The sequence below is a fragment of the Magnolia sinica genome, chromosome 5 (genome assembly GCF_029962835.1).
Source record: "Magnolia sinica isolate HGM2019 chromosome 5, MsV1, whole genome shotgun sequence".
Lineage (NCBI taxonomy): Eukaryota > Viridiplantae > Streptophyta > Magnoliopsida > Magnoliales > Magnoliaceae > Magnolia > Magnolia sinica.
In genome coordinates, this window is record NC_080577.1 from 33,838,827 (window position 1) to 33,910,915 (window position 72,089).

At 39.3% G+C, this 72,089-nt stretch overlaps 1 protein-coding gene and 1 long non-coding RNA gene across 14 annotated transcripts; one reads left to right on the forward strand and one right to left on the reverse strand.

The window, feature by feature from the left end:
• Positions 1 to 13,389: 13,389 nt before the first annotated feature.
• Positions 13,390 to 54,576, forward strand: LOC131245927 (receptor-like serine/threonine-protein kinase NCRK). Of its 13 annotated transcripts, none has more exons than XM_058245713.1 (12): positions 13,390 to 14,097; positions 17,453 to 17,560; positions 17,705 to 17,791; positions 19,635 to 19,736; positions 19,990 to 20,097; positions 40,077 to 40,196; positions 40,652 to 40,924; positions 49,764 to 50,005; positions 50,797 to 51,096; positions 51,446 to 51,682; positions 52,975 to 53,202; positions 54,059 to 54,576. In XM_058245713.1, the coding sequence occupies exons 4-12, from the start codon at positions 19,667 to 19,669 to the stop codon at positions 54,380 to 54,382; spliced, it is 1,902 nt and encodes a 633-aa protein (XP_058101696.1). In that variant the 5' UTR covers positions 13,390 to 14,097; positions 17,453 to 17,560; positions 17,705 to 17,791; positions 19,635 to 19,666; the 3' UTR covers positions 54,383 to 54,576. The 13 variants fall into 13 exon arrangements, with proteins under 13 accessions (XP_058101696.1, XP_058101695.1, XP_058101699.1 ...); XM_058245708.1 differs by having other exon boundaries at positions 13,391 to 14,097; positions 17,705 to 17,796; positions 19,978 to 20,097; XM_058245710.1 differs by having other exon boundaries at positions 13,391 to 14,097; positions 19,978 to 20,097.
• LOC131245929 (uncharacterized) lies at positions 44,643 to 46,120 on the reverse strand. The gene is made up of 2 exons (XR_009171040.1): positions 45,201 to 46,120; positions 44,643 to 45,080 (listed from the first exon to the last, which is right to left on the reverse strand). It is a non-coding gene; the product is annotated as an uncharacterized LOC131245929 (long non-coding RNA).
• Positions 54,577 to 72,089: the final 17,513 nt, after the last annotated feature.

The window sequence follows — 72,089 nt, forward strand, 5'->3', positions numbered from 1 at the left end:
GGCCACAATCATGGGCCTAATATAGATCACATTGGGCCTCATCATATAGGCCAATATACATCACATCAGACCTTATCAAATGGGCCGCAATATATAACACCTCGGGCCTTATTACATGGGTCGCTCATATATCATAAAGGGCCACATCTTAGGGCCTTAAATGAATCATAGTGGGCCTTAGCAAATGGGTCATAAATACATCACATCAGACCTCATATACATCAAGTGGGCCACATCAACATGCCGCACCAATTGGCCTCATAAACATCAAGTGGGCTGCATCAATGGGCCACACCAATGGGCCTCACATACATAAAGTGGGCCGCATCAACAGGCCGCACTAATGGGCCTCATATACATCAAGTGGGCCGCATCAATAGGCCACACCAATGGGCCTCACAAAAGAGCCTCATATACGTCAAATGGGCCTCAATCAATCAGCAAGTGGGCCCGATAAAAACACATGCCTCTAGTGGGCCTGAAAACTGATGGACGGTAAGGATAAAACATATATCATGGTGGACCGCAGCCCATGAACGGTATGTATACAAAACATACCTCAGGTGGGTCCCATCCCAGCTGGACGGTGCTGATAAATACATACACCACGATAGGGCCCACCATCCTATGGACGGTATAGATAAAATACACATCATTGGGGACCCATCGTCCACGTGCTGCAAGATGGATGGATGGCACATACATTTCAGTTTGCCCCACACCACCCGTCCAGATGGACGGTGTGGGTAAAAACATACATCATGGTCGTCCACACATCACACCATCCGGATGGACGGTGTGAATACATAATATATACATCAAGTTGAGTCCCACCCCACACATGTGGCATGTGTGGGTGGGTCCCACACCTGGACAAATGGACTGCTGAATTTATTAAAAATAAATAAATAAATCATGGTGGGCTGCACCTACCACCGTACAAATTCGGACAGTGTGGATGGAAAATGTATACATAGAGGTGGGTCCCACCCCACACATGTCACACGTGTGGGGGCCCTCATCTTCAAACGGATGGATGGTATGTATAAGATACATACATCATGGTGGATTTCCATAGAACCTAGTGACGTCAACAGAACTATGTTGCTGATGTGGGTTCCACACGTGTGGACAGTGCAGATACAGCACCTCCATCAAGGTGCTTCCCACGTGTGGATGGAACGTACATCACGGTGATCCCCACCATCCCAAGCATTTAGACAATGGAGGATATACAATGCATACATCATTATGGGGTCATGTCCCATGTGTACGGCCACCACAACAGGGCCCCACTATCCCTACATGGACGGTGTAGATAGCGTAGATGAAACACATATGGTGGGTCCCACAAGACCTGGTGACATCAGTCCAGCAGCTATGTAGCTGCTGGCCATTGTTGCTGGCTGTCCAGTAGATGGATGGCCCAAATATATATATCACACACACGCACACACACACACACATATATATATACACATATATATATATATAATATTATATTACGGTTGTTGGTTCTGCTAACGTCCAGGCCCTGGACAGCCTGGATATGATACACGTGAGGCTATCACGGGTGGACAGTGTGGATTCACACATATATCAAGGTGGGTCCCACAATCGGATGGTTTGGATCATTATACCATATCACAGATGGACCACACACACATCATCACAAAGAGAGGGAAGGAGAGAGAGAGAGAGAGAGAGAGAGAGAGAGAGAGAAACGATGGAGATGGGAGGAGCTCCGCCACTATGAGCTCCTCCATGCACATGCATACATCAAGATGGGTCCCACCACAAGTGGGCCCTCAAATGAAATCAATGGTGGATCACGTACCTATTAGCCTCCTTCTTTAGCTCCTTAGACACCTAGACTCCTTAGCTTACTCTTTGATGGTGGATGATGAAGATTAGAGGGCAGAGATGGGAGATAGGGTGGTAGAAAGTGGGCCACACTATAGCTTTTCCATGGGAAGCTTGGACGTCCACCCCTAGGAGTTGCTTGAAAAATAGAGTGTGAAATGAGAGAGGGAGAGAGAGAGAGAGAGATGATGATGTGTATGACATGGGAGGTATCGGTCCCATTGACTTGTTGGTAAGAAAGAAATGGCTAGGTAAGGGTGTTGTTGACTTTAGGTGAGAGAGGGATAGGGTGATGGAATATGTACTTGACTTAATTGATTGATTGATTGATGTGAAGGATTGTAGAGATTCCCTCGAAATTCACAACGTACGATGTTTTCCTCGAAATGAACGTGGGCCCACATCTCCTAGTCCGGGTATCACATTGGCGAGCGAGACGCGGCGACGGCACAGTCACAAGGGTATAAGTCTCGGGTTAAACCGACTCGGAATGCGGGATACAACTCAGGGTCGCGTGCAACTGATATCTACGCATCATGGGTCACTGGAATTCAACCGGGAGGATCGCGGAAACCTACGGAATGGTATGGTCTAGGATACAGGCCTCACACTATTTGTCCCTCTAAGTATAGAATCAGTAGTTAGATTTTCCCTTATACGGTCTTTAAGACACTTAGAACTATTGAGGAATGAGTCTTAAGCAATTGCATTGTTGGATCACAAGATTTGACCATTGAGATTGTAGATCAACTATGGTATTTGAGATCGATCATTGGATTTAGACCTCATATCGTACGGTAATGGACATTATAATCAAAATTAGTTATTAGATTCATCTAAGGGACTTCTGGACCGTTAATGAACTATCCTAAAATAATTCAGCCATTCAAACTCATGATCGCTCATTCAATTGAGATGTAAGGGCAACTAACTGTAGGAATGACTATTGAATTTAACCTAAATAAGATTATGAACCATTAGATGTATTAATGGTAAGATTTGGAAAGAATCTGACTGATAAATCAATAGAAGTTCTCAATTACAAACTAAGATTTGAAGGTGTAGCCCACCTAAGCCTTAGATTTACCTCATCTTTGGCCGGATGTTGTAATAGGACCCATATGATTTGATGGAGGGGGTGGATCTACCAAGATCACCACTATGGACCCCACCCTATGTGGTGTGTGTGCATAGCTGGTGCACACCCATGCCACACTAAACAAAGGAACAATGTCAACAAGGTCTTACCCGACCTTCTTTCGAAAATCTCTCCCGCCCATGAGCAAACGAATGGACAACATCCATATTTATCGAACCATGGCCCACCATTAATGCCTAACTCAGTGATCCAACCCGGCCATCGTGTTGGGCTGATGGATCCAACCAAAACCCAGTGGGTCCCACACTTTGTCCGCATGTGTGTGCACACAAACGCCAGTGAAAGGGGGTTGTGCGCGGTTATTTTCAAAAACATAAAGTTTTTGTTTTTCTTTCCCCTCCACGCTGGCAATCCACATGTGATGGCTCCTACAATCTCAACCCTCCATTGAGAGGATCCTAATCCACCGTTCCAGAGTACTTTTAGGGCTCTATGGCTATCGTTTGAGCTTTTCTTTCCATCATCGCACGTTGCACCCGAACCCATTAGGTAAAAATACTAATAACCATCTATTTAGAGGGTCCCATAGTGATCATGGGATAAATCCACACCGTCCATGCATTGCCGATGACCCACCATTAACAGTCAGGTCATCTTCTCCGTCTGTTTGAAGAATCCATCACCTAATGATGGGGCCCATTTGTTAATCTAAGTTGTCTATTAAATGGGCCAAGGTCCCAAAATTCGTCCCTAGTGTTCGATGAGAGCCATGCAAGCTGGGTTACTTGACCAGATCCATGATTTACAATGGCTATTTTTGTCGAGTCATAGTTAATCCCAGATTAGCTAGTTGAGAATGCTTTACAAGGGGGTTAGTGGAGTCTATTATAGGCAGCCTGTTAGGGCATACATCTCCCAAAAATAGAAAGAAAAAGAAAACCAAAGAGAGAGAGAGAGAGAGCGTTGGGAGCCGCCGCATCGGGTTGACTCGCTTATGCGAGTTGGCGGTCAGGTAGAGAAGAAGAGGGAGATCAAGAAAGAGGAGAAAAGGGAGGAAGAAAGAGTGAGAGAGGGAATAGAGAGGGAGAGAGATGAAGTGGAGTGGTGCCGCACTCTCATTTGAGTGCAAGACAAGGGCTGCTACACCGGGCCGTTAATGTTGTCTGAGTCTGGGCTAAGTCCAAGGCCCCCTTCGGTCCTCCCAGCAAAAGGAGGAAGATAGAAGAGAGAAAATAATAAGAAAGAAGAGGGAGAGTCACTAAGTCGACTCGGTTTGAGACCGAGTCAAGTTGCCGACTTGTTGATGACTCACTGCCCTTGAATCGGGGCGAGTTGCTGGACAAGTTTTGGCCTGGCAACCTCGTTAGACATGCCAAAGGTGAGAGAGAGAGAGAGAGAGAGTAAAGGGAAGAGAGGAAAAAAAGAGAAGATAGAGAGAGAGTGGGTTCAAGTGATGAGCTTAAATTGTTGCCGAGTCAGTTGAGTCAAGTTGGACTTGGGCCTGGTCCAGGTCTGGCTGGAGTTCCAGCAGGGGGGGAGAGAGAGAGACAGGGGAGAGAGGGGAAGAAAGGAAAGGAGAGGAAGAGAAAAGAAGAGAGGGAAAGAGAGTGGATTTGTCGAGTTAGTCCATCGAGTTTGGTCTGGGTTTTTCTAGGGTGAGTGAGAGAAAAAAAGAAGAGGAGACATAAAAGAGAAAGAAGAAGAAGATAGAGAGAGGGGAAGTGCATCTGAGTCGCGACTGAGTTGACTCAGTTATTTTCAACTAAGTTCAACTAAGTTCTGTTGGATTCAAACAAGTCAGCCAAGTTACTCAACTTTTATCAGATTCTTGTAGTAGTGAGCACTTCTTGGGGTTTATTTTTTTTATAGCAATTGCAATTACTCCTTATGTGAGTTTTTGTCAAGTCGCCGAGTTGAGCTACCAAGTTAAGGTAAATCGAAACCTATTTCATTTATTTATTGCCAAGTTGACTCAGTGAGTTTTCACTAAGTCTATTGTCCATAGAAAACTTATTATTAGTAGATTTTCTTAATGTTTTGATCGAGTCATGGCCCCATGTGTATCTATCAGATCTAACTCTATCAAGTTACATCACGTGTCATCTAGCGGGTCACAATCTAAGTTGTTTGATTAAGGTGATAACTTCTTCCCCTTGGGCTTTCCCCTTTCATATTAGCTTAGGTGATAGTTTCTATTTTAATTTCGATTTATAATTGATAACTCTATTTCATGATACTTGTGTTAGTTATTGGAATTGATTTTTAAATGATATGCTCAACAATTATCTTGTATAAACATGTACATGTTGCACTTGAATATCTTCTCATACTTATGGATTATTGTGGAACTTGAATTGCTACATTTATTAGTGAAAAACTTCACTTATATATGTACATTCAAACTTAGGATGTAACTTAATCGATTATGATTATAATGGACCCTCGACCTAGTGGCTATTTTGCCTAATGGATTAAATGAAATTTTGTTGTGGACTTACTATCTTGTGGATCGTTGTACCCTCTGTGGCTTTGGTTTGATATTTGCCCCATGTAGTTTTGATTGAATATTCGCCCTAAGTAGCTTGATGGATTATTTTCGTATAACCTTACGATGGTAAGTTTCATTTATTAAACTACGATTGACTATTATTTAAGGAGGTTACCATTAAATATATTAATACTAGAATCTCATGAGACGGGAATGGTGGTATGAGACACTATGCCCGAGTTGTCATCCTATGTTGGGTGACGACGCCCCCTCCCCCCTAATGACGCTTGAGCTTTCTTAAATTGGCTGGTTGCAATTAGAATAATAATGGTTGGGCTAATCATGCATTCATAGCATATAAGCGATGATGATGGATGACTAATTTTGGATGTTTTAGCACGTGCCTTTAGTTGTTGTACTATTTCACTAGCTCCCAGACCACCGACAATCGACCCACTTTAATGACCAGGTTACTACGCATGTACTAGATGTACTTTCACTGGTGGCTGGTCACATGCATGGGTTTTGCCCAAAAGCTAACTAGATGAGCATCCCTAGTTAATGTACATTCAAGCATCCATGTGTTTAAATAAGATTGCATCATGGATTTTATTTTTTTTACGTTTTCTCATTTAAACTACGCTTAACTAATGCAGTGGTTGTAATATTGAGGGGAATTCACACTGAGCTGGTCACTCATCCTTTGAGTATATAACCGTACAGATAGTGCATGTGGTCTAAATGATACTCATGTTCAGGTTAATGAGGAGTATGGTACAAATACCAAGGATGTGTGGTTGTATCTGCACAAGAGTAGCTATGTGATTTTATAGTCAAAACTAGTTGAAATTTTATTTTGTTTCAAGTATCAAATTGTTTCCTTCATGTGTTTATAGCATTAAGACATTAGTTTATGCCTTCGAGCAGCCACTTAAATATTTGGATATGTATATTTGGACTTCCTTTATGCTTGATTTGTTCCTCTTCCGCTAAACTGTTAACTTTGAAAAGAAAAGAAATAATATCTGAAATTTGGCTATCTTTAAATTAAGGTTAACACTCGGGTTTTCGAAAAACGAATCGTATAATCGGATTTTAGGAACCGGGGCATTACAATCGTCCATTAGGTGATGTGGTAGAGCATCTTCTGCAAATTCGATAATAGTATTTACTATATACGTTTTCCATAGTATTGTTCTCTCCGCATATGATCTCTATATCGTGGTAGGGGTGAAAATGATTGTTTTTTTTTCTAGCATTTAGGTGCGACTATGAAAATAAAAAGTAGATATTAAATTCTCTTCAAACAGATTTCTAGAAATATAAAAGAATGTGAAAAATACAAGTTTTAAACTAACTTTAATAAATTCTTTTCAAACATCTTCATTTACAACTATGTGTGACATTATGCATCCCAACGAATTCATTTTTGTTCAATGCTTCTTTTGTTATATGACAATGTTTGCACAAACTGCATAAATAGTTCTTATAGTCATCATCATCCACATAACATTTGTTACAGCTTCATTGTCAACCACGCACAAAGTGCGTAAACAATTCCTAAATTTACTCGCTCCATCAAAATGTTAATCATGCACTTGTCCATGAATTTAATCCAAGTGATGATTGATTTTTTATTGTTGCTATAATGTAAAATTTTAAGACATCCATAAAAAATACAAATTCAATAAGATTATTAAAAAAAATAATCATTTACTATGATGTAATCAATATTATATCATAATAGCAAAAAAATATTTGCTAGGCCAAGTTGAAATAGATCGAGCCTTGGTGGTTCAAATGATTATTTATACAAATTTTATAATGAAAAATCAAGCAAGTAACTTAATCATGTATTGGTTTATATATGTTTTGAGAATGTCATGTGCGATGTTACCTATATCTGTTGGGGATTTATGCTGCGGAATCACACAAATCTAAATCTAGGATAGCAATCTAATGGCACCAAGCAAACAAGAGAACACACAGATTTAACGTGGAAAACCTTTTTTGGAAAAAAACCACGGCACAAAGCAACAGAATTCCACTATGAAAACGTAAATTATAAAGAGAGAGGACTTACCCGATTTAAACAACCTCGAATCTCACCCTTGCTACACCCTTTAGAAACCCTAAAACTCTTTTAGAAACCCTTAGAACCCTTTTAGAAAGCCTTAGAATACATTAGAATAGCCCTAGGGACCCCTATTTATAATTTAAGCAACTCCACTTACGCACCGACCTTGAAACAGTCTGGAAACCGCCTCAAATTTACGCAGTCCGCGTAGGATCTGCGTAACCCTTGACTAGTCGAAGGAGGGCCTCGACCAATCGAGCGTCCTTGAATATTAAGGACATCAGTTCTAACAACAATATCATGTATAGATTATAAATATATGCATTATAGTACTTATTAGGCTTAGATTGCTCACCACATTAAATATTGACCATTAAAGATAAAGAATATGTAAGTTGCTTTTGCAAATCACCAAATGACATTCATAATATACTATACGAGAAAAAGGAATATGCCAGAGCTATCATGGAGGCACATGAACATTAGAAATTAGAGGTGGACTATAAATGGATGGATATTTTTACACCTTTTTTAACAATTAGATGATTAGAAACATTTTATTCTTTTTTAAGAAATTATTTGATTTTTATTAAACTTGAATAATCAAATGTATAAAGAGACATCTTATGAACATTTTCTATGGATCTTTGATTAATTTATGTGATTCATATTATGAATTGTGTGATAGAATGAATGCGATTATTTACATTTTTTATTATTTTTTTCGAATCACACTCTTGAATAAGTGATTGGGTCAAAAGGCCAATTTCAAAATTAGGGGTGTGAGGCAACACCACGCAGATTACCTATATTTCGAAAAATAAAACAAGTGGGCATAATAATGAAGTAAATTCTTTATTTACTACTTTATATACTTTATTATTATTGGACGACTAAATCCACACAAATTTCAGTCCAAGTAAGGTTACCTTATGCCATGGAGGGGCATACTCCTATCTTGCAGTAGAAATTTTTATTGTTGCTTGCCTTCTTACCCTTTTAAGGGTCATATCATACATTACACAATCAAATCTCTCTTTAATAGATATAATAACGAAACTATTCGGCATCTTGTCAAAGAAGTGATCCATATTAAGCCACTATAAAACAAAAATGGGCCATCATAGCTGTCCTATCTCTTTCATTTTCGTCTTTAAGACTTCCACAAGCTAGACTATTAGATGAAAATGCTTTAGATTGATTGAAATATTATCCACGTGTACATGTGAGAAGGAGATGGATAGAGTACTTTTGCAGCTAAATGCATGGTAACATTTTGTTTAATCTTTGACTGCAGGTGCTCTGGAGAGAGAGGCTTCTTAGCGTCCCAATATTACGCTAGACACCGGGTTACTTTTGCAAATAAAGGGTCACGTGGATGGAACTTTCATGAGATCTACCCATCCATAAAGTACTATGCTTCGTTTTAACCGTTGATTCCAAAAATCATGATGATTGGGATCTCAAGTAGGCCAAAACATGTGAAACAGTTATGTGATGGATCCTCGACCGTTAGCTTTGTGTAGGCTCAACCGTACTGTTTATATACCATCCAATCCATTTATCTGAAATGCCTCTTATGGATGAAATAAATACCCAAAAATCATAGTATTAGATGGGCCATACCATATGAATTTAGAGGTTTCACTTTTTACTTATAAACTTACGGGGTGGACCAGCTAAATAATGAATCAGCCTGATTTCTGAGATCATGGCCAAATAACAGCCGTTATACCTGATGAACGGGGTGGATATCATGCACATAAATTTGTTTCCCCTGGGTTGGTGAAAGTAACCCCGGCAGTAAAGCATTTTCTCAAGAATACAGCGGATCCAACCGTTCATACAGTAAGGATTAAATCCTAACCGTTCATACAGTACAGCCATTGTTATTGGCCATAATTTAGGAAGTCAAGCTATTAAGACGATCTTAGCACTTCAAATGGCAGTATCCCACTAAAATTACACATTACCGGTGGCTTTTTTCAGCAAAAAAGCCCTTAATCGACGGTCAGTATCGGGTGGTAGACTCTCGGGAGTTTCAACACCCGGTCAAGGGTTCGAGTATCCATAGGTGGTGAAATTCCACTAGCGTGAGTGTGTGAGGTGTGTGTGCGTATGTAAAATAAAAAATAAAAAAATAAAAAATGAAAAAATTCGACGGTCAGTAAGAAACGCCTTTCCTTCTTGGAAACGGATTGGCTACTCCCCTTGCCATCAGCCCGGTGGCTGATGGTTGGTGCTCCGTGGGCCCCACCATGATGTATGTGTTTCATCCATTCCGTTCATCCATTTTTACAGATCATTTTATGGCTATATCCGTACAAATTAGAGGGATATAAATCTCAGGTGGACCACACCATAGGAAATAATATTAATTGGATATCCACCATTAAAATCCTCCTAAGGCCCACTGTACTGTTTGTTTAACATCCAATCTGTTGATTAGGGCATACAGACCCAGATGAAGGGAAAAAACAAAGATCAGCTTGATACAAAACTTTTATGGTCCCCAAAAATTCTTTAATGGTTGACGTTCATTCAACACTTTTTCCTGTAATGTGGTCTACTTGAGATTTTTATATAACTTATTTTTGTTCTCATGACATAAAATGATATATAAAAATGGATGGACAGAATGGATGAAACACATACATCATGGTGGGGCTCACAGAGCATCGACCATCAGCCATTGGCTGGTTTTAGGGGGAGTAGCCAATCCGTTCCCCTCATTCTTTCAAAAGTCCGCGGGATACGGATACCTGGTGATATCATGACAGGTCTTACACGCGTCCCATGCGTATGGCACACCGTAGAGCACCAGATCAGCTCACTGTTTCTGATGGGAGATAGTTGATGCGGTAGTGATGAGTTAATCGGGACTGTCCATTTAGTCGGCATTGCTGTGGGTGGTCTATTTTTAGAGAATCAGTCCTAATCATAGCCATATTTTTCGTATCTTTCCTCACTTAATGCTGACCATTTATTTTGCTTCACAGCCTTATCTTTTTATTCCACTGTATTGAATAACATGCCCGACACAGTACGACTCGCCAAACGGACAAATTTATATTAATAGATACCATAGTTGGTGGCCGTACCATAAGCCACGTGTACCATATTAGATGGCCGTACCATATGATTTCGATGCTTCACCGTATCATCTCATGTTTTCACGAGTGAGATTTATTAATTCATAGACTAAAATTGACATGAATGCTTCCCAACACTTCCTTTGCAAGTAAGTCTGTGGAGCCCATGTGGTGATATATATGTAAAATCAGTTCCCAATCAATTTCTATAAAATCAGTTATCTATCAATTTATGCCTTTCATAAAGTCTTTAGCCCCATCGCTCAATTGTAAACTCTTGTTTCAACACTAAGGGCCTGTTCGGCCAGCCAATCCCATGAGATCAGGAGGGATAGGATGGATTTTAAGGTAATGATAGTAGTGTTAGACTAAGATCCAGTGCACATGTGATGTGCGTGGGTATATATTATATGTATAAAAGAAAAAAATAATTCTAACTTTCGTGTTAAGCTTTAAACCCAAAAACGATATTTAAATCCACGTGTTACACGGCCAGACTATGTGGAAACAATAAATATAAGATGCCAACCATAAATTTGTGTGTGAGGCTATCATTGTGTATATCTTCTATCAAACTAGCTAATTAGATATAACTCATTTGGATGAAGGTAAAATACATAAGTATGACTGATGGAAACTCAGGCATGCCACAGCGCGTGAGATGAGTATTTGGGGTATGTGTTTTTAAAATTTTATGTGCGTGAATCATATGAGATTTTAATTTGGATTAACTTTTGTATCTGTAGTCCAAATGATGATTCTCACTTGATGGAGTAGATTTCACATATACAAGATGGTCGTAACCTACATATCTAAGTATTCTAGTAGAAGAAAGCGCCCTGGACGATTCATTGTGTCTAAATATTGCACGGAGAAGAAAATAATAACCATATGGTTTTGCCTTGATATTTGGACTCTTCTGTATTTTACTTTTAACCATCCATTTGATATATGCATTACTTGGATGGTAAGGATTGCTTAATGAATATGATTTTTAGACATATACTCTATCCATATTGAGATCCACAATTTGAATGGTTTGGATGCATAAATATCAATGCCACGAATGAGAAAGTTGAACCCTGTGCTAAACATGGGATGAATCAACATCATTTCTAAATGGTGCAAAACTAACAAACTGAATTAAAGTAGCTAATGATACTCTGGTAGGCGTGACTTTTGATGCGCGGGCACTCAGAAATTTCTTACTTTGCATACAATAAATCAAAACAAGAAATTGTTGAACTGAACGCACTTTCGCTTCACACTGTTGGAAATAAGACCATTGGGTATTTGCATTTTCAGCCGTCCGATAAATGATGCTCGCTGATAGTCAGATAAACATATAAACGTAAATTTTAGCTCATGGTAAATCTAACATGGGAACAATAATTTGGACGGTTTAGTTTAACTTTTATGCCACGTATGCAATTTCTAAGTCCCGGCGTATCATCGATCACACTCTACCAGAGTATCAGCGCTTCTCTCTTGAATCCCATCCCTTGCTACGGGCCTAGCTTGGTCCACTCCTGATGCACGGCTCTGCTCCATGCTACACGAGGGAACCGAAAGTACCCCACCCATGCAGCCCCATCATCATGTCTCTTTGCATATGAAGGCCATCTACAACGTGGGGCCCAATGCGACCCACGTGGTAATGAAGCCCGCGCCACTAGTTCGCATCTCGATGACCTTTCCACGGCGGACGCGGATTTCCTGCGAAAGCCTTTCGCAGGAAGTTCCTGCGCAAGGATGCTGGGTGGGGCCACCACCATGGTTTTTGGGAAATATACTCCGTTCATCCGTTTTGCAAGATAATTTTAGGACAAGCTACAAAAAACGAGGTGGATCCAAGACTCAAGTGGGCCACACGAGAGGAAAAAGTAGAGATTCAGTTAGAACCGTTGAAGCATTCTTATGACCATAAAAGCTTTGTTTCAGGCTTTTTTTTTTGTATTTTCACTTCATCCTTGTGTTAATAACCTTATAAACGGTTTGGATGGCATATAAACATCAAGGTGGAGCCCAGGAAGCTTTCAACGGTAGGTATTTCTTTCCCTCTCGTGTGGCCCACATTAGTTTTGGATCTACTTCGCTTTTGGTCAATTTTCCTAAAATGAGCTCACCAAACGGATGAACGGAGTACATTTCCCAAAAACATGATGGTGGGCCCCACACAGCATTCTTGCGCAGGAACTTCCTGCGAAAGGCTTTCGCAGGAAATCCGCGTCCTTCCACGGCCGCTCCATTCGGATGCGGATTCGCTTCTGAACCCGACAGTACCGAACTCGCTACTGAAGTGACGTTATCACGTTTTGTGGCCCCACCTTGATGCATGTGCTGTATCCACGCCGTCTATCTATTTGGAGAGATCATTTTAGGTCATGAGAGAAAGAATAAAGCAGATTCAAAGCTAAAGTGGACCCAGCACAGAAAACATTGGGGACAGTGACGCCCACCGTTGAAACCTTCCTACTGTTTTCTGTGGTGGGGTTCAATTAAGATTTGGATCTGCCTAATTCTTTGTTTCAAGCAATAAAATGATCTTTCCAAATAGATGGACGGTGTGGATACAACACATACATCATAGTGGGGCCCACAAAACATGGTGACGTAACTTCACTAGCCAGTCTTGGTTCAGGAGCTAATCCGCGTACATTCCGTTCGGAATTCCCGTCTCTTCTCTCTTTCTTTTCGACACGTCGCCACCGTTTATGATTCTCTTCTTCTTCCTCGGAAATCCCATATTCCTCACTACTGAAAAACCTCTCTCTCTCTCTCTCTCTCTCTCTCTCTCTCTCTCTCTCTCTCTCTCAAAAATCCGTCATTTTCAGCTCTTTCTCGATTTCAATTGCTTCATCTGATGCTGAAATTCTCCGAAATCCGACTCCCGTTCGAAGTCCTTTAGCTGATGCTATAGCTATTTCGAGCTGTTTCTCTTCATCTGATCTTTCATTTCTTTTTCGTTTGATTTCGATCTTTCTCAGCTAGAAACCGTAATCTCTTCGTTCCCCTTTTCAGATCGTGCGATTTCGATATCTGTTTTGTCAGTTTTAGCTGCTCCCCCAGTGTTTTTTTTTCCTTTTTCTCTTTCTGAAATTGAAATCGGACCGTTGGATTTGAAACTCTCTGTTTGGTTCTTGATCGCCTCCCCGTAGCTGACGCTGAGAACTGGCGGAAGAAAGGTACGCGACGAGTTCACGTTTTCTCGAGACGAGGAGAAGTACGCGGTTTTCTCGCCATTTTCTCGATTCTTGCTAGTTCCTCTCTCTACCCGCACATGAATACGCGGGTAAACGAGCGCCCAAGTGTTCGACATCAAAGCCGTTAATAAGGTTTGCCTCACGGTGCGTGTGGTCTAGATCAGAACTCAGGCCGGTCCGCTCATTAGGTGGGCCACGCGTGCATTGCAAAATTGAACGGTTTAGAAGAAACCATTGCCAGCGTTTCCCATTCATTCAAAGACGGTGCAGATTAGGTGAGACCCTGTTTCCTTGAGTATGGTCCACCTGAGACTTGATCTTCTTCTTTTTTGGGGTAATGCGCTGAAATGATCTGGAAAAACGGATGGATGGTGTGGATACAGAATACATGCATCAAGGTGGGCCCCACTTTTAGGCCAACACCGTCTTGGGTGAGGCCAGGATCTCACCAAATCCGCTCCCGCCGGTGGCTGAAATCCGCCGATTGGCTGGTGTACCACACACCAGCAACCTAGCCGGTGTGGGTACGTCACCAAGTTCTGTGGGTCCCATCGTGAGGTATGAGTTATATCCAAACCGTCCGTCCACTTGGTGAGCTCTTCCTAAGGCTTGATTCTAAAAATAGGATAGATCAAAAAATGAAGTGGACCACACTCTAAAAAGCAGTGGAGGATTGAACGCCTGCCATTGAAACCCTTTTGGGGTCACATAAATTTTGGATCAATATAATATTTGTTGTTTATTTAATTCAGGTCCGTCTTATGATCAGATTGGATGCAAAGTAAATGTTACTGTGAGCCGTACGAATGTTTTAACGGTGAGAATCATTATCCATTTGTGTGGTCAACTTGAGCCTTGTTAATTATTCGCTTTTAGGAACTAGATCTAAAATGATCTTTCCAAATGGATGAACGGTGTAGATATGATAAATACATCATTGTGAGGCCTATGTAACTTTGATCTCTTCTTTAAATCGTACATACAACTCGGAGCGTCAGCGCTCGTCTTCGCACGACACGTACCCAGACTAGCCAATCTGCTTCGATATGCCTTGGGAGCTAAGGTGCCAGAAGAGGAAACGGATTGGCTACTCTCCCTGACACCAGCCAATGGCTAGTGGTCGGTACTTTGTGGGCCCCGCTATGATGTATGTGTTTCATCCATGCCGTCCATATATTTTTACAGATCATTTTACTATATGAGACCAAAAATGAGTTATATCCCAATCTCAAGTGGACCACATTGCAGGAAACAGTATTTAATGAGCGTCAACCATTAAAAACATTTTGGGGGCCATAAAAGTTTTGGATCAAGCTGATTTTTGTTTTTTCCCTTCATCTGGGCCTGTATGACCTAATCAACAGATTGGATGTCAAATAAACAGTACAGTAGGCCTTAGGAGGATTTTAATGGGGGATATCCAATCTCTATTGTTTTCATGTGGTGTGGTTCACCTGAGAATTATATACTTCTCATTTTTGGTATCAAGCCCTAAAATGATCTTTAAAAATTGATGAACGGAATGGATGAAACACATACATCATGGTGGGGCCCACAGAGCACCGACCACCAGCCACGGGGCTGGTGTCAGGGGGAGTAGCCAATCCGTTTCCGCCAGAAGAAGCACGTGTGTACGGACTGCGTTTCGCGATATTTTCACGATCATTTTTCGTATGATAGTTTCTGCGATAAGTTGTTTCTTTTCTTTGGCGTTTTCTAGCGAGATAAAGATGGGGCGAGAGCGAGGCACGTGAGAGACAATTCACACGTGTCTTTGGTCGGACGCGGATTTCCTCCGACCGTTGTTATAGGGAGGCCGTGCGGACGCAGATTACCTGCAACATCGAAAATTAGGTGGGGCCCACTGTGATGTCTGTGAGAAATCCACCTCATCCATCCGTTTTTACACCTCATGTTAGGACAAGAAACCGAAAGTGAGGCCGATCCAAAACTAAAAACGAAAGGAAACAGCGGAGATTGAACGTTCCACTGTTGAAAGATTCTTTGGGCCACAGAAGTTTTATATCAGGCTAATATTTCACATAAACATCAAGGTGGACCCCGAGAAGGTTCAATGGTGGACATTTTCATTCCCACATTGTCCTGATGTGTGGCCCACTTGAGTTTTGGATCACCCACATTTTCGGTTCAAATACGGATGGACGGGTGGATTTCTCGTAAACATCACGGTGGGCGCCACCTAGCGTTCGACCGCAGGAACTTCCAGCGTCCGGCCATCGTCCGGTGTCCGTGGATATCGACATCCATTCATCACATGGGCCGCTGATCACATGAAGCCCACCTGGTGAGCAGATCGGGCTGATTTTTGTAACTATATATGTTCTTGATGGTGGGACCATCCTTCTGGTCGGGTTGGACGTAATCCACACAGCATAACGGTTTTTCTTATATCCTATTTCATTATATATTCTAATTTTTCCGAGTCAACAAACTCGTCCGAGTCATATTGCCAACTAGAACGAGTCAGCACCGTGTCATTGTCTTCTTTTTTTGAATCGGGAACTTCAAGGTCAGCAGAGGGGCCCGATTTCGGTGGATCCCTGACTGTGGAGCCTACTTTGATGCATTTAACGTAAATCCACACCGTCCATTCGTTTTTAAAGATCATTTTAGTTCATTATAACAAAATTGAAGCAGATCTACATCTCTGGTAGACCACACCACAAGAAACAGTTGTTAATGATAATTAAAACCTTCTTGTGGGCCACGAAAGTTTTGGATCAACTTGATATTTGTTTTTTCCCTTCATCCATATATTTGATACCTTATCAACAGGTTGGATGGAAAATAAACATCATGGTGGGATCCAAGAAGTTTTTAATGGTGGATATTCAATCACCACTGGTTCCTGTGGTGTGGTACACCTGAATTTGGATACTATTTTTGTGTAAATGACCTCAAATGATCTTTGAAAACGGATGGACGGAGTGGATGTAAAGAATCCTAATCACGGTGGACCCCTCTGTCAGGGAGAAGCCGCGCCCCAGCAGGAGACCCGTGTAATAACCCGCTGGGTACTACTACACCAATGGGAACACTGAAACTATCTAATTTGGTGGTCCCGCGGTCTAAATACCAAAAGCTGCCGACCGACACTACCAGTGGCAGTGGAGCCGGAGACTTGAAAATACGTTTTAAAATCGCCTCCCGATACGTCACTGACATTACTTTAAAGTTAAGTTTTTATAACCGTTGCTGCTTAGATCTCAGGAAATTTTGAAAATAGGGCTGGTGCCATACACCTCGGGACCAGCTGAAATCGTATTCCTCAGGATCTTGGATCACGTGAAGCTGTTCCTAACCGATAAAAGGTAGGCCCCACCACAGATAGCCCAAAGATCCAAAACCACCCCATTCAAAACGACAGGCACATATGCCAACGTTAAGACGATAAGATAATCCGAAATGGCGCCAATATGGCTGTTGTCTATCCATGGTGTGGCCCACATTTCGACTGTAAGCTGAGATCGTGTGGAGTACAATTTCGGGTGCTCCCAGTTGTAACTTGCTCTTCCCTATTTTAAAAATCCCCGTCTCTATTTCAAACGTAGAGATTACTGATACAGCTAAAACCAGATAAAAAAGAAGAGTGGGTTTTATTCCTTGTAGGTCCATTTCCATGTTGATGGGTAACGGGTCTTTATCGAGTTGCAGGAAGGTTGCTTTCAGGGTGGTGGGTGATGCTTCAGTTTTTGGCTTTTGAACATTTAAAAACCTGTAAGTCGGTATCAGATTATCTGCTTTCAGATATGTGATCTGCATTAGCTTTGTTTTGACTCCAGCCGTATCTAGAGAGATTGATTTGGGTTGGTTTGAATTAACATACTTCTCCCGTTCTTGGTACTCTCTTGCTTCTCTTAGTTAGTTTCACTGCTTCAGTTTCAGAGAGCAACATCTGAGAGTGAGATCTTGTTGGCATTTGTTTTGATTGTTCAAAGTCAAACGAAAGTATGGTGACTGTTTGAATTTGATCGCTGAGTGCTTTTCTATTTGCTCTTTTGAAGAAAGATATTTCGTCCTCCAGTTTTTCATTTTTCTGATTTCGAGCTTCTTCGTTGGGCCTGTTTGGATGTACCCTAATTCACTGTTTTATTGGATATTCTTTGTGAACTGGGCTAACATTTTCACTGCCCGTTTGGAGCAAGCTGCTTTCTTGGAAACTTCGTCCAAGAAGTGTCCATTCATGCCTGAAATTGCTATCCCAAAAACTTCAAGCCGGACTTATTTTTGTTAGCCGGACTTGAAGTTATACAGGTGGTGAACATGGGAAGTACATTCCATCTGCTCCTAAAAGAAATAACACCCAAACAGGCCCTTATGAAATATATTGCATTTTATTCCGGTGTTGTAAAAATGTTTAGCTAGTTTGTATAAGATAATCTTGTTAAGATTTTCTGATCAATCCAAGATTTAGCGGTTCAATATTTGAAAAGAGAGCATATGTTGTTGTTGTTGTTGTTCATTTAATTCTTGATAGCTTGTTTTCTTTCCTTATATGCTTAATGAGGGTAACCTCTATGACCCTTCAATTTCCACCCAACATGGTGCGCCTCAAATCCCATTAGTTGTTGTTGCTGTTGTTCATTTAATTCTTGATAGCTTGTTTTCTTTCCTTATATGCTTAATGAGGGTAACCTCTATGATCCTTCAATTTCCACCTAACATGGTGGGCCTCAAATCCCATTAGTGGGCCATGGTGCAAAATCGCATGAATTGGACAATTGGACGAATGGTCTTGGTTTGATTGTGGCCTACAAATGAATAATTTGAAGGGGGAGAAAAAACTATCTGCAGGCACCACCTATCTGCATTTAGGCAATTGGTGCAAATTTTTGCAACGCCATTAATCCATGGTGGGATCCATCAGGATCACCATTCAGATCCTATGTGGGGCCCGCCGTGTATGGTTCGACAAATCAGGGCAGAACTCCTTTGCATATTCTTCTGCATATTGTTTTTGGGTAATAGGTATGCCCTGTTTTCTAGATATTTGATTATGTTGATTCTTCAGTCATTTTCTCTAGCTCAATAAAACTAGTTAAGAATCAAACTGTATTTAAAAATTCAAAATTTTCCGTCAGAATCCTGATTCTCATGGAATGGGATGGGTGTGCTGAAACTTTTGTTTAATGTAGCCAGCATGAATTCTGGGTAATTTTCTTGCTCTGAATTTATAGCTTCTTATCGGCAGAAAAATGTTTGACCATGCTCATATCATTTTTTCCTTGAGAAAGATGACAGGATTTTCTTTTCTATGCAATTTCAGTTTGCCGAAATTTAGGCATAAAATGAAATCATTGTTATCCCAATAGCTTTGTTTAGATATAATTTTCATTTTGAGATCTGATGGAATCATGTATTCGCTGTTTTCAGATATAACAAAAATTCCCTTTTGTCGCAATCTTCTCAGACACATTTGATTGTGCGGAGAACCTTGCTTTTTTCTCTCAGCAAGAGTGAACAGCATGTGTTTTATCAAACACCATACGAATGGTCTTGATCACCGAGAGGACCAGGCCTGTATGGTCACTGGGTCAAGCAAAACACTTCATTTGTTTCTCTGAGCACCATTGGTTACCTATTTATCAAATTGATTTTGACTGGTTTTGGAAAAGCCAAAGAGCACTTTTTTCTTCTTATCGTATCAAAGAGGGTCTGCTTGTCATTTATAATGTTCAATGTGAAGCTTATATGTCTATGTTGCCTTTCTATGTTCTAAATATAAATATTTTATTTGGTTAAGATTCAAGGTGAATTTTTCTGAGACTAACTGCTGGACGTAATTTAACAGGTGTATGTTGATTTTGTTTTTGGCTGTAATACATGAAGCTTCCACTGCAGATTACCCTGGCTTGCATCACTAGCGTCCTCTGGTTTCAGTATATTTCTTGCGGTCAGTGTCCAAATGATATACTTTATGATTTTGTGGTTTTGTCCGTATAAACCTAGAATTACTGATCATGTAGCAGCTAACACAGAGTTAATGCATTTTCGAAGTTTTAACTGTCTTATTAATGTTTAAAGCTTGTGAGCAACCGATATTGTTCCTTCGTTGTTGTTTTTAACATCTATGTAACTGCTCCAGAGCTTTTCTTTTATCATTGAATCTGATTCATTGGCCTTACTATTGGCAGATGAATTTCCAGGAGGGCCGGGTATGGAAAAATGGACATGTTTATGTGCAGCTAGTAATATAGGAACAGAGAGCTATGCTCTTGTAGCTAACTGTTCTACAGCCTGTGATTGTAGACCCGGTATGTTTCCAATCTATACTGTGATCATTCGAAGTTTTATGGTGTTTGTTTGTACAGTTTCTGTTTTCTTGTGTGAGATTTTAAAGACCCATGTACTGTTTCAGAACCAACTGCATCAATCAAATCATTTTCAATTCTTGTGACAGCCTCTACTTTGAATGATGTACAAACTGCCGGTACATGACTTTTTAGAAACAGTGCTACAGAGATTTTTTCTTTTTTTCTTTTTTCTTTTCCCTTTGAGACACAACTTAAATATCATCATCACCACCATCTAAGCCTCATCCCAACTTATACTTACATATAATAGAAAAAGAAGAAGAAGAAGAAGAAGAAGAAGAATATGAGAAGCAAAAAGCCGAACATCTGAGGCAACGAAAAGAGATGATAAGGAATCATCACCATACAAGGCCTAAGCCACCACCCAACATTCATCTATCTGCTCCCTGGATGATTGACGCAGGGATGAACGTGATGAGGTCAATCACCGTCTTCCTCAAGGATAAGTACTCTGAATCCACGGAGTGTCTCTGGACTCCTCACAGAGACTTCTCGAATCCACAAGGAAAAGAAATAGAAATAATTTTAAGATATATGAAAGAAACTTCTTGAATGATTGATTGATGAAATAAACGAGTCTACAACCCTTTAAATAGGGATATCAAGACTTGGAATAAGTTTAGGAATTAAACTATAACTAAAACTTCCTAAAATTCGTAACTTACCATAAATAGTAAATTTACTTTTTATAGTAAGTGTCCTATGTGGCTTAACCACATTGTTCTCCTGATTTTTCTAAACACCTTTCATGTTGGACACAACTCCTAAAGCCCAACGGATGAAGAGTTATAATCAAACTAAAACTTACTAAAAATAGTAAAAACGAAAATAAACATGGAATTCGACCGTTTATATGATGGAATCTCGCAAATTGCAACCCGGCATGTTGGCTAAAGTAGCTCATCCTACCCCAAAATCATATTTGGTACGTCGAGTAACTCATTTTGGTTTGCGAGATATGCCTATTTTAAGGTTCTGACGGTTTTAATGATTTTTGCTTCTGATCGGGCCTTTTCTGATCTATCTTGGACATGAAAGTGTCTACGACCCACTCTACATCAGTCCCCTCCACTTCAAAAGAACTCGTCCTCGAGTTCTCGTGCTACTTCGATTCTTGATAGTCGATCTGGTGCGTCATAACGATACCTGGATCATAAGTTATGATCAATTTACAGTCCACCTTCTTTTGGTCCAACCATGCTAGGAATATATATGTGACACGTTCTACATCAGACCTCTCCACTTAGAAAAAACTCGTCCTCGAGTTACTCATGGAACTTGGCTCATGATTCTGAGATAACTTCTGACGCCGATGTTTATTAACCATTTTCTTGTACTTAGCATTAGGCTCTTGAGCTGACACAATACATGTACTTGTGCTTTCCTTGAGTTGACTAATATCGACCAGTTCCTTCACTTCTGCCTTCAAGATCTCGTATTTTTTCTGATAATGTGGGCAATTAGGCAGACTTGCCCCTGAGACGGGATCAATGTGATTTTGTATATCTCGTATGGGAGGCAATTTATTAGGTAGTTCGTTAAGCACAACCGCCTTGAACTCCTGTAATACTGGTTCCAAATCCTCTGGGATATTCACAGGCTCCACATATTTTTTCTTTTCAACTAATGGATATATATCTCTTGTTTTGTCAGATTATTTAACAAAAATCTGTTCAATTGTAAGAGATTGTCCCTCCACTTCAGAAGTCTTGGGTTGGTTCTCTCTTCCCATAGGGAGAAGGCCAATCTTTCTACTGTCTTTAGTAAATGTAAATACGTTATCCTGACCTCTATACATAGCAATAGCATCAATATTATTTTGCTATGGTCGACCAAGTAACATATGACAATCTTCCATGTCGACTATGTCACAAAGTACTTGATCCTTATAATTTTTACCAATTAAGAATGAGACAGTGCATTGTTCAGTTACCTTGGTCTCGTTAATCTTTTTTATCCAGCCAATTGAGTACGGGGAAGGATGTTTTGTCATTGGTAGCTGTAACCACTGTTTTAAATATCGACGATATCGTCCGATATATCCCATAGGCCACGATATATCTTGTATCCCACCAGTGCGATACAAAACGCACAAGTAGTGCGATATACCCCACATGTTCGATCTAGTGAGCATTTTTGAATTTCGATGCTCTTATTTTCTGTAAATCATGTTAAATTAGTGTCAAATTGTTACAAATTCAGGATTTTTCATGTTCTGCATGAAAAATCATGGATTGGGAGCTTTGATTTCGAGATTTGAGAGAGATGGGCCGAGTTGTGAAAATTTGAAAAAAATTCAAAATTTCCCAATTTCTCGCAAATTGTTTGCAATCTTTGTCTTAAAACATCACATCAAACATGTTTGTAACCTAATCTAGTGATTCTTCTTTTGCTTTTGAATGTATTGCTTGTGTTTCCACATGTCTTCTTACATTTATAAATTATATGAATAGGCATCGAATATACTTGCATTAATTTAGTTAAACAACGCATAAATTAGGACCCCATACAAATAAAACATATTATGTCTACATGTTTTTTGTAATGTTTTGATTTATAAGTGTGTCTTAATGTCTTTTTTAACAATCACCGAAGTTTCATTGAAAAATTCAACCAATTTCCTAATGTTTCCCCATGTTTCCAACAACAGTGATACATTACACGATACAGCCGATATATCCCATGCGATAACTGATACATATCCGTATCCCAGGAATGCGATACGTAACGCGATACCGATATTTCAAACATTGGCTGCAACTTGTCCACATCACTCTTGAGACGATCGAAGTTTTATCGAAAAATTCAACCAATTTCCCAATGTTTCCCCATGTTTCTAACCACAGCAATACATTACACGATACAGCCGATATATCCCATGCGATACCCGATACGTATTCGTATCCTAAGAATGCGATACGTAACGCGATACCGATATTTCGAACACTAGCTACAACTTGTCCACCATCACTCTTAAGATGATGTTCTCGCTACTCTCACTGTCTATAATTACATCACAGACCTTTCCGTTGACAATGCACCACGTAGGAATATATTGTGTTGTTGTGGGATGTAATTCCTTCCGTGGAGTATACAGTAATCGCTTCACAACTAGAGATTCTCCACGATCCTCACCCATCAATTCATCGTCATCTGCTACTTCCTCAGTGGCTTGTTCATGTTCATTAAAGTCAGGGTCTTCTTCTGCGGTCTTACATTCGGTGCCCCCTTCGTTTATGGTCAAGTGTGCTACGGGACGTTGAGGACAGGTGTTTGATAAGCGGCCGGTTGACCACAGTGGTAACAATTGTTCGACGTTGGTTGAACGTAAGGATTTGGAATTCTACTCGGTCCCGCTTTTATGGGTGCTACACATTGAGGCCTAGATGAGTCACTCCCTGTATCATGGTTTGCGATTGCAGGATGTTGAGGACGTTCTCCTACTGGTTCTTTTCCTCGTGCCAGCACTGGATCCTACACGGGACCCGTTATGGGGGGTCAAGTTGAATGATAAGGCCGATTCGAAACTCTTGTAAGTTGCGTTTTTGCCCTACCTGCCAATTGAACTGCTTCATCCACGATCCCGACTGGGTGCATTTGAACTCGATCCTGAATTATCGATCGTAACCCTCCTATAAATCGTGCCACCTTCTATGACTCAGATTCTGACAGATCGTTTCGTGTTGCCAACCGTTGGAATTCTTCAGTGTAATTTGTGATAGTTCGATTTCTTTGTGGGCAATTCTGGTATTGCTGGAATAATATCTGCTCATAATCACTGGGGAGAAATCGTGATCGAAGAAGACGTCTCATCCGTGGCCATGATGAGATGGGCACCTTGTTCTGGCGGGCTCATGAGAGTTGTAATTGTTCTCACCATGCAGAAACACCAGATTTTAATTTAAACGCTACCAATTTTACCTTTTTATGATCTGGCACGTCCATGTAATCAAAATCTCTCTACTTTAGCTAGCCAATTGAGGAAATCTTCTATACATAATAAACCATTAAAATTAGGAAGTTCAGCCTTACATCGATAGTCTCTTTCAACACGATCTAGATGATCGCCTTCATGGATTGGTCTTCGGGCAAAGCCTTCATTAAGGTCCTCGTCGCTAGAACTTAAATCATCTGGTGTAGCCCTACGGTTTGCCACTAGCAGTGCTTTACGGAAATCAGGGTTGTGTCGTATAACAACCATGGGCGGTAGAGCAACCATAAGCAGTGGAGCATCACCTAAGGCTCAGGGTGGAAGTAGCACATCCGCAAGATGGTCAAGGGTTGCCTGCAGCCCTTGCACGGTCAACTGACTCTCCCGGTGGAAAGCTTCCATTCTTCCCACAAGATAACGAATCCCTGTATCACCGTCCACAAGATTTTGGCTCATACTTTCGTTGTTTGTCATCGGCCTAAGGGAAATCCTCGCTCTGATACCAATTGACGCAGGGATGAACATCATGAGGTCGATCACCGTCTTCCTCAAGGATAACTACGAATCCATGGAGCTTCTCTGGACTCTTCACAGAGACTTCTCGAATCCACGAGGAAAAGAAATATAAATAATTTAAGATATATGAGAGAAACTTCTTGAATGATTGATTGATGAAATAAACGAGCCCTTTAAATAGGGATACCAAGACATGGAATAAGTTTAGGAATTAATCTATAACTAAAACTCCCTAAAATTCGTAACTTACCATAAATAGTAAATTTACTTTTTATAGTAAGTGTCCTATATGGCTTAACCATGTTATTCTCCTAATTTTTCTAAACACTTTTCATGTTGGACACAACTCCTAAAGCCCAACAGATGAAGAGTTATAATCAAACTAAAACTTACTAAAAATAGTAAAAACGGAAATAAACATGTAATTCAACTATCAATATGATGGAATCTCGCAAATTCGGCGTAAGCAACCTGGCTATGCCAGGTTGGTTGACTAAAGTAGCTCGTCCTACCCCAAAATCATATACGGTATGTCGAGTAACTCATTTCAGTTTGCGATATGCTTGTTTTAAGGTTCTGACGGTCTTGAAGACTTCTGCTTCTGATCGGGCCTTCTCTGATCCATCTTGGACATGAAAGTGTCCGCGACCCACTCTACATTAATGACCCCCATAGTGGTTTGAGCCTCATTGCCCAACTTTTTTCCCCAATGGCACCCGTGTAAAATTCAGAACAAATCCACCCCCGCATCCCCCCCAAAACACCCACAAACACCTCCAACAAAGTCACAATGGAAAAATAAATGATCCACCATTATCTCATTACGAAGAAATAGAACACAAACATTAGGAATTATCATATTTCTACTTCTTAGTTATGAAGAAATAGAATACAAACATTGGGAATGATCATATTTCTACTTCTTAGTTATGAAGAAATATAATACAAACATTGGGAATGATCATATTTCCACTTCTTAGACTATCTATGGTAAGGACTTCTCTCTACCATAGAATGCCACCCAAACAATGTCCAGGTAATGCGATGTATTAGCCATCAGAGATATTACCTGGCTTCGTCACTCTCCTGACACCAGAGAATAAAAGGACTGAACAGAAAGTCCCACTCCATTCCAAACACCAGTTCCACTCATCTTTTTCTTCCAAGCTTGGACTAAAATCTATTCAGCACTTGCATAAGACAGATGTATCTCTCTACCTCTTCATCTCTAAGAGCCCTCCTGAATGTCGGATACCACACAACCCGACCACTTCCCCTAAGATTAAAACTGAGTTGCCGTCAATTCTTTATTTGATGCCACCTGAAACAGCCTAGGAAACGCCTGAGATAATCGTACGTATACTAAAAACGTAGATGGTTTCCATCAACTAACTTCCCCAGAGGAAAGACATACCCCTGATGCGTTATATGACTTTTTCAGATGGAGGAATTATTTGATCCTCTAGTTGGGGCTTTACATACTTAGGTTTTCAGTTCTCACAAGTGAGGCCCATGTTTAGGTACTCTAGACCATTGCTCTGTTGTGTCCTACTATGGATGTGGAGCATTGCTGTATTTCTACTTCTTGTTGAATTGTAAGATGCTAGCCTCCAATCTTGTTACTTTTTTCAGTTGAATGTGGAGCATTGCTGTATTTCTCTTCTTGAGTGTATGTTTGTAGGCCAAAAACCAGAAGGGCAGGATTGTCCCACCAATGAGATTTTTGGGGTGTGGTCAAAGTATTCTGTATTGGTAACAGTGGCCGTAATGGTCACCACCATTACTGATACAGGTATTGGTTGTAACGGCCGATATGGGAGCATAACGACTGTTACGACCACCATAACGGTTGAAAATTTTCTTTTGCCCGAAAATTTTTGAAAAAATATTAAAAAATCAATAATAATTTAAATATTCCAAATATGTATTCATTTTTTGTTTTGAACATGTTTAATGGTAGTGTGTTCACTCTTTGGTGAGTGTTTCGACCAGAAACGAAAAGTATTTGATTTGGGGAATTATCTCAATTAATAATAATAGAGAGAAGGAATGAAGAGAATAATCATCATATTATATATATTCTGAATTCGTTACATCATTTCCATCCTTTGATTCTAAGATAAAGTCTTTATGATTAAAAATACAAATATTGAATGAGTTCAAATGTAAATTTCGGCAGCATTCTGGCTTATATCATTCAAGTCTCCATAGGAGATGAGTTGTGCGAATCTTCTATATATATCTTCATGAATAATATGATGGGATATTGAAATATCTTAAAGAAAATTCTTCAAAATATCAAATATATGTTGTCTTTCAACTATCAGCGCAACTCAACAATGAGTTGCGCGGCCCAAGTAGTTGCGTGGTTCAGCCTTGTGTTCTCCCCCTCTTCTCTTCGATACCTGTCAGAGGTACCAATCTTCTGAGAAATCCGATCCCTCAAATGAAGGGGAAAGGGGGTATTTATAGGCTTCCACACATGCGAACCCTCTATCTCCATGCTGTGGGGCCCACTTCACAATATCTCAACCGTCTAATCCGACCTAATCGAACTGATGTTGCACGGACCCACGCAATCAATATGCTTTGCATGGGTGCACGCAACACAATGTCTTTCCCCTTTTTCTATTTTTATTTCTTTTTCTCTAATCTTTCTTCTGATTTTGTTTCTTCAATCTTCATTATTTTTATGTCTCAACAAATTCCCCCTTGATCCTTTTATTTGTTCTTCTTCTTTAAAACAAAGAAGTAGGATCAATTTACCATTTCTCTGTGCTCATATGTCGTTACGCAAACCGATGCGGCACTTCAATCAGGTCCCGTTCAATCACTGTCGGGTCCATTCTCTCTATAAATACCGGACTTGACCCGTTCTTTTTCCATTCTCATTCTCTGGTCCAATTTCTTGCAAAACAAACTTTCTCCGCACAACGCACTGTCTTTGCGCACATACTTCACACAACAAATATTCTCTGTTAAAAAAAAATTCTTCCTTTTGCACGCCTTCGCGCAACAATCATTTGTTGCGCATTCCCGCGCAATCATTTTCCCTTCTGTGCAAAGAGCTTTAGAAGTTTCAAAATCTTCTAAGTCTTGAATTCTTCCTTTACTTTTCAAGACTTTATACTTGGTCTAATAACTCTCAATCTATAAATATGCAGCACTCGAAGGCTTCGTCTTCAAGAAGAAAGAATCATCCATCTTCTTCAGGATTTAAACAAACTTTCTAGAACACTTGGGACTGCATAGAGATTCATGAAAAAGTCTTGAAATTTCATAACCCTTTTGAGAACGAAACTATTGCCATTCTTGTCAATTTGCGACGTCATTGGTCAATTCTGCGTAGTGAACCATTTGATCACATGGTTTGAAATAATCTCGTTTCTATGGATAACTGGATTATGATAGAACCGAGAATTTTAGAAGGACGTTTGGAAGAAAGTGAATCTCGTCAGAAAGCCGGCATGATCTATAAATTACGATTCTTACGTCCTTGTTATAATCCCTATCAACCCTTTCCCACTAATTTCTTTGAGACTGCTCAACAACGTTTCTTCAATGAAAATCCACCTTGGAAGACAGATGGATTTTTGGCAAGAGGTCTTCTATCACCTCGAGATTTCTATAGTGCCTGGTCTCGAGCCATTATTTAAAGACATGCTGTTATCCTAGAACAAATTGGCATTTTTGATACAATTATAGCCACGTCAGAACATTTCTACGGGGATGCAGCTATTTTCAAGGGTTTTTTTAATCATTGGTCTCCAATTACCAATTCATTTCATCTTCCGTTAGGCGAGATCAGTATCACCTTGTGGGATCTCCTTTGCATAGCAGGTATTCCTATCATGGGCAATATTTTTGACAAATATTTGCCTTCGAATGAAGAATTTGCTCTCTCTTCTGCAGGAGACAATATGTCTGATGTTTCAAAAACTTCTCTCAAACTCTTCAGAGAAATGGTTAACTTCCCATCGCCTGATGAAATTCATCCTCTTGACTGGCTAGCTCATTTTTCTTGAAACTCGCGGTATACTTCTTTTTCTTTTCTCTTTCAGAATCTTTATCAAATCATCTATTTGATAATCATGCCATTATTTTAACAGTTTTGCAGGTCAGAATCATCAAAGCCTTCAAATTGCACACAAGAATATCAAGAATCCTTTTAAATACATCTCTTCTTGTGAATTGGCTGCTTTCTTGCCTTATTGGCTAAGCTTGGTGATATTTCCAAGTTTAGAACAAGAAGAAATCATCAGACCATCTCTCTTTGTAGTTGCGGGCGCAATGTTAGAAGGTCGGAAATATTCAATAGCTCCTCCGGTCCTTTGCTTATTGTATCGTACCTTTGGAAATGTCATTTCTAGTTCAGAGAATTCATCTTCCGAGCCTATTTCAATCTGTGCTACTTGGCATTTCTTCAGAGGCTGGTTAGGAGTATATTTTCCTTGGACTTTTAATGATTATGAAAGAGTGTATTCAAATTCTCACCGACTCCCACTCCAACATTATCAACTGAGGAGGATGATTGAAAAATCAAATGGCTGGGTTACTAGAAAAATAGAGAAGAGTGATCCCATTGACTTATTTCAATTTTCGTTTACTAGTTTCCCAGACGATACAGAAGTTGTCGATGATGATTTTATTTCTTCTTATGAGCACTCATTCCCTATTTCTATCAGATCCAATACTCTTCCTTTGAGGAAAGATAACAAATTCTAGCGAGAACCATATTATCCCAGCAGATTTGCTTGCCAATTTGGTTTTAATCAAATAGTACTGGAGACTTGCGACATTGTTACGAGGTCCATGAGGAGTTATGGTATCGGACCATATAATTGGGCCTTAATATGGAGGCAACTTTTGAATGTCAACATTGGATCTCACTTCATAATTCTCGGTTATAATTATCCAGTTCATACTTCTTATTGCTAGATGGATGGAGGGTGTGGATTGGCTGGTGTACCACACGAGGTATGAGCACGTGTCGTGCGAAGATGGGATGCAAATTTCCTACTAAATCCTTTCGTAGGAGTGGGGCACACCGTGATGTTTGTGAGAAATCTACTCCATCCATTAGTTTTGTGGGATTATTTTAAGACTTGAGGCAAAAATTGAGCAGGATCCAAGACTCAAGTGGGCCGCAACCTGTTCATTGGACCTACCGTTAATCCACCGCAACTCAAAAACCACGTAGATTGGATGAGCCACCAATTGGAAGAGTCTTGACAATCGGAAATGATGATCACCTATCCAAAAGTCCAACCAGTGTTAGACGTTCAATTGGCAAAAATCTTCCAATTTATGGCTGTAATCGTCCGAATGTGTGACATTGGGCACATGGGTCATCCGTTGTGGAGTATAGCAAATGAATGACACTGCATACGTACATACGACAACAACTTGGGTGAGACCTTGACCATAGGAGCCCACCTCGACGTATGAATTGTATATCCACTCCGTTCATCTGTTTTTACATATTATTTTAGATTATGGTCTCAAAAATGAAGTAGATACAAATTTCAGATGGACCACACCATTGAAAACAATAGTTATTAATGATCATTGAAAACCATTCATGGCCCACAAAAGTTTTAGATGCAGCTGATATTTGCCATCCAACCTGTTCATAAGATCACAAAGACATGGATGAAGAGAAACCACAAACATCAGCTTGATCCAAAACTTCTTTGGCCTCCAAAAAATTTTGAATGGTAGAGGTTCAATCAAAATGTTTCCTGTGGTGTGGTCCAGTTGAGATTTTAATTTGCCTCATTTTTGGAATCAAGCCATAAAATTATCTTTTAACATGGATTAGTGGAGTGGATAAAATAAAAAAATAACAATGGACCCCACAAGTTTACTCAGTACGCTAAGGGTACTGAGTTACTCAGTACGCAATCCGCTTCCGTCGTCCACGTCGTACAAACAGCTGAAGGGAGATCAGAGTTACATGGCCCCACCAATAATGTATTTATCATATCCACACCGTTCATCCATTTGGAGAGATCATTTTAGATCGTGAACCCAAAAATGAGTGACATCCAAACCTCAATTGGACCACACCACAAATAGCAGTGAGGACAATGATTCTCACTGTTGTAACATTCATAGGTCCACCATAACGTTAGCTTTCCATCCAATCTGTTCATGAGGTCACAAAGACCTTGATGAATAGGAAAAATAAATATCATACGATCCAAAACTTTTGCAACCCCAAAAGGGTTTCAATGGTGGACGTTCAATATCTAGCTGCTTCTTTCCAGTGTGGTCCACTTGATCCTTGGATCTGTCTTATTTTTCTCATAAAGCCTCACGACGAGCTCGCCAAATGGAAGAACGGTTTGGATATAATATATACCTCATGATGGGACCCACATAACTTGATGACGTCAACCCAATCGATGACGTGCGAGGCACCGTCCGTCCGCCTCCTTTGAATAAGGGCTCGGGGCCTTTTTTTCGAAGCAGTGAGGGTTCCGGCGCGTTCCGGAACCCTAAAATCTCTCCCGAGGGCCGATGATTTCGGGGATTTCGATGGATTTTGCGCCCAGATCTCTCTAAATCAGAGGCTTCTATTCGAATGGCCCATCAAACACAGCTTCCGATCAAGGCGATCTTCTTTACAGGTACCGAAATCTACCGTTGAAAGTTTTTCTTTTTCATTCTCACTCTCTTGTCTAAATTCTTGCAAAATAGACTTTCTCCACACAACACACTATCTTTGCATGCATACTTCGCGCAACAATTATCTTCCGTTCAACAAAATTCTTCATTCTGCGCACCTCCGTGCAACAATCATTTGTTGTGCGCTCTCGCACATTCATTTTCCCTTCTGCGCAAAGAACTTTAGAAGTTTCAAAATCTTCTAAGTCTTGAATTCTTCCTTTACTTGTCAAGACTTTATACTTGGTCTAATAACTCTCAATCTATAAATATGCAGCACTCGAAGGCTTCGTCTTCAAGAAGAAAGAATCATCCATCTTCTTCAGGATTTAAACAAACTTTCTAGAACACTTGGGACTGCATAGAGATTCATGAAAAAGTCTTGAAATTTCATAACCCTTTGGAGAACGAAACTATTGCCATTCTTGTCAATTTGCGACGTCATTGGTCAATTCTGCGTAGTAAACCATTTGATCACATGGTCTGAAATAATCTCGTTTCTATGGATAACTAGATTATGATAGAACCGAGAATTTTAGAAGGACGTTTGGAAGAAAGTGAATCTCGTCAGAAAGCCGGCATGATCTATAAATTACGATTCTTACGTCCTTGTTATAATCCCTATCAACCCTTTCCCACTAATTTCTTTGAGACTGCTCAACAACGTTTCTTCAATGAAAATCCACCTTGGAAGACAGATGGATTTTTGGAAAGAGGTCTTCTATCACCTCGAGATTTCTATAGTGCCTGGTCTCGAGCCATTATTTAAAGACATGCTGTTATCCTAGAACAAATTGGCATTTTTGATACAATTATAGCCACGTCAGAACATTTCTACGGGGATGCAGCTTTTTTCAAGGGTTTTTTTAATCATTGGTCTCCAATTACCAATTCATTTCATCTTCCATTAGGCGAGATCAGTATCACCTTGTGGGATCTCCTTTGCATAGCAGGTATTCCTATCATGGGCAATATTTTTGACAAATATTTGCCTTCGAATGAAGAATTTGCTCTCTCTTCTGTAGGAGACAATATGTCTGATGTTTCAAAAACTTCTCTCAAACTCTTCAGAGAAATGGTTAACTTCCCGTCACCTGATGAAATTCATCCTCTTGACTGGCTAGCTCATTTTTCTCGAAACTCGCGGTATACCTCTTGACTGGCTAGCTCACCTGATGAAATTCATCCTCTTGACTGGCTAGCTCATTTTTCTCGAAACTTACGGTATACTTCTTCTTTTTTTCTTCTCTTTCAGAATCTTCATCATATTGTCTGTTTAATAATCGTACCATTATTTTAACAGCTTTGCAGGTCACAATCATCAAAGTCTCCAAATTGCACGTGAGAATATTAAGAATTCTTTTGAATACAGTTCTTCTTGTGAATTGGCTGCTTTCTTGGCTTATTAGCTAACTTAGTGATATTTCCAAGTTCAGAATAAGCAGAAATCATCAAACCATCTCTCTTTATAGTCGTGGGCGCAATGGTACAAGGTTGGAAATATTCAATAGCTCCTCCGGTCCTTTACTCGTTATATCGCGCTTTTGGAGATGACATTTTTGGTTCTGAGAATTCATCTTCTAAGCCTCCTTCAATCTATGCTCCTTGGCATTTCTTCGTAGGCTGGTTAAGAGTATATTTCCCTTGGACCTTTGAAGATTATGCAAAAGCATAATCAATTTCTCACCGACTCCCACTCTAGCATTACCAACTAAGGAGGATGATTGAAAAATCAAATGGTTGGGTTACTAGAAAAATAGAGAAGAGTGATCCCATCGACTTTTTTCAATTTCCGTTTACTAGTTTCCCAGACAATACAGAAGTCGTCAATGATGATTCCGTTTCTTCTGATGAGCACTCATTTCTTATTTCTATTAGATCCAGTACTCTCCCTCTGAGAAAAGATAATAAATTCTGGCGAGAACCATATTATCCCAGCAGATTTGCTCGCCAATTTGGTTTTGGTCAAACAATACCGGAGACTAGTGACATCGTTACGAGGTCCATGAGGAGTTATGGTATCGGACCATATAATTGGGCCTTAATATGGAGGCAACTTTTGAATGTCAACATTGGATCTTACTTCATAATTCTCGGTTATAATTATCCAGTTCATACTTCTTATTGCTAGATGCGTTGGTGGGCTCATCAATATTATTTGGTGTGTAATTATTATCCGGTAGACTATGCCATATGTATTCTTCCACCGCATGTAAGAAGCTATCAGAAAGACTAAGGTATAAGTTACATTGAAGAAACAAATCGTGCCCCCTGTCCGGGTTAACTCTGTGTAAAGATTTCTCTGGAAGATACTGCTCATGAAGTAAAAACTGTTGATATCCTTGAAGGATGGATAACATTTGGTGTTCCTTTAAGGAATTCGAAGAATACATTCAAACCATCAAACCCCTAAGAAGAAAATAATAATTCTTTACAATTTCATTCTCTATCGCCTTTGAAAATGCTGCGAGATAATTTTCCTTCATCATCAAAGAAGCAAGAGACAGAAAAACCCCATAGCTCTCGTTGGAAGGATAAATATATTATAATTAAGGACTAATAGTTGATCCTAAAGATTTAACTTTTGAATAGAGTACTGTAGACATTTTGACTACATTTGCTATTGTTGTGATTTGAACCTAATTCAAGAGAAATGCATTTCTATATGTTGTTTAATCAGTGTTTAGAATTTTCATGACTTAGCATTAAATAAGATAAGCTAACATATGCATTTGTAGCATTTGGATGCTACACACAGTTTAAGCTATTAAGTAATTGGAGCAAGTGTAACTTTGACCGAGTATACTTGACTGGTCATGGCTTGACTTTACTTTACTGATTTGGACTTGACATACTTAACTTGACTGGACTTGACATACTTGACTAGACTTGACTGGACACTTTCACACACAATTTAAGCTCTTGAGTAGTGGAGCAATCATAGTTTTTTAGACTCTTAAGTAGTTGAAGTCGAGGTCTTACATGAATGGTCTCCGTAACTCTTATAAGTTCGCTGGACTTATCACGGCCAGGGAGTTCACAAACCATGATCCATCAAAGGGGCCCAGTGAAGCTACCGGGGCAGTGAACTCAGTGGGTTTTACACGCAGGGTTGGCCGCAGTAACTCTCCAGAGTTCACAGGGCTCGCAAGGCTACCTTAGGGGTACCAAATCCAAGGTCGTCAATCCATCGATGAGAGGGTAGTTCATTTTAAAGACACATCCTCATGAGCTTCTACTGGAATCAAACCAGGAATTTGGGGGGTCTTACGCATACTTGTCCTATCTATGGACGAGCCAAAGAGCGCACATTGCAGCCTGCCAGGTAGGACCCATTCACGGGAGGGCATTTTCTCTCACCTTCCACCGTGGCACTGTCGAAAGCTGTATAGATGGCATTGGTCTCACGCGTGATTGGCCGTTATGGACTTTTTGGCCGCTTAGGGTTTTTAGTCGCTGGCTTCATCTGCTGCCCGCATGGCTCTAAGCATGTAATAGCCTTCGCGGGCTTTTTAGGGCCACTAGCTTTTCACTGCTGCCCACATAATATTTGATATATCGCTGATTGTGGTAGATAATAAATCGTCATCGCTATTGTAGGACTTATGCGTAACATTCTGGTGCCGTAACTGATAAATCGTCATTGGCAATAATAATATTCTTGATAATATTTATGTTTAAAATAGTGTATTAACTTGGGAATAATATCAGTCTGATGATAATGGCTTTTGTCATAGTAGTCAGTAACAAATAGCGATGGCAATAATTGGCGATAATTTTGATTTTGACGATAATCATCGGCGACAAATTTGATACGCACTTGATATGCTTGAGAATCTTGCCTTTTATTCATATAAGAAGAAGGATAATACAATGGCATTGCCTTCTGAGGGGAGGCTCTTTTATCATTCTGCTTGTCTTGCCCCCTTTTGATTAAGAAGTAATACGCTGATAATGTTCATAATCAAAATTGCAACAACCTTCAGAGATGATAGATTCTGATGAATCGGGCATTGTCATGAATACTTGTAGTCCCACATTCTAATCAGAAAGATATAAAGGGTCGTGTTCACAGTAGAATGTGACTTTCCTTCCAAATAATCATGACTGACTTCAATTAGGATTGTGTGCCGTTACTTTTCCTCTTACGTCATACATTTTCCTTATGACAATTTCGCCACTATCCATCATTTCTTGTAAAATTTTCTTCAAGGTGAAGCAATTCTTAGTTCGGTGTCCAAGAAGACGATGATAATAACAGTAATCATTTTCTTTCGTCATCTTCATCTCTTTTGGGCGTTTTGGCCATGGCAGCTTGATTTTCTCTGTAGCCAATAACTGATTCATCATAGGAAGTATATCATTTTCTTTAAATATATACCTTCCAAAGTTATTGAATTGTCCAAATCTTTTCTTTATTTTTTCCATTGTAGAACTACTCATATTTCTTTCATCAGAGTTTCTTTGTTCATCTCGATAGCTCTGCATTTTTCTTTCTTCCTTGTCAATACTGCCCGAAGTCTTTCTAGAATCTTGAAACATTTGGTTCATATAAAAATCGAACACTTTCCCACTGAGCTTTTCTAAATTGCAAGCTTTTACGATCAAATCTTGTAAGGTCTGTATATTCGGGCCAACGAGACCCATTGCAATATCTAGTCTTATGTATTCTATACATAACTCAACTTGTTTTTCTTCTTTCGCCAATTATGAACAAGATGCCCTTAGAATTCTCCATTGATCAATGAATTCTTTGACTGACTCGTCTTCTCTTTGGCATATGGATGCTAAGACGTCTGGACTAATTCCTTCAATGGATGGCCCAGGAAGCTATGAACGATAATAATGAATATTTCTGATGGGACTTGCTATAGGAGATATAAAAAAATGGTGTTTTTCTTGTCATAACAGCCTTCCCTTTATCTTTCCATGTCTTTGACGGATCCTTTGCAAACGCCACATTTGCAGTTACTTTTCTCTCTTGTTTTTCATCCTTTTTTATCACTATATCACCCTACTTTATCATCTTCTGTAATATATCTTTCAATGTGAAGCAAGCTTCTGTAGGATGCCCCAGAAAACGATGATAATGACAATAGTTCTTCTCTTTCGTCATCTCAACTTCCTCCGGATTTTTGGCTTGGGGCAACTTGATAGTTCTAGCAATTAGCAGTCGCTCCATCATCAGCAAAATGTCTTCTTTCTCAAAAGCATACTCTTTGTGAGAGTCATATAATCGAGATCGTTTATCATTCGCACGACCTTTGTAATGATTTGAATCTTCTCTTTTCCTTGCTTCTTGTCTATTACGAAACCCATCTCTTTTCTTTTCACGATCAATGACATTTACCATTGATCTATTTGATACCCTTCTTTTTATTCTGTTTTGAAAGATTGGCATTTTCCTGGCCATCAACTCTAGTGCATGTGCTTTTGTAGCCAAGTCGCAAAAGGTTCTTATGTTAGCACTTGTAAGCCCGAATGCGATTCCCGTTTCCATAGAATTTAGGCATATCTTCACTTGTTCTTTTTCTTCAGGCAACTGTCTGCACAAAGCTCCCAAAGTTTTCCATCTATTGATGAATTTCTCTATAGGTTCGTTCTCTCTTTGCCGTACAGCAACTAATTCTGTAATACTAACATCGTGATCTGATGAGAAGAAGTTGGACATAAAAGCATCCTGCATTTGTTCCCATGTCCGTATTGACTCTGGCGCCAAATTGGAATACCATCGGAGTGCTTTTCCTGTTAACGAGGATCCAAACAATCGTAAACAGTATTGTGAGATTGTGGAAAAATTACCCATCGTGGTGATGAAGTGCATTAAGTGTTCTTTCGGAGACCCATCCCCGTTGAATTTTTGAAAGTCCAGATGTTTGAAATTAGCCAAAAATGGTATGTCCTCAACTTCTCTTGGATACGGCGTTCTATAGCAGAATCTTCTGATATGCTCGCATTCCCTGACTATTTCTATAACTACTTGTCGCATTTCCTCTTGAGTTACGGCTCTCATGGCAGGCGCAGAGCCATGTGATCCCGTTTTCGGAGGCTGCGATCTTTCAAGCCGTTACTCATTTCCATTTACTATAGCCATCATTGGTGAGGCCACAACTTGAGCCACATTGCGGGCAAGAGTTGCTAAGGCTTCTCAAAGATTCCGACATTCTTCCATTAGAATCCTCTGAGTTTGTGCCACCTCATTCATATGCTCATCAACATTCAATAATGGATCCTAATTCGTCCCTGTCATATATACGGTAGCCTTTTCATTCCTTGACAAATATGTTGTCAAAGCAGAATATGAGTGCATTGGAGTGATAGAGCTTGATAAGAGAGGAGTCTCATTAAGTTGCCTCGTACTTTCACAAGATTCGACTGATTGTAACATTACCTGCAGAGGCGTTACTTGCGAAGATACAAAGGATGATGAATCTTCTACAGGTGATTTACCCTTCTCCCTTCTTGTCCATCAGATATTCGCGACGGGCAGGGTTGGAAAATCTCGCGATGTTGGGGAATAAGGGATCTACCTGGATAAAGTGCCGGAGGAGCGAGCACAAGATTCTTTCTCATCGCGTTTCTCGTCACTGGGCCTCTGGTCATCTGTGGGGGAATCGATTTGGCAGCTGCATGATCATGGGCCTTCGACCTCCGACTAGAAACAACAAGCCATTCGTCTCCTTTATCTTGCGGGAGTGGTGATACAGACATCACTCCGGCGACAACTCGCGAAGTACTACTTTTAGTCAGTGTTGACGTACTTGGAATTAGCTGATTCTTCGAACTCAGAGAATGATTGTGAGCGTTTTCCACTACGAATCCAGTGGGGATGAAGTAAAAAATTGTTTTGCTGGAAGCGATTGCCATTGGTTGGAATTTGAACCTGTCTGCTGTAGAGTAGTTCTGTCAAAGGACAAAACGACATCAATTAGTATTTATTTGCAAATACACTTTATCTTGGAGATGAAAGGAAGGATATTCCCGTTGAGAGTCGACATTTTGGCGTCTATATAGCGCCAAACCAAGATGAAATTCTCTAAATAGTTTCCAAAGTTGAGATTAAGTAAGATAATAAAGATCCCCAGTAGAGTCACCATTTCATTTCGACCAGAAATGAAAAGTATTTGATTTGGGGAATTATCTCACTTAATGATAACAGAGAGAAGGAATGAAGAGAATAATCATCATATTTTATATATATTCTGAATTCGTTACATCATTTCCATCCTTTGATTCCAAGATAAAGTCTTTATGATTAAAAATACAAATATTGAATGGGTTCAAATGTAAATTTCGGCAACATTCCGGCTCATATCATTCAAATCTCCATAGGAGATGTGCAGATCTTCTTTCATATATATATATATATATATATCTTCATGAATAATATGACGGGATACTGAAATATCCTAAAGAAAATTCTTCGAAATATCAAATATATGCTGTCTTTCAGCTATCCACGCAACTCGATAATGAGTAGCGCAGCCCAAGGAGTTGCGTGGTTCGGCCTTGTGTTCTCCCCCTCTCTCTTCTCTTCGATACCTGTCAGAGGTACCAGTCTTCTGAGAAATCCAATCCCTCAAATGAAGGGGAAAGGGGGTATTTATAGGCCTTCACACATGCGAACCCTCGATCTTCGTGCTGTGGGGCCCACTTCACAATATCTCAACCATCTAATCCGACCTAATCGAACTGATGTTGCGCGGACCCACGCAATCAATATGCTTTGCGCGGGTGCGCGCAACACAATGTCTTTCCCCTTTTTCTATTTTTATCTCTTTTTCTCTAGTCTTTCTTCTGATTTTATTTCTTCAATCTTCATTATTTTTATGTCTCAACAGTGAGAGTGTTGTATCGGGCTATCAAGTGAATTTGTAAACATGATTATATGTATCTAATATTTACACATCACGATCAAGCATTAAAACTACAAATAAGAAAAATTGCATAAATACTACTTTTTCAATTTTTTTGGAAAAAAAAATGCTATCGAAGCTTCTATTCGCTCAAATCACTTCAATCTACGATTTTAATATTAAAAACTATAGTAAGAGTGGTCGAAATCTCTTGTAAAATTATCTATGAGAGTTTTTGGAATGAGAATTTTTTTAAAAAAAATGGAGAAAATGGATTTAAATAGAAAAAAAGTGGCCGTTTTTCGACCGTTACGGGGGTAACAGTCGTTATGCCCCGTAACGGCCTTTACGGCCACCGTAACAACTGATACTGTCCTAAAAAATCAACCACCCGTTTCACCCCCGTATCACGTAACGGTCATGACTGTTACCTATACGTATCGGCCTTTACGGGCGTATCGTAATGGATATGGAACACCTTGGGCATAGTCCATCAACAGATCAATTGTTCGGATTACCAAACTATAGGCCCCCACTTGTCAAAAACTGAAAACCTGAGTATACTGTGAAAATCCTCACCCCAAGGTTCATATAGTTCGTCTTCAAGATTATATGGCAGAAAATGCTGATGACAGGATACAGAGAAAGGGTGAAGTATATTGATTTCATTTAAAAACCAAAGCGTTTAGGCATTATAAAGTTGTAAAACTCATATCATTGCATGAAATGTTTTAACAATTTTATTTTTTACCCAATTTAGCATTAAATAAAATAAAAACCACCTTTGTGTTGATGAGACGCCATTCCATGTATAAGTGATATATCGATTTATTTTTGGCATATTCTTCTTTGACATGTAAGTAAGAAAGTGTCACCTTACCCATTTTGGCATACATTTTAGACATTAATGATTTAATCTAACAACACCAACCTCATATTGACTGAAGATGCTGTAAGTGGACCAGATGGGGAAAAATGGACATGCTTATGTGCTGCTGAAGGGGGCCCTACCACATCGGCCAGCATCCACAATGCCAATTGTTTTACATCCTGCAACTGCTCATCTGGTAACATGGTTATCCTCTATAAGTTGTCATTTTTTTAAATGTACTTGGTATTTTGTGCACATCCTTCGAATATTTATGTCAAAATTAGCGAACTAGCTTAGGAGGATGAGATGCATGATTTCTACTGATAGAATGATTTATGTACAGTCACTGGTAAAGAAAGTTCACAAGTATCCACAATTATGTATAATGCCAAAAGATCCTAGATGCCATTTAGCACATGACTGGATGCACACAACATACTATATTTTTGTTGCCTGTGTTTAAAAATTACTATTTCAGGTTATGTCTTGCATTTTAACTTCCAATCTCAAATGTGTATCACTGTTTATCACTTACTAATGCTTGTTAGGTAGTATGTGTATTTTCTGATTATGGTTTTGATGGACATTGTTTTCTCTTGAGATTATGATGTCAGAACTTGACCTGCTTGGCATTTTATGTGCCTTACACAGGTTCTTCTGCTACATCAAATGCTGCAAAGAAGCACATTTCCGGCAAACTGGTTGTCTACATTCTCTTACTGTGTGTTGTTCTTACAACTGTTGCATTTATTGCTTCGATAGCTTGTTATATCTATCGGAAGGATAGATGTCCTGTGCAAACGCCAATATTTTTGTCTGACAAAGAATCAAGCTGGAATAGTGCTACCAACTTAATAAGCCGTCGGTCAGCTACAGTGCCAGAATTTCAAGTAAATATAAACTCTCGGTTCAACCCAATCACAGGTAAGATCAGTGTCATGGTTTTGCACCAAACTACATTTTCTTTTGAAGTGCAAATGCAAATGTTTATTATGAAAATTTCCAATGAGGTGCAAGCCACTTATTTTTATAAGCTCGCTTTTAGGCCAACTTGTTCTCAGAATAACCACACAAACTTCAATAGCTGTCTATAAATAAAACCTTGTAATATTTTTAATGCTTTCAGCTGGCATAGAGAATTTAAGTCAGATGCCTTTGTCTGTTTGGTTTCTTTTTGCTCTTGTTATGGGTGGTTGATGCACTTCTATCCTGAAACTAGAATTGTGGGTATATCCTAAAGCGGGCTTGCACTCTTGCTGGTCAGCAGTTGAGCAGGTTGGCATGTTGGGTTAGGAACATTAATGGAATCGAGTTAATATGCATTACCCCTGGTCCAATTATCCAAGGTACTTTAATGACGTGAAAGGGTAGCGAGAATGAAATATCAACAATATAAAGTAAAAGCAAAGCAGGAGAGAAGGGAGACAACCTACTTATACAAGAGTCCTGGACATTATTATGCCACTGAAGACATTGCCTGACTTGACAACCATGAGTTGGCCATAAACAACTTGAATGACGCATCTCCAAGCCTTTTGTGGTCCCTTTTCATCTACACAAATAACATTTTCCAAATCCTCAGCTATCAACTTGATTTCTCAATTGTTTTAGAGCAATATGTAGCGTTGGGTTGGAATGTGGAATGATGGAATTGTAACTGCAAAGTGGGTAATCCAAGTGGGCCCCGCCCACTAGGAGAGGGAGAGGGAGAGGGAGAGAGAGAGAGAGAGAGATGGGATGTGGCAGTTATGAGGTAACCACCTACCCATTACTCTGGCAGTTTCGGAACTGCATGAGTAGTTTTCTCCTGCGGTTTGATAACTGCCCTGGCTGCTTTTATATAGCTTGCACACAATGACCTCATTGGTGAGTTCTGTAAACAAAGCAAAAACAATGAAGGCTTTGAGGAAAATGATTCTCCTTTGCTTTTCTGTATTTGAGACAACCCTGAAGGGTTGAATTTATGGAGTTCTACAACGACTATCCAAGGTAAAATGATAAATACAAAATCTTCTATTTATACATTGTCTATCTATAGAATCGGCTATACAAGGCAAAGCATGTGGCCTGTCTAACATCCTCCCTCAAACTAATGCGGGTCATCGACAAGTAATAGTTTGCTAACTAAAAATGAGTGTCGTGCAAAAGTGAGGGGCTTCGTGAGAATGTCGGCAATCTGATCATGGGAAGCAACATGTGGTAGTGAAATGAGCCGAGACTGAAACTTCTCATTGATGAAGTGACAGTCAACTTCAATATGTTTTGTCCGTTCATGGAAAACCGGATTAGAGGCAATCTGAATGGCACTCAGATTATCTACATGGAGTGGAGTAGGATCTTGTAGATGAACGCCCAAGTCAGAAAGAAGTCCACGTAACTAGATAATCTCACTACAAGCTGCTGACATTGCTCTATACTCGGTCGTGCTTAATTTGGAAACAGTGGCCTGCTTCTTACACTTCTAAGAGATGAGGGAAGTGCCAAGAAAAACACAGTAGCCAGTGGTAGATCTGCTGGTGAGAGTACAACCGGCCTAGTCAGCATCTGAATAAGTACGAAGATCCAAAGAGGCCGTGGAGGAGAAGAACAGAGATCGATTCAGAGTTCCACGTAGGTACCATAAGATGTGCAATACTGCAGTCATATGAAGAGTTCGAGGAGCAGAAACAAATTGTCTGACAACTTGGACCACATAGGTAATATCAGGACGAGTCATTGTTAAGTAAACCAGACTCCCAACCAAACGGCGGTATAATGTGGGATCTGCAAGGGGTTCACCATCGTCACGGCCATATTGAGACGTTAAGTTCCAAGGGAGTCTGAACTGTCTTCTGATCCATTAAGGAGGCCAAGGCGAGAAGATCCTTGGTATATTTATGCTAGCTGACCAGGATTCCACATATAGAACGCGAAAATTTAAGTCCAAGAAAGTATGTTAAATGACCTAAGTCCTTCATATTGAAGGATGACTTCAGAACGTCCTTTAATGTCGAGATGCCACTATCATCACTACCAGTCAGAAGTAGGTCATCAATATAAACGAGAACAATGACGATTCCATGCTCAGAGGTGCATAAGAATAAGGATGGATCATGACCACTTTGAGTAAAGTCAGCTCTTATAACAACATCATGAAAACGTTGGAACCATGACCGAGGGGCCTGTTTGAGACCGCGTATAGAGCTTTCTTCAAGTGACAGACTTTATTAGCAGGGATTAAAGAACCAAGAGGAAGTTTCAAATAAACTGTTTCTTGGAGGTCTTCATGAAGAAAAGCATTTTTCCACGTCCATCTGAGTGAGTGGCCAAGAGCGAACTGATGATACTGCCAGAAGAGTGCAAACAGTTTTCATCTTGGCCACAGGAGTGAATATCTCATCATAATCAATTCCGTGTTCCTGTTTGTATCCCTGAGCGACAAGCCGAGCTTTGTATCGATCTAATGATCCATCAGACTTGAGCTTCACAGAATAAATCCATTTACTGCCAATTAATTGGTGGTCAGGAGGTGGAGTGACAATGTCCCACGTATGGTTATCATCCAATGCTACAAGTTCTTCTGTCATAGCCTTCTTCCAACAATCATGATTGGCTGCCTGATGGTATGAAGTAGGAATAGATACAGTATCCAGGGTAGTATTCATGGCAGACATAGAGTATATCAAACAATCAGGTTATCGATGTTCACGAGTGGAATAACGTACTAAGATAGGATCTGGATCGGTTACAGGTACAGTAGGAAGAGTAGTAGGTGATGGATCTGTACATGGTCATCGTGAATAAACCTGCAATGGACAAGGAGGTGGACTCGACACAACCAGAATGTCAGGAAAAATAGTAAGACCAAGAGAGTCTGGTGTGGGCGAAGGAGGACCAAATGAATGGAAGGTAATATGCTCAAGAAAAACTACATGTCGTGATACCCGTACACAACGAGAGACCGGGTCATAGTAACGAAAACCCTTCTGAGTTTCTCCAAAACCCAAGTATATACATTTTATTGATTTTGGGGAAAGTTTGTTACGTTCACGTGATGCCAAATGAACATAACATACACAACCAAAAATACGAAATGTGGAATATGTAGGAAGAGAACCGGTGAGAGCAAAGTAGGGAGATTTACTATTCAGAACTGTGGTTGGCAACCGATTAATTAAGTACACTAAATGCATCATAGTTTCTGCCCAAAAGGAATAAGGAACACTCATAGCTGTCATTAAGGTATTGGCAGTTTCAACAATATAGCGATTTTTGCATTCAGCCACCCCATTATGTTGTGGAGTATTAGAACAGGTGGTCTGATGAGTAATCCCATGACCCTGAAGATATGTACGAAAATTTGTGGAGAGATACTCTCCCCCTGAGTCAGAGCGGAGAGTTTGAATTTTTACTCGAAATTGAGTGTCTACCATAGAATGAAATATTTTAAAATTTTCAAACACCTGTGACTTAGAGTGCAAAAAGTAAATCCAGGTGTAACGGGTGAAATCATCAATGAATATAACATAATATCATAGTCCAGAGAGAGACATAATTAGGGAAGGACCCCAAACATCCGTATGCACCAGTTCAAACATATATGATGATTTTGTAGTACTTAGAGGAAAGGGAATACATTTACTTTTTGAAAGGCAACAGGAAGAACAAGAATAATCCAAATCACTTTTATTAAGATAAATATTCCCTAACATGCCAGAAGAAAAGAGCTGAATCAAACGATCAGAATGTGGATGACCCAGGCGAAAGTGCCAGAGTTTCCACATTTTATTTGCCGAACAAATATCCGAGGAAGAAGGAGAGAAGAAACAACGAGCTGAAGTAACGGATGGGTGAAAGTCCAGCACGTACAAACCTCCATGCCACCTACCCTTCCCAAGTACCTTCCCCGTTGCCAGATCCTGCACAAAACAACAATTTGGAAGAAAGATGACCAAACAGTTATTGGATGTAAGTTGACCAACAGAAATTAAATTTGAGGAGAGTTTAGGGACATGAAACACATCACGAAGGGTAAACTGGCGATGGTCAGAAGGAGAGAAAGTTAAGGAACCAACGGACTGTATGGGTAGTTTAGTGCCATCTGCAGTAGAAATAGCCTGATTGCCAGTGTAGGGACGAGTATTGTGGAGATATGATACATCACCAGTCATATGATTTGAAGCACCGGAATCGAAAAACCATGGAGAAGATGAGGTGATACCTGACATACCAGCCGCAGAAAGGGCCTACATGATCTGCTGGAGCATCGCAGGAGTCAAAGGTGAGGAAAGACCTTCAACAGAACCAGTGGATGCAGTATCACTAACAGAAGGCTCGGAAGAAGTAGTCGCAGAAGTAGCAGAAAGAGCACGACCACGGCCATGACCTCGACCACCACGTCCACGGCCGAATGAGGATGCGTAGGCACGTAAACGATAATCCTGAATACCATGACCAGTCCTTCAACAATACGCGCACCAATCTTTGCACTGAGTGACAACATGTCCTACTTTGTTACAGCCACGACAAGTTAAAGTAGTGGAACCACGGTTTGGTGCAGATGTGGATACAGTAAGTGCCAAGTCAGATGGTCCCTAAGATGTCCCCTGAGAGAGGACCTACAGTCGTTGTTCCTCGGCTAATAAATCATTAATAACCGAATTCATTGAAGGAGTTGGGCTACGGTTCAGAAGAGCAGCCCTGCAATGCTCAAATTCCGGACGCAGTTTCATAAGAAACTGTCTAACTTGCGCACTCTTGCGCATTGTGTGGAATATTTTAAAGTCATTTGGGAATTCTAGATCCATCATAGCCATCTCTGTCTAAATTGTAACCATTATAGAGTATAAAGTTTGAATACTTTTGTCACCCTGAATAAGGTGAACCAGATCTTATTCCAGACGGTATAACCGAGCTGCATTACTCTATTGATATATTGTCTGGAGATGATCTCACATAGCCTTAGCAGTGCGATGTGACGTGAGGCCAACAGCTATTGATAGATCAACCGAATCAAGAATCCAGGTAATAATCCGTCCATTTTTCATTTCCCAATCAGCTATTTTGTCGGCATCGGTGGAAGCGGGGATAGTAACAGATCCATCAATTAGTCCCCACAAACCTCGACCCTTGAGAAAACTTTGAAAGTGGATGGCCCATAAATTGTAGTTGGTGCCATCGAAACCAGCCGACATGGAGATAAGCATGGCTCTTGTATGCTCTGTCAATGTCCATGCATGCGCATCTATGTACGCACTTCTACCATCATGCAATCTCCAAGCGTGCAAAACCGCGTCCTCTGCGTCGGCAGGTGGACCCGACGTTGCTTGTGTAAATCAAAAGGACGATATCTACGATCATCCGGCCATAGTTCATGAATCTAAACCGTTGGTCAGGTTTCATGAATAGTCAATAGGGACTGCCTTGAAAATATTCAAGATCCAAAGATCCTGATTCTCTGATCAATGTTCCACTTAAAGGGACATGGCCCGTATTCAAAGGAAAATATCGCAATGATTGAAGGTTTTAAAAATGAGTCTTACTCACTCGGTTACTCATGCTAGCTGAGAGCCAAATGGGTGAAGCTTTCACAAGATCCACCCCGTCCATCATGTATGCTGCCTCATGTCTCACAGTATTCCAAAAATCAAGTGGGCCATATATCACATGATTTTAGAGCTTCAGGTGCACTATGGAGTCACTAACCTAAGAATTGAATAATCCGATTTTTGGAATCAAGCCAAACTCACGAACGGACGGATTTCATGCCCATTCGGTATTTAACCCCCATGCTAGATAAAGTAACCCTCAGCAGGAGATTTTTTGGATTGCCCCGTCCACCACTCAGCCATAAACCATACACGTGGAGTGCATCAATTTAAGTAAATTTTGGGATTTACTGTGTAGAGTATATTGGACATGCAGTTTGGCCTTGTTCATGTGTAGTGTGTGCAGGCATTTTAGAATTAATTGTGTGGCTTGATTTCGATTGAACAAGTTGACCCCAGGTGCTAAGATAGGCAGATACGATGATCAAGATCATATATGATTGAAATCTGAGTAGATCGGCTGCCTATTTAGGCACTCACAAATTATTTTAAAGAATGATCATGCGATAATTGAAAAGTAGGGTTCTTCTTTCAAAGATGGGTTTAGCTCTGCTTTCCACATGAAAGGACTTTTTTAATACTTAAGTATCATCAAACAAGAAGTAAATATTTACAGTAGGTCGAGAAGAAGTTGCAGGGAGTCTTTTTTGAATGAAGAACTATTTGTATTGAAATAAGAGTACTACAATGTATGAGCATAAAATTGAAAAACGGTTAAGAGATTACTGTTACTCCTAAGGTTAAACTAAAGATAAAAGATTGTGCCAAGGAAAGATAAATTTGGTTAATAATTGAAAGATAATTTAATTGATTTGTTAGATTGGTGTGTGACTTGTGTGTATTACTCTATTACCTTCCTTTACTACTATTTATAAACTTTATTGATGTATAGACGCTCTATATATACCATTCTCTACTTCATTCATTTGTTTTTTCACATTACCTAATCGAGTTGTGAAGAGTTGCATTCCATTACGAAATAGTAGCATTACTACATGTTGTGAAGAAAAGCAGGGGCGTGCGGACAGGCCTCAGACAGAGCTTGGTGCGGACAAAGCTTGGGACGATCGGACGAGCTTCATGAGAGCCGGATTTGACAGAGGAGGAGCCAGATTTGACAGGGGAGTGCCGGATCTGACAGACGGTGGTGCCAGTGATGAAGAAGATGCCGGATTAGGATTGGTATTGCTTTGATATCATGTAAACAAAGCAAAAACAATGAAGGCTTTGAGGAAAATGATTCTCCTTTACTTTTCTGTATTTGAGACAACCCTGAAGGGTTGAATTTATAGAGTTCTACAACGACTATACAAGGTAAAATGATAAATACAAAATCTTCTATTTATACATTGTCTATCTATAGAATCGGCTATGCAAGGCAAAGCATGTGGCCTGTCTAACAAGTTCGAGGGATATTCCACTGGCTAGGAAATGTGGAACGCCTTGACTCTTGCATATGCTGGCACCAGCGCCACCACTAGGAGAGAGAGAGAGAGAGAGAGAGAGAGAGAGAGAGAGATGGGATGTGGCAGTTACAGGGTAACCAACTGCCCATTACTCTAGTAGTTTTGTAATTGCATGAGCAGTTTTCTCCTACAGTTTGATAAATGCCCTGGCTGCTTTTATATATAGAATGTGCCAAGGACTCATGACGAGAATGTGAGAGAAAAATTGATAGATTTCAAGCACCAGTTTGGGTTGCGGAGAGATCAACTGCGAAGGAGAAGTCGGGTTTCATCGCTGCCACACGATTTACAATGTGGATCTTACATTAAGAAGGGTGTTCCTTTAGACCCCTTCTTACACTAGTGAAAGTGGTGTGACCTTCTTCCTGCGACGTGAGACACATCCGGTAAGATCCAACATCCGATCCTCCATCTTCCGCTACCATTGGATCCAAGGAATCACTTTCAGGTAGATGATTTCCTAAAAAGAATAATGTAATGGAAATCCCATAAGGTGAGATTCATCATGCATTATCCTAGGTACTTTCACGATGTGAAAGGGTGGCAAGAACAAAATATCAAACAGTATAAAGTAAAAGCAAAGGTGGAGAAAAGGAGACAACCTAGTTATACTAGAATCTTGGACATTATTATGCCACTGAAGACATTGCCTGACTTGGCGATAAGTCACTTGAATGATGCATCTCCAAACCTTTTGTCGTCCCTTTACACAAATAACATGTTCCAAATCCTTAGTTATCAACTTGATTTCTCATATGTTTTAGAGCAACATATAGTGTTGGGTTGGAATGTGGAATGATGGAATAATGTAACGGAAATCCCATAAGGTGAGATTCATTCTGCATACAGAATCTTACCGGACTTCTACAGAGGTATTAAGCTTTAAAATTGCAAATTTAATTTATTGGAATCTGTGGAGCGCCTACTAAGTTGCTCAGTGGAAAACTATATTACTGTCTTAAGAAAAACTAAACAAGAGTATTTTGTACAATGAATTAGGACTGACAAATGAAATATTCTCACTCTTACTATATTTCTCTTCATTGCCATAGTAGCTGGACATCTCTGTTTACTACATTTAGAAATGTATAGCTTTTATCAACCCTAGAAGAATTTAGATTAATCTTGCATTATTTTTAGAGATACAACTGTAAAAAAATGGAAGGCAGTTGACTATCCAAAAAAGAAAAAGAAAAAGGAAGGCAGTCAATAGCAGCATCTTATACCGGCACTCTACCTAAATCTACAACCACACACACACACACACACGCACGATCCGGATTAACAAATCAAACTGTGTTTCTAACGAATCACTGGGCAAGTCATTTGTTTTGTCTGAAACCTTAAGATCTGAGGCATGATCTGGATTAACAAATCATTTTCTGAAAATTGATTTGTCCCAGGTTGTCATCTTCACACCTCAGGCAAGTGCAACAAACAAACCTCTTGTGCCAATAAACTGTCACACTTGATTTATGCACCGCTCACTCGTTGCCAATAAGCCATCTCTCTTTCTTTTATCTTAATTTCAGCACATCTCCTTTATTTTTTTTCTTTTGTCCCTGGATCATAGCTCCTTTATCATGTATTTACTTGGGTTCATAGCTTTTACGAAAACCTGATCTGATTCTAATTTGGAGACACTATCTAGCTCATTTTATTGAATTCTGAATTAGGACTCACCTGTTATATGGTGTCTGTTCTCCACAGGATGCATACACAAGGCTTCCTTCATGTTTCGAAGCAAAAGAGAAATGATACCTGGGGCAATTATCCAATTTTCCTACTTTGAATTGGAGCAAGCAACCGATAAATTCTCAAATTCTAATCTGATAGGGCTTGGAGGTAGCAGCGAAGTTTACCGTGGTCAGCTCAAAGATGGAAGAGCTGTGGCAGTTAAACGACTAAAGATGAAGGGAGGGCCAAATGCAGACTCTGAGTTTTTGACTGAGGTAAATACAGCTATTTTCTCTTCCCTAATCTTGCAATATCAGTAGCCTTTTCATGCTTTTTCATGCTTATGGAACAAGGATACTCCATCGACAAAAATATGCCTGTGCCGGACGCTTGTTACACATACATGTTAGACACTCATCATGGCTAATAGGACAGACTTAAACTATCTTTTCTTCTATTTATGGGTGCAGTTTATATCTATGGTGAAATGATTGCATGGAATGAACTCCACTGTTATGGTTAGACACCAATTGGGACACATGGACACTCTAGTCTACCTATCCAGACTGTCCATTAGGTCCAGTATACATTTCATGAGCTCCCATGAGATTCGCTGAAAATGCAGTCCAGCATACATTTCACGAGCAACCATGAGATACACTGGAAATGCATGAGTAGGCAGTAAAAGGAAGTTCAAGGGAAACATTTGAAAAGTTTGAAATTCAACATAATAAAATTACAAATTTTTCATTTTAATTGTGTTCTCTCTTTTTTTTTACCACTTTGTAATTCTCTTTTTTCCTCTTAATGCTTTTTTTGTTGCCACTAAAAAAATATTTTTATTTTAATTGAAATTTTTGTGATATTTTCCTGGCATTTTCTTTATATATATATATATATATATATATTGCAATAGTATCACACTATTTGCTAAAGGTTGTCACACTATTTTCAAAATGTTGTCATTATTTTTCATATTGTTGGTGACTATCTCTGTCATGGTAATTCCAAACATTTGTATGATTGAGGTTTTACAATTTCCCACCTCTGGTTTTTCCTTTCACAGATTGAATTGATATCAAGACTCCACCACTGTCATGTAGTTCCTTTGCTTGGCTACTGCTCAGAGTCCCAAGGAAGGCATGCTGAGAGGCTGCTGGTATTTGAGTACATGCCAAATGGCAATCTAAGAGATTGCTTAGATCTGACTCAGGGCAAAGAAACCATAGACTGGGGAACACGTGTTGGCATTGCAATTGGAGCTGCAAGGGGCTTGGAATATCTCCATGAAGCAGCTGCTCCTAGGATTCTGCACAGGGATGTCAAATCCACCAACATTCTTTTAGATGAGAAATGGAGAGCTAAGGTAAGAATCTTGAATGCTGAGGAATTCACAGATTTGAAAACTCAAAACTTGAATCTTTCAACTCCCAATCCATTCAGTACTCGTACGAGTTCGGGTTCAGAAACGTGAATAATCGATCTGATAAGTTAGTTTTAGTTTCCAAGTTTACAATTTATTTTTTCTTTTCTATTTTGTATTGGTAGAGTTTTTCTAGTATCCAATTACATCCCATATCCTCATCCATGACTCCGTATCTGTTAAGCACTCTAGTTTTTCAACATTGATTTAATAATGTATCCATGAAAACGTATTTATTCCTGTGGCTTGCATGAGGTTTTTACTTTGTTTATTTACTTATTTCTATGAGCAGATAACTGATCTTGGAATGGCCAAACGCTTAATGGCTGATGATCTTCCTAGCTGTTCGAATTCTCCGGCAAGAATGCTTGGGACATTTGGATATTTTGCTCCAGAATATGCGATTGTTGGAAAGGCCTCACTGAAATCTGATGTTTTCAGTTTCGGTGTGGTTCTCTTGGAGTTGATCAGTGGTCGCCAACCTATCAATAAATCATCCAAAAAGGGCGAAGAAAGCCTTGTGATATGGGTAAATTTCCTTCTAAACGAGTCATTCTCTAAAATTGCCAAATCTCTAGTCAATTCCTGCCATTGAAAATTCAAAGTTATCAAACTTCTGCATGGTTTAATGGTATGTGTTCATTTAAAGTTGATGATAACAAGTGTGAAATTCAGGGAGTTGCTGCCATTAGAATGAAAAGATACCATTAAAACATGTAGGGATTTCTATAACCTTCCGTGAGGCAATAAGATCAATCCCATTGTCTGAGAGCTTGCTGATTCACTCAGAACTGGGCAGGCCAATTCATGGTTTAGACAACCCATCCAAATTCCACACCCCTCCCTCCCTCTCCCCCCCTCCACACACACACACACACACACACACACACACACACACACACACGCATACCACACTTACACACCCCATTGCTGATGGGCCCTGGCATGGAAAGATCCAAGCTATCCAATCTTCCCCATAACATTTCTTTTTGTTTTCTTTTCCTTTTCTTTTTTTCTTTCTTTCTTTCTCGGATTGAAAGTTTTTTCAAGGAGAAAAAGAATTAGTTGGCTTGGGTGGTCACCACCATGCCGTTAATGTGAAATCCATCCAACCATCAGGTAAGTCACCTCATGATAGACCAGGGCACGAAAATCAGCTCCATCCATGGTTAAAGTGGACCACATGATTGGAAATAGTGTACATAAAAAGCTCACCCTCCAAACTGTTTCCCTTGGTGTGGCCCACTTGAATCACATATGGGCCTTTTTTAGGTCTCAGGCTGATTTTTTGGGGTGGCAGCTAATGGTTGGAGTTGACTTTACATGATCATCTCGGTGGGCCCCGTAAAAATCATGGGTGGACGTCTCTCCCAAATGTTTCCATTAGTATGGCTCACTTGAATCACAGATTACCCTGATTTTTTTGCTCTGAGCCCAACATGGGATTACACATTTAATGGTCGGAGTGGATCTCACTCATACAGCATGGTGGACCCCTTCAAAAAATGGGTTGGGCGTTTGCGCAGTGCATTTGAGTTCCAAGAAAAGTGTCACCTTCCTAAGAATAATGGGGAGCTGATCACGTTTTACTCATGTAACACCATAATAGGTGTTTCCTAACCATGGTGCCATCAATCAGTTTTCACATATCATTTTAGTGTAAGGTTCTAAAAATGAACAAGATCTAAATCTCAAGTGGATCACACCATAGGAAACAGTGGACATTGAACACCCACCATTAAAAACTTCCTAGGGCCCACAATAATGTTTATTTGCCATCCAACTTGTTGATAAGGAAATGTGATGTTTGTTGCTTTGCAGGCAACCCCTCGCTTGCGTGATAGTAAGCGGCTTGTCTCGGAATTAGCTGACCCCCTTCTCAAAGGGAACTTCCCAGAAGAAGAGGTGCATATAATGGCCCATTTGGCCCGGGAGTGCCTACAACTGGATCCCGAATCCCGGCCTACAATGAGTGAAATTGTCCAAATCCTCTCCACCATCACACCAGATAAATCTAAAAGAAGAAATTTCCCAATAAATTACTTTCAGGTAAAATATATATTTACCTTTTATGTCGATGCTATGCATGGCACATTTTGTTTCATGTTCATGTCACTTAGCTTATATTGCTGTGTTGCTGTTGTTAGAAAATTGCTATTGCCGCAAAGATAGATTGAAGAGGTGATTCGGGGCATACATGTGTGAGATCTGTGTCATTCATCTGGTGTTGCCTGCTGTGAACATGCCAGACCCTCAAGTCCGGCTCATCTACTTATCAAGGGGTGCACGCATGCACACTGAACTAGATTGTTACTAATTTTAACCATCTATTTTTCTCAAGAATGTGTGGCGCACTTGATTAGTGGATGGACCTGATTTTTGGGCTGCGATGGGCCACATGCCCATGCCTAATGAATGGCCCACATCTCAGGCACCTGTTTGGCAAATCATCATTATCATCACTGGAGGCATAATCATTGTTGCTATAACTATTATTGTTACTTTGAATTATTATCCTGAATTCATACTATTAAGTTTTTTTTTTCTTTTATTGCTCGATTAAAATTCAAACTGGATTTCATGGTGTTAGTAAATCTGGGGCAATGAACCATGTTTTAAAAAATTATTGTATTTCCACGAGCTCAATTTCCATGAAATATGTTATGTTATATATAAGTTTGAATTGCAAAATATCTTCACTCATGAACTCTGATTTTCAAAAAGATACTTAAGATTTTGTTCAGAAATTGTATAGGGCCTGTTCAGAAGTACTGCCAACTTGTGATTGGTTTCACAATTTGAGCTAAACCAATTCACTTGTGCTGATACTGCATTGGTGGGTTTCCCATTTCCCCTCACACATTACTCTCAGTTTTGCTAAAATTAAATTTCGGTTGTGTTGCAGAGCCCGATATCTCGAAGCATGAGGAGTGCAGTTGATGTGGAGAGGCCTGAGCAACGGGCTGACGGCCTGGTCACTGGAGGTGAACTGAGGCATGCAACGTCCGAGAGATGGCTTGATCGACATTCGCTGCCATTAGCAGTTGATCAGAATCTATGTGATGAGGGTAGGAAAGAAGCTGATACAGTTTTGTCCGCAGAGTATATAGAAAGACTGATTCTATTATCATCGAAAGCTCGGAGTTGGCGGGCCCAAGATGATGAGGCTGTGGACTTGACCGAACCACGGTTCGAGTCATTTTTGGAGGCCAATGTCCGGTCCCTTTGATGTGTAATGCGCTCCGAGTTTTGAGTCAGTTACCATAAATGCCTCCAAAATCCTGGTAAATTGATGGGAAACACAATCACCCTGAATTTCATACAACTGAGTGAAAATGGCAGAGGTAACCAAAATCCTTGTGTGAGTTGTGTGTGTTTTGTGTTTTGTCGATCATGTCACAGAGAGGATGAAAAATTACCACACACACACACACACACACACACACACACACACACACAAAAAAAGAAAAGAAAAAAAGAAAAAAAAGAAAGAAGAAGAAAAAAACCCTGTCTGAAGTAGCGAGTGGATGGAAATATAATCAAGGGGGCGTCTTTCTTTCAGCCTTTAAGTGCATGTATTTTCTTTACTGAATCTGTACAGAAAAAATAGAGAGAGAAAAAAGGATTGGATTCCCTTTATAGAATGATGCTCATGTAAGGCTTTTTTTTGTTGTCTTTTATCAGATCAGACAAGGTTCTTGTTTGTTTGTTCCCCTTGCTTCATTTAGGTTGTGTTTGCCACTGAATTGAATTGGTTTGTAATTGTAAACTGTAAAACGGAAAGGGTTGTTCTAAGCATTAGTATGGTGATCCAACAAGCTAAATAACGTCGTATCTGATTGAGAAGTCATTGCAAAATGAATAGCTAGGATCTTTCGCACCATATACCCTTAGAGAAGCACCAGGATGGGATGAATATGCTTCAACGTGTGTAGGCTTGGGGACTCCGCCGTGCTTATATAATTTAGAGGGTTGAGGAGTTTGAAACTCATCCAAACTCCTCTCATTTAGGCTTCACACGAATTTGTCTATCTTATACCAACTATAACATTGCGCGTGTGACACAGTTCTAGCGCACCACCCCTTACATAATTTTAGATGAATCACAACTTTGTGGGGTCTACTAGTATGTTTGGATCACATTACCCAACCCTTGGAGAAATTTAGATCGTTGATTAATAAGGCTCACTTTATTGAATTCTTACATTGATTAATATCCAGGATTTATTTTGAAAACATGTTTAATTTTAAACAAAATATTCGAATGTTTAACCAATATAATTGTTGGATAATACGGACAACGCTTTTACAATCTAGTCCATCAAGACTACTAGTATCAGATCGCAATAGCCTTCACGACATTTAACTTAGGCGAAGTGAGACTAAGCACGATTACAAATACCACCAGTCTTAACGACATAGATTAGGAACTAGGGAGTGTGGTATAAGAATTACACACGTGATATAATCATATGTGCTTAAAGAAATTTAGGAGTTTTCACATGTTTTCAATAAAACATTACTTTAATTCCACTAGCTCAATATAAATTACGCATGCATGAAAAGAAGTAGAAATTAACTTTATATCAGAATCATCAAAACTTTATAAATGAAATCTATTCAATGTCTATAAAAATAAAATATACTCAACTCTCACTAATTGAAATACATTTGTGGGGTCAATGACTCCCATGGATGTTACATACTCTTGAAATAACATGATAGGGAGCCCTTCAGTGAGCAAATCCACAATCATCTGCTTAGAGGTGATGAAGTCCACTGACATTAGACACTTCTGAACTATTTCCTTCACAACAAAATACTTGATGTCGATATGCTTTGACCTTGAAGAATGCTTGTTTTTACTAGAGAAGGAAACCGCAACTTAGTGATCACAAATTATTCTCGATGATTTCGGGATATGCTCCAATACCCGTAAATCTGAGTAGAAACATTATAACCACAGTACTTGATTAGATGCTTTATGACATGCAATGAACTCAGCTTCCATAGTGGATGAGGTTGTCGTTGAATGTTTCACGTTTTTCCAAGATAGCCCCACTAATCCATCATAAAGAAGTAGCTTGAGGTGGTCTTCTTGGTATCAACGCAACCAACATAATCTACGTCTGAGTATCCAACCAACTCAAAATGATCAGACCTTCTGTATGTGAGTCTGAAGTCATTTATCATTTCTGGATAACGCAATACCTTCTTTATATCTATTTAATGCTGCATTCCTGGATTAGAGAGATACATGCCCAATATTCCAATTGCAAAGGCAATATCCGATCGTTTGCAGACTTGGGCATACATGATGCTCCCTATTACTGACGCATACAAAAAATATTTCATTCAATTCTTTTTCAAATTATTCTTATAACACTAAAACTAACCAAATTTATCACCATTTATAATGGGTTATTGTTTAGGAGCACAGTTTTGCATACCCTTTCGAGTACCCTATCAATATACGTCCTCTGTGATAAGCTAAGCAATCCACGTGATCTGTTATGACGTATCTCAATGTCGATAACATAAGATACGTCACCAAGATCCTTCATCTCAAACCTTTGATATATGAATTTCTTAGTATCGCTCAACATCCTAATGTCACTGCTAGTCAACAAAATATTATCAATATACAAAACCAACATGACGATCTTGCTTCTACTGATTTTGACATAAATATACTCATCTGCGACGTTTTCCACAAAACTATATGAGGAAATCATTTCATAAAACTTTTGGTACTGCTTTTGTGATGCTTATTTCAATCCATAAATAGATTTCTTGAGTTTACAAATCATATTGTAACATCGCGAATTTTTTTCCAACTTGGCAATGGACGTCCTTTGACGTAAAACTGCCCTAGGACCTTATTCTGTTGTATTTAGGGCGTAACAAATCCTTTAAAAACTAAATGAGAATTAATTTAGCGTTAAACTAGATTCTCTATGCAATGGGCCCTAATTACTTTAAATACAAACTGCAAGACCCAAGACGAGTAGAATCGATACCGCTACAATATCCTAAAACTTAGGATCAATCTCTAAACCCAGTTGCTCTTGGGAGTACCTTGAAACTTCATATCGGACCTGGACCGCACGTCGAAAGTCCGGTTACTCCGAAACTATACGGTTAGGAACGCCTCACTGGACTTGACATCCACCTCGGAAATCAAGTCCTAATGATACCTAGAAACAAACAACTTGAGTCCGGAGCGAAGTGTGTGAGAAATGCGAATATCTTTAGAAAATGAACTGAAACTTAAGTGAATTGAGTCGGTTCACTTGCAGGCCAAATCTGAGTATTCTGACCATCAGAATCTGACCCAACTGCACTCTCGGATCAGGAAAAATTTTCAACACATGTCAGTACAGCTGTGGCCCTGATCGAGTACCGGTGACCATTGAACTGAAACTGGCCTGCCACGGTCAATCTGTAAATCCGATCGGACCGAAAACTTAGCTTGACCTAGATCCAATGTCAGGGAGCTTAAGTCCGACCGCACGCAAAAAAGGGGCCTCCAGAAGTGCTCCGTTGGACTAAAATAGCCATTATTTGGCTATAACCTAAGTATACCATGGCCTTGGGGCCATTGACATTGATTCTGGGCTTATAAATAGCCCTTAAACCCCCTCACTCCCAATCCATACGAATTTCTTAGAAACCTTAGGTGAGAGAGAAAGAAAAGGAGAGAAAAGAGGAAGGAAGGAGGAGAGATTCTTGGGGATTGTTGTTCGGATCTTTTCCCACAACTCCACACGCCGTTTCGCTTCTCTACTACGCTACTCAACTTGTTTCGGTTCCGATTTTGGTAAGAAATCCTAACCCTAAACTGATATAGATATCCAAATAGAGCAATAGGCGAAATAGCTAACTATTTCATGAATCAGGTAGTCATTGTGTCGTAAACAAAGACTTAGCTTTTAAACTGAGTTCGATACGAGTCTACCGGTGAAAGGTGCGGACTATAAATGTTTAGGTTATGGTTTTCAAGGCTTTCAATGCCAGTTAATGATTTATGATTGACTTGATTGCTATCACATGCTTAAATACAACGTTTCCCGCACTTTACACATATATATGAATTATGTTGAATATAGTGTATTCCATGTGTTTGTTGATATGATTGAATAATATGGAATTTAGATCTGTGCTTGCCATGATTATTAACCATGAATATATGCTTGTTGTGTATGTGGCAACTCCTTTGTAAAAGGGCTTACCAGGATATATGTTATAACTAGTCTAATACATGTATGTTAAAGTGTGTAGTCTATGTGTTTGTTAAAATGCCTGAATGGACATGGAATTATGATTTATGTCAGCCATGTCTATGGAATGTAAATACATGAATTATTATGTGCGTGACAACTCCTTGTTGCGAGGATGTATCCACATATATGTTATAATCAACATATGTTGTGTATGTTGATATGTGTAGTATAAGTGTGTGACACAATGAATGTATGTGAAGTAGTTAGATGAATTGTACTTAATAGGGTTGTTGGGATAGGATTCCCAACTACCGTAGTTATATGCATAAATTCCTTCAAGTTGTTGTAATCTAATTAACATGGTTTGTGTAGAATACGTATATGTAGAATGGCATGTTATATGTGTTTCATTATACATTCAAATGCTTTCCATGTTTGCATTGATTGTTAAATGCTGTATGATTGTCATGTGTACATATTTCTCATATCTAAATGTGTTTGGGAGTATAGTATAGTCCAGGCAATCTGTAACAGGCCCTGTTTTGGTGGCTAAGGTTGTTTCGCCACGTAGGACGTGTTCGATGAGTCCGAGCTGTACTTCGGTTGTCGACAGTGGTTAGGCCACACGGAGTACTCATGCACTTTATGTTGATTAATTCGAGGTGCGCTCGTACCAGTGAGCACGTCAAGTAACCCGATTGACCGGATGTATGTTCACCATGTATGGACGCTACTGCTTGGATCTAAGGTACCAAACTCACCAGTGAAAAACCCCTTTAACCTTGGTACCTTGATCCGCTAAGACTCATGAGCCGGGCATGGTGGTATGGGACACCGTGGTCAAGCTGTCGGCCTACGCTGGGGTGACAAGCCTCCCAGTAGTGACCAGTGAGCAACTCAAACTCGTGAGCCGAATACGGTAGTATGGGACACTGTATTTGAACTGTCGGCCTACCCTTGCGTAGCCTGGCTATGGTCCCCAGTCGGGTTGGTGACGAGCCTTCGAAAATAGACTACTAGTTGGTAAGGTGTGGGTGGTAGTGACCTCGAGTATACTCTGAGACTGTGTTGAGGCGACGAGTCTTTCCGTAGCAACCAGAGTACAAACTAGGCCTACACTGATAAGGTGACGAGCCTTTTCTAGCGACCTAAAACCGTAACATCGTATGGGATTTGCTAGGACTGACGACCCTAGAATGGATCATCATTTGGGAATTGATATAAGGGAGGTACCTTAGCTTCCCAATCATGTTGTATAAAAAGGACTAATAAGAACTTAGTAACCACGTTCATGTACCGCACTACATGTGCCGTTTGGCGTTGGACAGAGCACTGAGGAAGTGACTGACATGTGTGACCGTTAGATGAAGATCGCAGAGGGAGTGTAGGCGAGGGCATGCATTATTAATACATACCATTCTTGCATTAATCAGAGTACTTAGGAATGTTTGATTGTATTGTTTTATCATTACTATTTGATTGAATTGAGAATATGTTAACCTTTACTTTATTGTTCCACTGAGTTAATCACTCACTCCCATGTTACAGGACAATGTTTTAAACACCAACCAGACTCTATCTTAGTTTCAGATGGAGACCGACTGATGAGGTAGAGACGGACTTCGCAGACGATGAGGATGCTTTCTCATATATGCAGTATTCAGGTGAGTTTACATAGACCGTTCTGATCGGCGGGGCTTCAGGGCTTATACTTGTAGTGGACCATCATTTCTTATGGACATTCTGTATCTTGAAACAATACTTGTAACTATTTAACCTGGAAATGCATTCATACTTTAGGAACCTACAATGATTTATATATTTTATACTCTGATTACAGTCTTCCGCTTGCATAAATTTAACTGTCCCTGGAGTATAATCTGCTGATTTAGCTTAATCTCATTCATGTTTTATGCACTAACATGGACAACATCAAATCATCATTATGTATGTTGCATAAGTGATGTGTTGGAACTCGGGAGTTGGGCACCTGCTCAACCCTTGATTTTCAGGGCGTTACACATATGTTCTAAGTTATCAGTTACAAAACCTTCAGGTTGCAACATATATATATATATATATATTCTCATTTAGATTTTCGTTGAGAAACACAGTTTTTACATTCATTTGATATAACTCCAAATCCATATAAGAGACAAGAGTCATTTTGATCCTAATTGAGTCTTTCTTAAATACTGGTAAGAAAGTCTCTTTAAAATCAATACCTTTATATTAGTTAAAACCATTGGCAACAAGTCTGTTTTATATCTTTTGACATTATCCTTGGAGTTCTATTTTGTTTTAAATACCCATTTATTGAAATTGCCCTTATTTGTCAATATACGTGAGTGTTGAGTTAGTCTGTCAAGTAAGCCCCAAATTGAAGATTACAAGACCAAAGACTTGGCCAGCTTAAAGAAGTTCGAGTGTTCACATCAATAAACAAGTCTCACTTCCCTCACCAAACCCTTAAGGTATATGACCCCTTTTATAAGAACATAATCTTATCCACAAAATGTATTTACAATCCTTGGTAAGCTCCGTTTAGTTTATTTCTAGGGTTGGTGGAAAGATGAATTAAACAGGTAAACTTCATATCCTGTTGATTACATCGAAGTGCAATCGAGGATGTTTTCGATGGAATCAAACTATGTTCGATAGGATTGAAATTTGAGCGTAATAGTCCAACAATAAACTGAATATATACCATGTATTGTCGATTGCATTGAAGGAAGTTCGATGGTGTTTCGATGACATCATACCTACTTCGATTGCATCGACCTTGGGATACTTACTAAGTGTTCTTCGATGCAATCGAACCTCCTTCAATATCATCGAAAGTAAGTTATCGATGGCATCAAAGCTCATTCGATTGCATTGATATATGAACCAGTTTGCCCAACAAGCTTTTTAAGTAAATCTTATATCTCGATTACATCAAAACCTCTATCAATGGTATCGAAATTCAAAATTCGATAGCATCGAAAGGCCTATCAATTGAATCGAAATACGAACCAGACTGTCCAGAGAGATTCCATAGGAAAATCATTTTATTCTCGATGGCATCAAAATCTGGCTCATTTAGTCCAGCAACCAAGTGTCATTTTCAAAGACAAATCACGATGGCATTAAGCCCTCTCTCGATGACATTGAAAGGCCCTTCGATGGCATCGAAGGATGATTGATGGCATTGGATATTATCTGTCTTGCACTTATTTGAAAATCACAGTATAGAGAGTCGATGCAATCAAAGAAGGTTCGATGACATCGAAAGAAACTTCGATGGCATCAACAACGACAAATTTCTACCCATTTTTTTACCATTGGGATTTGACTCTATATAAACACTTAGGTTGCTTATTAGATGAGCAAATATTGAAGAGAGCTTTGAGAGATTTATTACCTTAGTTATTACCCTTCATCTCAAGCTATCTTTCCAATAGGAGTTCATCATTCAATCCATTGCTAAAGCATTTATTGATATATTCAATAGCTTGGATTAAAGAATGAACTCCGGCCTCCATCGATCTTCCGACAACACTTCTTAAATACAAATCATTGTGTTGGGATCTTTAAAGGCTTTACTCATGGGAATCTTCTCTAGATCTTAAATGCATATTATTAACTAGATTAGATTAATCAAACCCTAAGCCCAACAATCTCAATACCTCGATTGGAGCATCTACAAGCGATTGCAGTTCAAGACAACTAAAGACTCTTCACCATTAAGAAGATCTTTAACAACATCTACTGAAATGGAGCTCACTTACTTGTAAGTATATAGAGTCCATCGAGTATGAAGTCATTTCCTTGTGTAGGATTGGGATTCAGAGTTTAAGTTGACGAACTTGCTAAGACCTTTTATAGGCCTCCGATGAGAGAATATGTGTTTTTGTCCTTATGAAAGACTTAAACGTTATGTTCTTGTGTAGGACCTTGGCCTATGTGGCTTAAATTATTTTGTCCTTGTGTAGGACATAACTACAAGTTCTTGTGTAGGACCATGGCATGTGTGGCCTAAATTGTTAGGTTGCCTTATGTAGGCTCCTAAGTAGTGTCCTTGTGTAGGACATGTTGCCTTGTGTAGGCATTGTCTTGTGTAGGCATATGCTGCCTTGTGTAGACTCCTAGTTGTGTTCATGTGTAGGACATATTGCCTTGTATAGGCACCTAAGGTTGCCTTGTGTAGGCTCCTTAGTTTAACTTTGTGTAGGTTGTAAAGGTTCATGATTAACTTAATTTAAAACCATTGGATGGTGAAATGCAGTATACTCAAGAGTTGAGTGCGTTCGCCGGGAGTGGAGTAGGCACATAGCCGAACCACTATATATAATCGTGTTTGGGATTTCTATTTATGCATTTATCTAATTATGCTTATATACCTTGAATGATTATTTACAATGGATGATGAATGTTTAGGATTGATAGGAATCACATCCCACACATTCGCATAAACTATATTTATAGGCTAATTGCAAATCATGTGTAGCCTATGTCAATGGACCCTCTATTAGCTTGGAAGCCTTAGAGTTACTTTGTCTTACTTAGCTTTATTGATAAATTAGTTTTAAGTTAGGCATTGTTTGGTTTTAATAAGTAAATATTTTTAAAAAGTCATATTCATCCCTCTTTAGGATACTTGGGTATAATTCTATACTTCAATTAGCGGTTCATCCACAATTTCATTTACAACCAATCAACTTTATTTCTTGGGGTAAGTCAATGAGATCACAAACCTTATTGTCCTTCGTGGGTTTCAACTCATCCTTCGTGACATCAATCTAATAAGAGGGGTTATCACTCTGTTTGGCTTGTATAAAGGATTTAGGATCCTTTTTCACCCATATGTCAAACTGTGCTCCTGGAGGTATACGATGTAATCATTTGGAATTACAGGCCTCTTCTCTCTTTTAGATCTTTTTAATGGCTCACCTCTTTTAATGTGACTTTGATTTCCTTCCTCAGTGAGTTATGTAGGAGGTTCATTGTAGTGATATGTAGTAATTAAAGGTTCAACTGCAGGATTTGTCCCCATGTGACCTATAGTGGCCATGATAGGAGTCACAACTCGCTCTTCCTCAAATAGAAAATTCCTAATGTTTGTGCTCCCACTATTTTCAGTATCTATAATAAATCTGGCATTCCTAGTCTCAATAATCCTGATGAAGTGGGAAGGACACTAGAATCGGTAACCTTTTAACATTTCTTGGTATCCTATAAATAAACAACTTATGGTTTTGGGATCGAGTTTTCTTTCATGCGAACTATAAACTTTGGTCTCAGTAGGGCATCCCCAAGAGATATCGGAGACTCGATTTTGTCATATTCCACAACTCAAAAGGGGTTTTACTTAAAGCCTTACTACGGACTCTATTAAGGATATGATCCACAGTTTTGATCAAATCGCCCCATAAAGATTCTGGGAATGTCGAATTGCTTATTATGCTACACACTATGTACATAATGGTGCGATTGCGCCTTTCAACTACACCATTCTGCTATGGAGTCTCAAACATGGTGTACTGGGTGACAATGGCACAATCTTATAGGTTTTTAGCGAAGGATTCTACATCGCGACCTGATTCGTCATCTCTGTTATAGTATTCACCACCATGGTCAGATCTATCGACCTTAATCTTCCTATTGAGTTGATTTTCAACTTCGGCCTTATAATTTTTAAAAGAAGCTAGGGCATCTGATTTTTCATTTATAAGATAAATGTATCTAAACGAGAGTAGTCATCTATAAAGGTGATAAAATATTTGTGCCCACTCCAAGATATTGTACGAAATGACCCACAAATGTTCGTGTGTATCACCTCTAAGAGTCTTACACTCCTTATTGCACATTTCTTTCTAGTTCTGGTATGTTTACTCTTAATATAATCAATACATATTTTATAGTCGAAGTAGTCTAGATAATGAAGAATCCGTTCCCATACAAGTCTTTCCAATCTCTCACGAGAGATATGGCCTAATTGCTTGTGCCACAACATGGAGAAATTTTCATAGTCTAATTTTCGTTTAGATTATACTTTATTTCCATGCATGGCATTTACATTATAGACGTGTGAGGCATTCAAGTCTAGTTGGTATAGGTTGTTCACCATAGACCTAGTGCCGACAAAATTTAAATCAAAGTAAATACTCAACTTTTTATTCTCAAATATAAAATAATATCCTCATTTGTCCAAATGAGAAACGTAAAATAAATTGCGCCTTATAGAAGGCACACAAAATGTATCAACTAGATCCAATGAATAAACTGACCTTAACCTAATCCTACAAACTTTGACTGCCTCCAAGTCAACTTTAACACTATTGCATATATATATTGAGCGTTCTGCATCAGTTAGTGGCCTACTCTATAACAAGTATTGCATAGAAGTTCAAATGTGAATAGATGTTCAATGTGAATAATTGTTTCTGAATCTATCCACCAAGAATCTACCGATACATCAGTTAGATTATATTCAAAATAAACTAGGATAAAATCATTACCCTTCCTTACAAGCCACTTCTTGTACTTTATGCAGTCTTCCTTCCAATGGCCTGGGTTTTTGCACAAGAAGTAATTTTTTTTTTTTTGTTTAGCCCACTTATAACTCAATCCGTTCCCATGTTGATTGCCAACCGGAGGACCTAGAGGACCTGAGGATCCCTTATCAGAACCATGTTTTCATTAAACATAATTAGACCCGGTTAAGGCAGGAACATAATGCGTTTGAGTTAGAATTGTAACGAGTTACAAAATATACTCATATTAGTATATTATTTACTTAAAACAACTCATGAATAAAATTAAATATCATGCAAAAAATTATCATAAATTCAATTGATTGGGGCCTTCAATTGAATTGCCTAAGATGAAGATGGGCCCAACCAATCAATCCTGGCGAGAACTAGTCACATCATCATTACTCCTCCTATAGGAAGTAGTTATGACATGAAAGTGACTCTCCTGAACATGAAGCTAACCGATGCCAGCCATGTAATTTAAGACACTCAACACCTATAGGTGAAATGAATCTCTCAAGCTTACATCAGCATTACCGTTTATTCCATATTGCTTACGTTCCTGCCGAACGGTAATCGTCTGTGTTTTCGTCACCATCTGCATTGGCTGCAAACGCAACTATATGCAATCCTACCACCGTATCCCAATGTTAGGAGTAAAAATCCATAAAATTTTCACCGATTGAGATCATTATGGTGGCTAACACAACCAGTTCAGATCCTACGAACTTAGACTCTAGGATTGTGAATATAATCTTGTCCTTAATGGATTATGTACAAAACAACAGTTCAATTTGACCCGGTAAGTAGATGGTCTTGACGGTTGATAAATGGGGAATCTAAAAGGGAAACAGATGGTTAGGTTTCACTTTCTTCTTTCCTTTTAAACCAATGGTCCATATCATCTTATCGAGTATGGGTAATAATCCCACAACTGAGTTGAATCAAGACTCTATATGATATGAACATCATCAATGAGCATTCCAGATCTGGCCCTTAGCATTCATAGGATGGACGGTCCAGATAGAAAGCTTAACCTGATTCAGATGGATGATCAAATCCTTACATTAGGGTCCATAAAATGGATGGTTCAAATCTATTAATCAAGATCCACATGATCAAAAATCTAGACACTTAATCATCCACTTAATGCAATCTAGATTGTATGCTCACTGTAATACGAATAGACGATCCAGATCTAAGACAAACGACTATGCACAAGCCCAAAATGGGAGGGGAGAAAAAAAAAAACCTTAAAAGGGCCAAATACATATGCTAGAATGGACATCAAATATCCTTCTAAGATTGAGCCCGGAATAATTAGGGATGAGCCCACAAACAGGGCATACATGGTGAGCAAGGAGGCCCATAAAATTGGGCATTTAAGCCAATTGTGAAATGAGCCCACTATCTCACACATGCCCACGTTTGGGCTCAAGCTTGATTCAAAAAAAAAAAAAAAAACATAAGCATAATTTACCATGGAAAAAGGTCCAAAATGGGCCCTAGCACCAATCCCAAATAGGCCCCATTATCGGGCCGATTAAGATGAAATAACCCAAAATGATGGCCCATAAATAGGGCCTAACTGAAGAGGAAAAGAAGGCACAGGTCTTCGCCCATGTCATTTAAACGCTGGCCCTAAACAGGGCTCAAAATCGAAGAGAAGGTGTTTGGGAAAAACCCTAACCCCAGATCGCCTTTAACACCCCGTAGTTTTTCGTATTCGGATGTTACTAGGGAGATCTAATTATGTTATGTGTGTGTGATAACATGTTACTATCCATCATTCGATGATTCGTAACTTGCCATCTTAACCATGGAATAAGGCCAATCATACAATTGACATCGAGATAAGCCCATTTACTTAATTATACATCAATCTAACTATCTAGAATAATATTCACCCATAGATCAAGCCAACCATCTGTTGATTTTCAAAATGGACCATCACATCATCAGATCTATTGTTCATCAGCTCCACAACTAATGATCGAGCCTTAAACAACTATATAATCTTTAAAACTCAATGATAAAAGACCTAGATAGTCATTAGGTCCATGAAAATCTTTTGAGTGGCGATGATCAGACTTCATAGAAATCTGATCGTTGGGCTGTCAAAGAACATCATCTTAGAGCACAAAACCCCTTGCAATGGGCCACCTGAGTTATGGATCTACCTCATCCCTAGTCTAGGGACCTAACTTGAGACAAGAAGTCTGTTGGTCGTTGTAGATTTCGCTTTACATCACTGTGGACCCCACACAAGTGTTGCATGTGCAGAAACACATATGCACCACGGTGCACCAAACCAATGTTTCGGTCAATTGAACGTTGACCCAATGATTTTTGAAAAAGAGGAAATCTCCTTTCCCGCTGCATGCGGTTAAAATGGACCGAGCCCGTGTAATGATCATTGGCCCACCGTGTATATCTAAATCAATGATCCGAACCGTCCATCGTGTTTGGGAGGAAAATCCAACGAAAATCAATCTTTTCTTCACGTTGAAATGCACGTGCGTACACACGGAAACGGGCTATATGTGCGAAGATTTCTGAAAATGGAAACTTCACTGCAGTTGCTATGCTGGCAATCCGGGAGTAGTTTTCTCCTTCCATCTCGACCGTCTATCCCTGTAAATTCCAGCTGTCTGTTTCGGAGCACGCAGATTGCATTTTTCTCGGCTAAAGGACAAAGCTTCATAGAATCTTTCCATTTCAAGCTGTTTTCAATCGAAGCTCCATCTGGACCGTTCGATTGTTTTTAGACGACCTTCCAGATCATCCTGAGCATGGAAAGGGAATCGAGAGGAGGAGCGTCGACTGTCTAAAACCCTAACAAACCCCAAGTCTTCTCTAACTCTTGCGCCACAAGCGAAAATGTGTGATGATGGATATCTCACTACCCATCGAGTTTATGATCATACACCTTCCAAATATGGGCCGCACAAGTATTGTATGGTCCATCTGGACCATCCACAATTAATAGATCAAAGGACGATCCACCCGCTCAAAACATACCATTGATGACCAAATTATCTTCTCTGATGTCTCAGAAGAGGAGTGAAACTGGGAGAGATAGGAGATGGCTGGTGTTGGGGTACTCTGATCTGTCCACAGAGTCTCTAACTCATTGGTTGGTTAGGTCCAAAAACCCTGCTGGACGTAGAGTCAGGGAGATGAAAGGAAATGAAGAAAGGAAAAAAAGAAATGAATGAGGAAGAAGAAGTTCTGTTGAGATGCCGGACGTAGTATTCAGTTGAATGAATGTAAGTGCTAATTTCTATTTGAATAATTCTTCATATATAATTGATGATTGGATTCAAATTCAAGTATTCGAACATGTTATGGATCTCAAATATCTCTATTCTGATTTAAGATGAGCACTTTACATGTGTGTTTGCTATCGATATTGTACATAGCTTGTTTTGCCACTTGGAATTACTAGATGATATTTTTGGAAGTCCTCGAACTAGTGGCCACTTTGTGTATTAGATGAAACATAATTTTTTTGTAGACTTACCACCTCGTGGATCATTGTGCCTATATGGATTTTGGGTTAAACCCTCTTTATCATGTCCTTGAATGGACTTGTTACCCATTGTAGTTTTTGATGGACTACTTTTGTACAAACTCGTGAGCTGAGTATGGTGGTATAGGACACTATGCTTTAGCTAGTTCTTTTAGATTACCTTTTAAATTCAATTTTAGTTGTTGATTTTAACATGGGAGATCAAGACTTTTCAATTTCTTATTTAGATTGATCCTTTTGAATTGTAGCAAGCTAAGCTCGGGTTTTGGAATTGAGTTATGATGACTCAAATATTGAGGTGAGTCAATCCCTTAGGCTCTTATTAAAGTTTAAAATAGAATTTTATTTTATTTTAATAAATTTAGTCTTGATTTCAATGTAGGGAATTTAGTTTTTTTCCCAATTCAACTTAATCCATTCATATTGAGTCGAATTAAGTGATTTAGGTGAGTGATTCTTAATGGTTTTAGAATTGATGTAGTTATTTAAGTTTAGTGATGTTTGATTCTAAATTTTTTATTTAAATATAAGAAATTGAATTTATTCCTAAAATTCCACAATCATTTCCTCATTCAAGTGGAGTTTGAATCAAGAAAAATCTAACTTCATAAGGTGATGATCACCTTTCAAACTTTCTAACATTATGATAGTTAGTTTAGTTCTTTTATTGCTATTAAATGCTTAATGTAGTATTCATTAGAATGAATGTAAGTTTCAATTTCTATTTGGATAATTTATCATATATGATTGATGATTGGATTTAAATTCAAGTATTTGAACATATTATAGATCTCAAATATATCTATTCTGGTTCAAGATGGGCACTTTATATGTGTATTTGCTGTCGATATCGTACGTAGTTTGTTTTGCTACTTGGGATTACTGTATGGTCTTTTTGGAGGTCCTCAAACTAGTGGTCACTTTGTGTATTAGATGAAATCGAATTTTGTTGTAGACTTACCACCTCATGGATCATTGTGCCTATGTGGCTTTTGGGTTAACCCATCTTTATCATGTCCTTGAATGAATTTGTTGCCCATTGTGGTTTTTGATGGACTACTTTTGTACAAACTTGTGATGGTAAGTTTTACATGTTGTATCATGATAAGCCACTACTTGTAGAGGTTACCATTAACATCCAACTTGTTGAAGTCTCGTGAGCCAAGCTTGATGGTATGGGACACTGTGTATAAGTGTTATTATGTTAAGCACACATAGATTGCCAAATTTCGTAAGACAAAACTTTGTAAAATAAAAGGCAGTTCAAGATCAGTTCTCAAGTATGGATTCACAACAATTTTACATACCTTAAGATCAACTTAAGATCGGCGTAAGATCAACTCAAGATCGGCTTATGATCAAGACAAGATCGACACATCTTCTCAAAGAAATCGTCACCTAAGTTCAAGGCAAAGTTTAAGACAAGGTGACTTAGATATTTGCTATAACACTGGTGCTATAACCCTAGAAAGACCTTGGGAATAGGTGTTTTAAAAAATTCTCTATTTTGGGTTTTTATAAGTATTTTTGCTATGGAATTCGGCCAGCCTAACTTCTAATTTAGCCAGCCTAACTTCTTTGGCCAACCCAACTTCAAGCCTGAGTAAAATAACAACTTTTGTTGTAAATTCGGCTAACCTAAGCTTGAAATTCGGCTAGCCCGATAAAATTTGGGTGAAATTCCAGCAACACATATCTTTGGATTTTCCAGGAATTCGGCCAGCCGAGTGGCAAATTTGGCCAGCCAAATTGTGACTTTCAGCCAGCCGAATTTTAGATAAATCTTATCCTGTGCAATCCGAGAGCCGTTAGACCGAATCCGGTGAACTCCAGTCAGCCGAAGCCAATCTTAGGCTAACCGAAGTTGCAACTTTGCCTATAAATTGAGACTTTCTCTCATTCCAAATGACAACGAAAACTAATATAATTCTTATGCGAGAGAGAGAAGCTCAGGTCCTCAACGAAGCTATCTGTTGATATTTATATAATTTATTTTATAGCTTATTCCATTCCCTTATCTCTAGATCGTTTTAATCTTATTCTAAGAGAGTAATTTATACTTTTCTTTGAGATCTAAGAGAATTGAATTAAGTAGCATTTGAGTTTTTCATTTTTAAAATCTATAGAACCCTAGACTCTTTCTATTTGATTTAACACTATGACATCTACATTTAAGAAAGAAGTCCTTCTGCTCTAAGATTCTGCTTCGTCTTCTACATTTGAAGATAAGTATACTTTATAAAAATTCTTTTTAGGTTTTTCTGAGATAGCCTGTGAAAATCTCAATAAGGTTTCGTCTAAGATAGTCTGTGAAAATCTCAATAGAGTTTTTATTGTAATAGCTCGTGAAAATTATAAGGAATTATATCAGATTGTTAAGGTGACCCTGTGAAAACCTTTTTATAGTGAAAGGCAAAATTATGAGGGTAGTAATTTTGGGAGTGGAGTAGGTGTGGTTGTTGTAAGCATCGAACCACTATAACTCTTTGTGCCATGTGGTGAATGCTTTATTTATTTTTTATGATTGGATGTTATTTATTATTTCATTTTTGTAGTGAATGTTGTAATCCTTTTATATACTCTTCCTAGTTTGAAAGGTTAATTTTAAAGACATTCGTGAAATAAGGTTGTCCTGCCTAAAATTTTAGGTGAAAGTTGTCCTACGAATTATTTGGAATCAAGGTTTCAATACTCAAGCGATTGAGATTTTTATAATCTTTATATATTTCGCATTTATTTTAATTATTTGACATTGTCATATTCACCCCCCTTTCTAGTACATCACTAGCTCTCCATTTCACTATGCTCTATCTGTCGGCCCATGCTGGTTAACGAATCCCCCATAGTGACTTTTGAGCTTCATTTAAATGGATTTTGTAGTTAGATTAATAATAGTTGGGTTAATCATGCATTTCATAGCATATGAGTAATATTGGATGGCTAATTTAGATGTTGTAGCACGTATCATTTCTTGGGATATTTTTTGCTAGCTCCGAGACTACTATCAATCAACCTAATTTGCTTGCGCTTGTCACTTGAGCTCATACTTGTACTTTTTCTGGTGACTAACCACTTGAGATTGCATGTGGGTTTTGCCCTGCTCGTGAGTTTTTGCCCAAAGCCAGCTGGAAGAGCATCTCGGGCTAATATGCATATGCATACATCCATGCATTTAAATAAGATTACATTATGAATTATTTTGTATGATTCTTATTTCGACGCTCCTCGCCGGTGACAATGGGGGCATCCGCCGCTGTCTCCGCCGAACGTCGAAACCTGATACAACCCCTTTCATAAAAAATAAAAAAAGAGGGGGGGGGGGGGGGGGTCCGGTAGCGTACGTCTTGACATTCTTCGACTTTCAATTTTAAATTTTATGTTCAATTTCAATTGCGCAGACACTGTCAGGGCTGTTACCAGAATCCTATATTGCTTTCAGGAATGACCCAAATTTGATCCTTAGGGTCCACAATTAGATTATTCATATCTGGCCTTAAAGATCCACTAAAACGGAGATTTCACCAAAGGATCCACCATACCGATGCATAAATGTCTATATACCAACTGTATATGGAATTGAAAGGATCATTTTATGCATCAAGTATGGTGATCCAACAAGCTAAAAAATATCATACCTGATTGAGAAGTCATTACAGGATGAATCGC

Bases quoted from the DNA above. Each gene is read 5' to 3' on its own strand.
- LOC131245927 (XM_058245708.1), top strand. From the start codon at position 19,667: ATGAAGCTTCCACTGCAGATTACCCTGGCTTGCATCACTAGCGTCCTC. The intron at 19,737-19,977 runs GTCAGTGTCCAA...TACTATTGGCAG, and splicing joins GTTTCAGTATATTTCTTGCG to ATGAATTTCCAGGAGGGCCG. The intron at 51,097-51,445 runs GTAAGAATCTTG...TTCTATGAGCAG, and splicing joins ATGAGAAATGGAGAGCTAAG to ATAACTGATCTTGGAATGGC.